At 48.5% G+C, this 52633-nt stretch overlaps 11 protein-coding genes and 1 pseudogene across 12 annotated transcripts; 6 read left to right on the top strand and 6 right to left on the bottom strand.

Annotated features, from left to right (window-relative positions):
* Nucleotides 1-2073: 2073 nt before the first annotated feature.
* On the bottom strand, nucleotides 2074-2460 carry LOC311321437 (histone H2A-like; the record flags this gene model as incomplete). Its single annotated transcript, XM_084453418.1, has 1 exon — nucleotides 2074-2460. The coding sequence occupies one exon, from the start codon at nucleotides 2458-2460 to the stop codon at nucleotides 2074-2076; it is 387 nt and encodes a 128-aa protein (XP_084309544.1).
* Nucleotides 2461-2727: 267 nt separating this feature from the next.
* Nucleotides 2728-3138, top strand: LOC311322108 (histone H3.2; the record flags this gene model as incomplete). The annotated part of the gene is made up of 1 exon (XM_084454131.1): nucleotides 2728-3138. One exon carries the CDS (start codon nucleotides 2728-2730, stop codon nucleotides 3136-3138), a length of 411 nt encoding a protein of 136 aa, XP_084310257.1.
* Nucleotides 3139-12852: 9714 nt separating this feature from the next.
* Nucleotides 12853-13230, top strand: LOC311321739 (histone H2B-like; the record flags this gene model as incomplete). Its single annotated transcript, XM_084453744.1, has 1 exon — nucleotides 12853-13230. One exon carries the CDS (start codon nucleotides 12853-12855, stop codon nucleotides 13228-13230), a length of 378 nt encoding a protein of 125 aa, XP_084309870.1.
* Nucleotides 13231-14190: 960 nt separating this feature from the next.
* LOC311321637 (histone H4) lies at nucleotides 14191-14502 on the bottom strand (the record flags this gene model as incomplete). The annotated part of the gene is made up of 1 exon (XM_084453639.1): nucleotides 14191-14502. One exon carries the CDS (start codon nucleotides 14500-14502, stop codon nucleotides 14191-14193), a length of 312 nt encoding a protein of 103 aa, XP_084309765.1.
* Nucleotides 14503-19031: 4529 nt separating this feature from the next.
* Nucleotides 19032-19343, top strand: LOC311321718 (histone H4; the record flags this gene model as incomplete). The annotated part of the gene is made up of 1 exon (XM_084453722.1): nucleotides 19032-19343. One exon carries the CDS (start codon nucleotides 19032-19034, stop codon nucleotides 19341-19343), a length of 312 nt encoding a protein of 103 aa, XP_084309848.1.
* An 896-nt stretch (nucleotides 19344-20239) lies between these two features.
* On the bottom strand, nucleotides 20240-20617 carry LOC311321707 (histone H2B-like; the record flags this gene model as incomplete). The annotated part of the gene is made up of 1 exon (XM_084453711.1): nucleotides 20240-20617. One exon carries the CDS (start codon nucleotides 20615-20617, stop codon nucleotides 20240-20242), a length of 378 nt encoding a protein of 125 aa, XP_084309837.1.
* A 1952-nt stretch (nucleotides 20618-22569) lies between these two features.
* On the top strand, nucleotides 22570-23190 carry LOC311321659 (histone H1-like; the record flags this gene model as incomplete). Its single annotated transcript, XM_084453664.1, has 1 exon — nucleotides 22570-23190. The coding sequence occupies one exon, from the start codon at nucleotides 22570-22572 to the stop codon at nucleotides 23188-23190; it is 621 nt and encodes a 206-aa protein (XP_084309790.1).
* Nucleotides 23191-24631: 1441 nt separating this feature from the next.
* LOC311321567 (histone H2A-like) lies at nucleotides 24632-25018 on the bottom strand (the record flags this gene model as incomplete). Its single annotated transcript, XM_084453562.1, has 1 exon — nucleotides 24632-25018. The coding sequence occupies one exon, from the start codon at nucleotides 25016-25018 to the stop codon at nucleotides 24632-24634; it is 387 nt and encodes a 128-aa protein (XP_084309688.1).
* A 294-nt stretch (nucleotides 25019-25312) lies between these two features.
* LOC311322149 (histone H3.2) lies at nucleotides 25313-25723 on the top strand (the record flags this gene model as incomplete). Its single annotated transcript, XM_084454187.1, has 1 exon — nucleotides 25313-25723. The coding sequence occupies one exon, from the start codon at nucleotides 25313-25315 to the stop codon at nucleotides 25721-25723; it is 411 nt and encodes a 136-aa protein (XP_084310313.1).
* Nucleotides 25724-49200: 23477 nt separating this feature from the next.
* On the bottom strand, nucleotides 49201-49611 carry LOC311321566 (histone H3.2; the record flags this gene model as incomplete). The annotated part of the gene is made up of 1 exon (XM_084453561.1): nucleotides 49201-49611. The coding sequence occupies one exon, from the start codon at nucleotides 49609-49611 to the stop codon at nucleotides 49201-49203; it is 411 nt and encodes a 136-aa protein (XP_084309687.1).
* A 272-nt stretch (nucleotides 49612-49883) lies between these two features.
* On the top strand, nucleotides 49884-50270 carry LOC311321683 (histone H2A-like; the record flags this gene model as incomplete). The annotated part of the gene is made up of 1 exon (XM_084453688.1): nucleotides 49884-50270. The coding sequence occupies one exon, from the start codon at nucleotides 49884-49886 to the stop codon at nucleotides 50268-50270; it is 387 nt and encodes a 128-aa protein (XP_084309814.1).
* A 1257-nt stretch (nucleotides 50271-51527) lies between these two features.
* Nucleotides 51528-52162, bottom strand: LOC311321651 (histone H1-like; annotated as a pseudogene). The gene has a single exon. The product of its transcript is annotated as a histone H1-like (transcript).
* Between the last annotated feature and the right edge of the window lie 471 nt (nucleotides 52163-52633).

Here is a 52633-nt window from a genome sequence, read left to right as displayed (position 1 = left end):
TGAACAACTCGAAAATCTGACCAAGAACTGTAGTGGGTGCCTAGAGACTCGCCACATGCCTCCGCCGGTCCCGGTCCATCCCTGGGAGTGGCCAACAGAACCGTGGCAGAGGATACATGTAGATTATGCGGGACCCTTTGAGGAGCACAACTTTTTGGTGATCATAGATGCACATTCGAAGTGGCCAGAGGTTTTTTGCACCAAATCCCAGACGTCAGCTCAAACCATTGAGTGCTTGAGAGCAGTGTTTGCTCGCTGGGGACTTCCTCTCCAGCTGGTGAGTGACAACGCACAGACATTCGCTAGTGAGGAATTTGCACAATTCATGGCAGCAAACGGGATCAAACACACAACTTCAGCTCCCTTCCACCCAGCCACTAATGGGCTGGCGGAGCGGTTTGTACAGACCCTCAAACAGGGGCTCCGAGCATTCAAACGGGATGGAGGAACACTGCAGACAAGACTGTCTCAGTTCCTGGCAGCGTACCGAAACACGCCACATGTCACTACAGGGGAGACCCCAGCAGTCCTGATGTTGGGGCGGAGGCCGCGCACGCGCCTAGACCTCATGAAGCCTAGCAGACGCAACGACGTGCTGAATAAACAAGCAAAGATGCTGCATGGCGCACGGGAGAGGCAAGTCACCGCGGGACAGGAGGTCATGGTGAGAGACTATCGGAGGGGTGGAAAGTGGGCGTACGGAATCGTGCAAGCCCAGACAGGACCCCGGAGCTACGAGGTGCAGGTGGGCCCTAACATGGTGTGGCGGCGACACATCGACCAGATGCATTCGACAGGACAAGCCGTATCGACAAGAGAACACCCAAGGGAGCAGGAACGTGGCGGAGCTACAGGGGAAACAGAGGCAGCCACACCGGACACTGCCAGAACGACGGCTGAGACGGCCGCAGCCACACCGACTGTTGCAGCCGCACAAGAGACGCCACCTAGGAGCATGCAACACGACCTGTCAGGACAAGATGGGGAACCCGGGACGATAGTGCTGTCCAGATATCCCCAGAGAGCACGAAACCCACCGGACAGATTAGATCTGTAGGCCATAGCCTAGTGATGGTGGCCCGGGAATTTCTGAGAGTTATATAGTGTTCAAGCAGTAATAGTTGTTCTGAAGATCTACACTGTGTATTTTATTTTCTAGACGACTTTGATTGTAGAAGGGAGGAGTATTATGGTTCAGGCTCCTTTAAGAGCCGCCGTTGGTAGGCTAATAGTCATGTGACAATACGTCTACGTAACTGTTGTTCTGTTGTTGTCTTGGTCTTCATTAAAGAACCATGAAGATATCTCTGCGTCTTATTTAACTATATAAGACACTACAGCCGCCATGCTGTGACCCTTTGCATTGTGGCCAAATTCCGTCCAGACTCGCTCCAACGTGATACGTACTTTGTAGGGTTATACATTATTGAAATTACAAACTAAAATAATTAGTAAAACTGTATTTTGAGAAACGCCCAAAGACATGCATGCATTCTCTCTAAGTCTAAAGCGACGTACAATGTTTTGAGTTGGGGTTAAGTGGCACAGCGGTAGGTAATAATTTATTTTAATTTGTTGGTCTTTACAGATCAAACAGAATCATTGTAGTTTGATGGTGTGCATGAAACCAGGGAAAGGAATAGGTTAATAGCCCTGTTGCTCTTTTCTGTCCATTATTGTATAAGTCTACGAGGAGATCAAGCCATTTATACAGGGACGTCTAATTATTAGGGAGAACAAACTAGGTCATTCATGCAGCACACTTCATACACAGGCAACACGAAGCGTTTCAATTAAACACGTTTTAAATTAAAACAACCAAGAGAAATACAACCATGCCCAATAACGGTATTACATGCTGTAAAACCTGCAGCCGGCAACGTCCGTGGAATAACTAAGCGAATGTGCCTCAACTCGGGAGGTGGCCCACGTAGTCGCAAGTAACGGAGAACACGAGGATGGAAACGCATTCCAGAGGACAATGGAAATACACTTTGCGCTTTTAAGGATTGAAGTGGGTGGCTCTTAAAAGAGCCTTTGGGATTATCGGGAGAATTCACGTCAGTGGCGATTTCACTTGGCTTTGACCGCCTTCTCGGTCTTCTTGGGGAGAAGCACTGCCTGGATGTTGGGCAGCACGCCGCCCTGGGCGATCGTCACGCCTCCGAGAAGTTTGTTGAGCTCCTCGTCGTTGCGGACAGCCAGCTGGAGGTGACGGGGGATGATACGAGTCTTCTTGTTGTCGCGGGCAGCGTTGCCGGCCAACTCCAGGATTTCAGCAGTCAGGTACTCGAGCACAGCGGCCAGGTAGACCGGTGCACCGGCTCCCACACGCTGGGCATAGTTGCCTTTACGGAGAAGTCTGTGAACACGACCCACCGGGAACTGGAGACCGGCGCGGGATGATCGGGTCTTGGCCTTGGCCTTTGCTTTGCCTCCTGTTTTCCCCCTTCCGCTCATTTTCAGTATATAAGTAGTTTAGAAACTCAATTATGTGAAACAACGGCGGTCGGATTTTTATATGTAAAGTGGCGCCCTTTTGCTTTTGTCGCTTTATCCAATCCCAGTCTCCGTGTTAATAGCCAATGGGGAGAAGGAGGCGATAGCCAGCCAATGAAGTCGCCCAGAGAGGCTGTCCAATCAGCGCACGGCAGCGGGCGTTATAAAATAGGCACATTACGTTCTTGAAAGCTTTAACTTCGACTCTCGGAGAAGAAAGCTGAAATCATGGCCAGAACCAAGCAGACCGCCCGCAAATCCACCGGTGGCAAAGCCCCGAGGAAGCAGCTCGCCACCAAGGCGGCTCGTAAGAGCGCACCCGCCACCGGCGGTGTGAAGAAGCCTCATCGTTACAGGCCCGGCACAGTAGCCCTGAGAGAGATCCGTCGTTACCAGAAGTCAACCGAGCTGTTGATTCGTAAGTTGCCCTTCCAGCGCCTGGTGAGGGAAATCGCTCAAGACTTCAAGACCGACTTGCGCTTCCAGAGCTCTGCTGTGATGGCCCTGCAGGAGGCCAGCGAGGCGTACCTGGTCGGCCTCTTCGAGGACACCAACCTGTGCGCCATTCACGCCAAGAGGGTGACCATCATGCCCAAGGACATCCAGTTGGCCCGCCGCATTCGCGGAGAACGCGCCTAAAATGGTCTGAGTTGCTTCAACATCCCCCAAAGGCTCTTTTAAGAGCCACCTCATTATCTCTAATGATAAAGCCAATGTGTTCCTATTGTTACCTGCACAGTCTAGTGTGTCCTAATAGGAGTAAGTTGGACTGCTAGTTCTACTACACTGTCCATTCACCACCGTCATGACATCTACGTATACAATGCAATTATTTTTGTACATTGACTTTACGCCGAGCCATGCATTTTAGCCTGTACCGCCTTTTTTGACACCCACGAAGAGAACTTGGAACGGAATGAAAGTCAGACTTTAGTCCCTTCCAGCATTTGATTACAGCCTCAGAGTATGAACATCGTTTCAAAATGGTTTATTCAAACACTAGTAACATGCTTTGTTTAGCGTATGAGGTGGTTTAAACAAGTGAATAGCCGTTCAATCTATTTTAACGTGATGGGAAAACCACAGCAAAGTGAGATTAAGGTTGTTTTTTTGTCTTGTTTCTTTTTCCTCCTGCGTTGTGGTATGTTACAGGTGGACTATTTAAGTGTACCATACCTAAACGATACCACAAAGCGGGAAAAAACAGTCACAAGCAACAAAAAAGCCTTTTTGCTCCCTCTAGTGGCTATAGTTATAAATTACATTCTGCTACAGATATGGATTTCCATCAACTCTATCTTTTGACTGGTGCCTGTCTTTACCTGTCTTTTGGCAACCCCTATGTCTTCTCCTCATTTGGATAGTTGAGAACAGATTGTAGCACAGCTAAGACAGACCTCCATCCTGTCAGTCACAGTGTGAGATAGTAATGTTCCCTCCACGGTTCCCTCAGGTCAAATGGGAGCTGAAGGAGGTGGGTGTTGATGGTCCCCAGTCCCCAGCCCAGTAGGTTCAGCTGCAGCACCACAACACCAGTGGCACACACATTTTTAATCCATACATACAGTTCACCTGTGTATTTACATGGAACCCATATATTGTATTGCATATTATATCGACCTAAACCTATTTCATATCGCTTGAATGTGGCTGTTGTAACAGTGCAATTTCCCCTCTGGAATTAATGAAGTACCTGCCTGCCCTGAAAATGGACTACTGTTAAATCAGTTGTCTCTGCATTACCCCTGTACAGGGGTCCGAGACCTGCCCTCCTGTAACGGGAACTTACCAGCCCAGTGACTTCTCGTTCGTGTTGGTTTCTAATAGATAGTTTAGGCAGGTTAGAAGAAGATTTGTCTATAGCTTCTAACAGTCTTTCCCAGAGCCCACCCTGCCTACGCTCCAGCAGCACCCCCTATGACCTGAGAGGTGACACCTGAGTGTAAACGACACTGGTGTGTCGTTTACAAACCAGGGCAACCTATAAGAATAACAATGCATGCATCACCTAACATTTCACATCACCTAACATTTCACATAAAGTACCATACAGATGACGCAAGATAACTTTACTTTTTATAATGCTCAATAAATGATTTATTTAGAAGAACATTGCTAGAGGCAGATTCATGCCATATGCAGGGCATTATCAAATTACATCACACAACAATTGGCAACATGGTTGGAGAGATTCTATAAAGATGGCCTATCATACCCTATATGGACAAAAGCTGTTATAGCTGCAAACGGGGGACCAACTCCTTATGAATGCCTATGAATTTAGAAAGGGATGTCATAAAAGCTCCTCTAAGTGTAATGTGTAGACAAAATACTTTTGTCCATATAGTGTATATAAAAAAAAAACTATCAGTGCTTCTTACCTACAGGACCAAACACACCTCATGTGAGAGATATTGTGGTGACGAGATCAATCAAGCAATCAATCAATCAAAGCTTTATTTGTATAGCGTATTTCATACACAGAGGCAACACAATGCGCTTTACAGAGAACAAGGGAGGTGGGCATAGGCCCCACCCCTACATATTCCAGAGGGAAGTAAAAAAAACAGTATCACCCAGGGAGAGAAAAGTGAGCTGTAAAAATTCTTCCCTGACCCCTCTCAACAAGATGATCAAGCAAGCTCCTGGAGTATGTTTGTCCAACTGTTAAGAACATTTATAGAGCAATAAATTACATTCAATTACATTTTCAGAGCAAAAGGGGCTAAAAAGATCATAGGAGAGACATGGTAAACACTGGTGTATGTCTGTGTGAGCGTGAGTGTGCCTGGGTCCAGATAGAGGCAGAGGTCGGGGGTAGGGTGGGGGTGGGAAAAGGATACGGACCCGGGTTAGGGTGAGGGGAAGGGGGACTGGGCCCAGGTCCAGGCTTAAAGTGGACTGGTGTATGTCTGTGTGTACGTGTGTGTGTGTGTGTGTGTGTGTGTGTGCGTGCGTGTTACCTAAATGCTACTCACTTTACCGAGACCAATGGGAGGGTGGGCATAGTTCCCACCCCTACATATTCCAGAGGGAAGCAACAAAAAAAAAAAACAGTTTCACCCGGGGGCCAGAAAAGTGAGCCGTAACAATTATTCCCTGACCTCTCTCAACGAGACGATCGAGCAAGCTCCTGGAAAATGTTTGTCTATTAAACTTATACAGAGCAGTAAACATGGGCTAGATACTTCATAAGAGAGACATGACTAACAGGAGAGTGCACAAATAGTTACAGAGAAGTTGTCTACATGGTAGGCCATTATGTATTAGCTATCACCGTAGTCTATAATATGATATTTGAGTGAATCATATAACAAAGCACAATAAGCACTTAGCATAACAGGCTCATAGAGAATGCCGCAAGGCAGAGGTGGGGAAACAGAAAGCGGAGAGCCAAGGGTAAAACATGGGTAGGGTTGGGTGGGTAGGGACAGCTGACGACACAGTGTGGGAAGGAGGAGCCAGTGGTCCGGTTCCAGTTCCTGCTTGGTTGTTGTCTACTCACCTTCCCGTATCCTGTATCACCTGCACCTCATCCCTCATTACCCTTAGCATTAAAGGAGTAGTAAAGTGAAAAATCATGTTTAGCCCTGTTTTAAGGTTACTTATGATCATATACAATGGTTCAGATAAAAAAGTTGACAAAACTAGCACGTTTGAGAAAGTGATGATTGCTCTACCACCGTTTTGGTCAGACAATGGATGTTGGTGGGCACCGTGAAAAATCATTCAAAAAACATGTTAAACTCTCAATTTCAAAGACAGCCGAATGGTCGGGCTGGAGAGGGATATTTCTCAGGGAACCCCGCCCCTCGAGCACTCGCTGGCATCCCACCTGGTCCCGGGGGCCTCATGGGCGTCCAGTAGGACAGCGCAGCTACCTGGGGCCAAGGCGACACAATGAGTTTAACATGTTTTTGAATGATTTTTCAAGGTGCCCACCCACATCCATTGTATGACCTAAACGGTGGTAGAGCAATTATCAGACTTTCTCAAAAGTGCTAGTTTTGTCAATGTTTTGATCTGAACCATTGTATATTATCATAAGTAACCTTAAAACAGGGCTAAACATGCATTTTCCCCTTACTACTCCTTTAAAAAAAATAATCTGGCTCAAAGTGGGCTAAGCTAAACCGGCTATATCTGGTATATGTTTAGCCTAGACTTCTATTACACGTATTTTGCTTGCTGGGCAGCGTGAGTCACATCTGCTTTAGCAGGAAAAGACTGCGGCTCGAGCCGGTCTTTTAGCTGCAGCGAGACCTGCCGTGGTCAATTCTGACTCTTTCACAGAAGACCCAGCGGCTCTAGCCGAGAACATTACAGTAGCTGAAACAGGAGGAGATGCGGACTGTACATGACAACCAGGATAACGTTGCTTTGTGTTTGCTTTATGGGCAGCGGTTGATGTGCCTACACCCCCCCCCCCGGGGCAGCTGTAGCTCAGGAGATAGAACGGGTCATCCAATGATCATCGGCTCGGCTCCTTCTGACGACATGTCGAAGTGTCCTTGGGCAAAGTGAACACTGAACCCCAAATTGCTCCCAATGAGCAGGCTAGCACCTTGCATAGCAGCTGCCGCCATTGGTGTGTGAATGTGTGTGTGAATGGGTGAATGAGAGGACATTGTAAAGCACTTTGGATAAAAGCGCTATATAAGTGCAGTCCATTTACCATTACCATTTACTTCATTCCTCAACAGGGAAACTTGCTCACCACCGCTCTTAACACAGCGTGGTGTGGGCACACCACCACCATCAATAGGTGCGTCTCTTCTTAACCCAAGCCGGAAGCGGAGCGGTGGGCGCGCTTGAAGACGCCGGAACTGAATAAGCAACGTGCGCCTGGAAAAGATGGCCTGCCGGCAGACCTATATCAGGAGATTAGTTACGAGGTCTCCCCACTGCTGGCCCGGGCCTTCAACGAAGGAATCAAACAGGGCATCCTTCATGAGTCCTTCTATAAAGGAGTAATTTCTCTATTATATAAAAAAGGAGACAAAAGAAATATCAACAACTGGAGGCACTTACTTTAACTAACACTGATTACAAGATCTATGCAAAGGTAATAATGAACCGGCTTCAAAGCTGCCTGGACGCATTAATAGAAAAAGAACAAACCTGTGCAGTTAAAGGCAGATTAATGTGGGACAACTTGTGCACACTGCGAGAAATTCTGCACCAGAAGACAGGAAATGGATTTTATATTGTAGCTTTGGATCAAAAGAAGGCTTTTCACTTGATTTCAAGGAACTATTTATGCAGACAATGGAACATTTTGGTTTCCCTGCGGCATTTGTCAACATGATTAAGTGCATGTATGCCAAAACAATGTGTCAAGTTAACATAAACGGTCATCTGACAGAGGAAATAAGCATAAAGAGGGGAGTGAAGCAGGGCTGTCCTCTTAGTAGTGCATTATATGTGTTGGCAATAAGCCCTCTGATGGAAATAATTAAAGATGATGCGCGCCTGAAGGGAATTCCTCTGGCTGGGCAAGAGAGATCCATCATTTCTGCTTACGCGGATGACGTTAGTTTTTATAAGATCACAATCTGAACTTGACCTTGTAAAAGAACATTTTAATTTATATGAGTCAGTTTCAGGAGCCACTCTAAACCAAGAGAAATCGGAGGCAGTATGGATAGGGAAACCCGGCATGGAAACTCCCTTCGATATAGAAATAAAGGAAGAAATTAAAATATTGTGCTTAATAGTAAGTAACGAAGATTCTGCACAAAGGAACTGGGACAATAAAGAGACTGAGATTAAAGAAGAAGTAAATAAATGGACAAATAAAAAAACTACATTAAAATCGAGGATCAACATCATGAAAATGTTAATTTTAAGCAAAATGATGTTTTTGAGTACAGTGTTTCCGCCGACTGACAAAACTGTTAAGAAAATAAACAAAGAAGGTTGCAGTTTGGTATGGGGCACTACCAGAGAAGTGACCAAACGAGAACTCCTCTTCAAGCCAAGAGTCTGCGGAGGTTTAGGCTCCGTTGATTTTGGTATTAAATTGATGATAAGCCTGTGTAAAACAGTTGCAAAAGGCATGAGCCGAAATGTGAATTGGATTGGTGATGTCACAAAATGGAGGCACAAAATAGGAAGAGGTAGAAAATACATCCCATACTACAAGCTCATATATAGTGACTTTGTAAAAAAATATGAACATTTAAAAAATTGACTGGTGCACTCAATCAAATAAGGAAATCTACAACACAATAGTCAACGGTGTGTATGGTGGAACGATTAGGTACAGAGGTCTGTCCACATCAGACAGCGAACAGGTCACTAAAAGGATCTGGGGGAAACTAATATCAGAATCCCTCAGAGACATAATGTGGCTGATCTCAGTTAGGAGGCTGCCGGTGAGAGCGGTTGTAAAGTGGAGCTGCTATGTAACCACAACCAAATGCCCAATGCCAACATGCACGGTCGATGAGACTCTGGAACACCTGCTGCTAGAGTGCAGCAGGACTAAAGAGGTCTGGAAAGCTATTCAGAACATCGGGATGCCTATTAAAGTAGAACCAGAATCTGTTTTTTATGGAATAACTGACAACAATATTGAGAAATATAAAGGTCTGTTGTATTTGATAATCTGCATAGTAAACGCACAAATATGGAAGACACGTTGCAAGATGTCCATTAACAATGTTGTTATCACTAGTGAAATTGTATTTAAACAAATAATTGTAGAGCTGAAAAGAAGAAGATCTTTGGATATAAAACGGAAGCAAGGAGAAAAATGGGATATTCTTGTTTTTTATTGTATGTATGTTAAAATATTAATTTAAGTTTGTATCAAATTCTACTAAACACCCAAGCCAACTAGATACTCTATACGTTAATATGGGGGAATTTTCAACTCAATTTGACATTCAAGAGCATATAAAGTATTGATGGTATCACAACATATGGATAAACATAAAAACATTTCACACACAGTAAATATACTTTGTGACGGCTGAACAGCATCCACTAAAGGTGACATCTTACCATTGTTTTTGAAAGCGTGTAAAAGCTTTCGGCATTGTATGGGTGTGATGAGATGTCTAATATCCTCCTCACAAACAAATTGTAGGTCATCTGCTTTTTCCACACCTAGTTTGGATAACTCGTCAACAAGGGTGTGACACTGCTCTACATCCAGATTTGACAGGGCAGTCTTGATCACCATTTCAATGGTGTCCATCTCTTTACCTGAGGCACACAGACTGATGTAGTGCAACAATATTAATATCAAATTGCTTATACTGTGGCAGAGGGTAATAATCTGCTAGGTTCTCCACATTCACACATACATAGTGAATGTCTGACTCTGAATTAGGCTGCAGGCAGTGCACACCAAGATTAGCTATTGGCACTGACTGACACTGCTCAACAACAAGATGCACCTTTGACTGATCAATCAGTATCAATACAATTCTCCCAAATATGTAACCCTCGTCATTTTGATCCATAACTACAGTCAGGCCTCTTTTGTACATTGTGCCTTTGTATGTGACTGTGGGTGTTAATATTATGTCTTCTTTCTTAAGGCCTTTAAGCCTGACAGCCTCTTGAATCCCAGCATTATACATTTTCTCATCATAATCATTTGCTTGCCAATTTGAACCATTGGTGGGAATAGGTTCCCAGCATGCAGATATGCTTGCAACAGCTGATGTCTTCCAGCCAACATACTGCAGAGGTTTTTGAAGTTTTGTAGCTTCCTTGCACACTGTTTAAAATAGGTGTGTTTACTTTCAAAGCGCAGCGTCCATAGTGGAATAAGGGGACCAAATCGGGTGATAAGTTGTGGATAATGAACTAGATAATGGTGCTTTGGTTTCAAGGGTTTGTCGGGGAATAGGGCAGCTCTTAAATTGAGGTAGTCCTCAATTAGAACTCTAAGTTAGGCTATTTGGTTTGCATCAATCTTGGGCGCACATATCATGTCTACTATCTGGCGAAGCATGAGGCACAACCGCCACACTTGGTCATCAGATGTAGTGTAGTGTAGTACAATTTTGTCTTAAACTATAGGCTACTTGGAACACTTTGTCAATACAGTCAAATTCAGATGCAGAAACTACAGAATCCAGAGGTGATCAACAGAGGGTGTTTGCCTAAACAAGAGCAAATACAGTCTTAGTGAGTGTCTTGCAGGAGAGATGCCCTTCGCACATAGGCCTAACAGTTGTATAATCTCTGTTTCTATTAGTTGTCACAGGCTGCTTCCATCAGTTGTCACAGGTCACTTATCAGATTTATGGTTCATCTTATTGTAAGTTAGGGTAGTGCCCACTCTTCTGTCCAATATCTGTGGGGTTTTCCCCAATTGTAGCCTACTGTTGATGTCTGGTGCCGATTTACACCTTATCGGGGCCACTTTCCGTGGGCCACTTTCACCCCCTCCCTCCCCGTCCATTTATATGCTTAGTCCTTAGGCACTAGGCTACCTTAGCACCCTAGTCTGGTGTCCTTAGTCTGCCCTGCCGCTACTCTGTGACAGCCAAGGCCCAGCTTCTGATTTGCACACACAGGGCCTACTCTGCCAGTGTTGAATGATCCAAGGGAAAACAAGGGAGGCCAAAAACAACCTGGCGAAGAACTGTGAGCTCGGAACTAAAAATGGCTACCTAACTTGGGACAAGGCACAACATGCTGCACAGGACAGGGCCAGATGGAAGCAGAGAGTCACAGCCTTATGTTCCTCAACGAACCGAGAGGATTAAAAGTAAGTTGAGTAAGGAATAACAATCCAACTGCAGACCGTGTCCTTTTGTTAGTGTGACCATATCTAGGCTACCTAGCAACCTGCTTTGGTGTCCTTGTGGACATATCAGGGTTTGTCGTTTGCCAGATTTTGAGAAAGCTGTCCTGTGATGTGTCATGCTAGGTTCAACACTGACCTGAGAATCAACTAGGCTAAGGGCTTCAAAATTCACAAAACTCATCTCCAATGATATATTTCAACTCAACAATGACTTTTAAATTCAACAGAGTCATTATTAAACACTGACTTTATTTTCTGCAAATGCCATCATTTTGCTTACAAAGACTTCACACGCCACTCGCCCATTGTATGCCAATGGGTGGGAGGTGCAAACAAATGTGGGTGGGAGGTGTAAACAAAATGCTTCAACAATGGATGACTTTGGAGAAAATTTCCGTATGTGTGTCTCAAATAATTAACTTTTTGGACTACACTCCACAATGGCGGCACTGCTACGTCCAATAAAGTGACGTCAGACCACACGCCCGACAGCAGGGAAAGTGGGCTGGGGGGTGAGGGCATACGCGCAGTTTGACTTTTTGATCAGGGGGGGCAGTCAGTCCCAGCCCCCCCCCCCCCCCCCATCAAATAGGGATTATAGTGGTATAAATACGAGCCCTGCACGGACATTGGAATGCGCATATTCTGTTACAGCTGCATGATTGACCCACAACATTTAAAAACAGTGCTTATTATTTCCAATATCCACGTTTCGTTCAACTGCGCCTCCGCTGCGCGTCCATTAGCACAAAAATGGAATGGAAAGTGGAATTCGTTTCAATATAGCCTACGCCTACTTCAAACAATATTTTCCAATAAATTCTTCCAAAAACTAAAACGGAATGTATGCTACGACTTTCATGCTTCAATGTCGGGATGTGTCATTATAAACAGCGTATTAGAATCTAGCAATTGCCTCTTCACATGTAGCCTATCTGCATTTATATCAAAGAATAATCACCAAAAGAATAATAGTGCGTACATAATCGATTTGACAACTGGACAATGGATACGTTGCACAGCAAATATATGCAGTATCCAACAGTTCGTTCATGGCTAGCAATGGTAGGCCTACAGTTATGGGATTAGCTCATGTTTGGGTTGCTGTCAAAGCTGCCACTCTTATGTTGCTATAGCCTACAATTATCAGAACAATATGAACATTCAGTTGAAAGTTTTCCATCCACCCATAACTGGATGAGGAATCAGCACAATAAATTCTCACGCAAGCAGGAGCCGTTCAGTGCAGGGTTAGGGTTAGGGTTAGTCTGTTCAGTGCATTTCTCTGATCCGGTCGCAACCCAGTCTCTAGAATACATGTTTTGGACGCGTTGCAGACAGTTTGCGCATCTGGCCACCAGGGGGGGCAGTGCCCCCCCTTGCCCCAGCCAATCTGCGCGCCTGGGTGAGGGAGTTCCTGAGCATGCGCGGTCAATTTGGTTCGTTGGGGAAACGAGGACGTCAGAGTTCAACGCAGATAACGACGGGAGCCTTGCCTAAACATTTGCATACTCCCCCTACATATACCGGGTGACTACCCGCCGCTTTACTTTCGTTCCTGAGAAGCAACGAGACCTAGAAAAATGCCCGAACCGGCAGCTAAGTCCGCGCCCAAGAAGGGCTCTAAGAAAGCCGTCTCCAAGACCGCTGTCAAAGGCGGCAAGAAGCGCAGAAAGTCGAGGAAGGAGAGCTACGCTATCTACGTGTACAAAGTCCTGAAGCAGGTCCACCCCGACACCGGCATTTCCTCCAAGGCCATGGGGATCATGAATTCCTTTGTGAACGACATCTTCGAGCGCATTGCCGGAGAGTCATCTCGCCTGGCGCACTACAACAAGCGTAGAACCATCACCTCCAGGGAGATCCAGACCGCCGTGCGCCTGCTGCTCCCCGGTGAGCTGGCCAAGCACGCCGTGTCCGAGGGCACCAAGGCAGTGACCAAGTACACCAGCTCCAAGTAAAGAGGCGGCTTTTCACGCTCCAATCTACCCAAAGGCTCTTTTAAGAGCCACCCACATATTCTATAAAATAATGCAATTCAATGGTGGTAGATTTTTGTTTAATGCTCGTATACATTGTGTGCTCGGGATGCGTGCTGTAATTGATCCCCGAATGTGTAATTTGTTGACCATCTCTGGGGATCAATGCAGTTGTCTCTAAGCCTGGGGCATTGCGCGCGTTTTCTTATTCTTCTAAGCCCCCCGGTAACGTTAGAATAAACGGATCGCAGGCTTGGTCGACAGCGAGGATATTTACGATTGATAGTGAGTTATCCCCGTCGGTAGCCGATCACGAAATATGACCATGTAGACTGATTCTAGACTATTAGCCCATTACGGTGGGTGACAGTTGAGTGGGATTCAACCCTCTTCTACAGGAAAACAATGCCAGCAGTTTTGGGGGGAGCAGCCATTCTTGCATTGCCTCGCAGCCAGACTCGACGCGAAAACAAATATTTCACAATAGAAACTGGACTTCAAAGCCGTCCGGGACGATTTGAGTGGGAGATCTAGGCTAGGCTACTTGCCCTGCGGACAAGCTACAATTCGTTGTAACAACAGAATTCCAGTTGGAATAACGGCGAAAACGTCTTTCCCACATAGAAACTCAGCTAGCGGATACTCGTTCTTTAATTGTTGTTCACGTAGCGGATACTCGTTCTTTTATTGTTGTTCACGTAGTTAAATAACGGCACTCGGCTGATTTTATTCTAACGCTACCGCTCGAGAGCTGTAATTGGGAACAGCACTTAGTTCAATATTTAATCTGGAGCTTTTATATAAATGTATTCTACATTAACTATGAGCATCAATTATGCATGATCTGAGCATTCGACATAGAGACAAGGCTTTTAATTGTAGATGTGGGTGGCTCTTAAAAGAGCCGTTGGGTCGGTATGCCACAAATTATCCAGAAAACGCTTATCCGCCGAAGCCGTACAGGGTGCGTCCCTGGCGCTTCAGAGCGTAGACCACATCCATGGCGGTGACGGTCTTTCTCTTGGCGTGCTCGGTGTAGGTCACGGCATCACGGATGACGTTCTCCAGGAACACCTTCAGAACACCGCGGGTTTCTTCGTAGATCAGGCCAGAAATACGCTTCACGCCACCACGACGAGCCAGACGACGGATAGCAGGCTTGGTGATGCCCTGGATGTTATCACGAAGAACCTTGCGATGGCGTTTGGCGCCTCCCTTGCCGAGTCCTTTTCCTCCCTTACCGCGGCCTGACATTTTTCACACTTCGTCTACCAAGTTGTTAGCTTGACTGCTGCACCCCAGAAGTGTGGCGTGTTTATTATGTCGTGAATGCGGATGTGATTGAACACAGTGGGCGCATTTTTCTGCCTGGGTGGAGCCCCACTAGATAGAACCTCCTACCTCAGCCCAACCCTTCAAGCAGCACGTCCTCAACCAGGCCAGGTCCAGCCTGGCCTATGTGCGTGGCTGGCTTGTTTCTGTTAAGGACGGGTAGGACGGAAGCTAGTCATGCCACTGAAATAGCTGTAAATTGAAATGACATGAAATAATGTCTGATAAATGAAGATAGGTCTTGTCGCCTGGACACATCAGTTCCAATACTAATCCAGCACAATAAGAGTGGGATAGCCAGTTACCTCACAATAACTAGCAGCAGCATATAACATTAATGGTAGTGGTCAGTGGCTAAAGAAGTTACACTGATGATTCCTGTAACGTTAACTATTTTGCTGCAATTGGTTCAACTTCTGTTTCTGGACAAAGGTAACGGATAAACCCAGATAACACAAGGCTAGCGGACCTACAGCGGTTACCCAATGAACGAGTTGGCGGACCTCAGGCGGAATACAACACAAGGCTTGCGGACCTACAGCGGGTACCCAAAGGACGAGCTGGCTGCCTTGAAAATGCATGTTTATCATAGTTTTTAGCAGAGGCCCATAGACCTCCATTATAAAGGGGGTGCGCACACAGAGGAAAAAGGAGCTAGCTTACTACTGCACGGATCGGTTAAATGTTGGTGTGTACGGATCAGTTTCATTGAGGACAAGGCGACATTTGAGCTAAACTTGATATGACAGCAGCGTTCCCCTTTAAATTACTGCACATGAATTCAATAACTTACATAGCACCACCAGGTAACCACATTCTTACATAGCTTCTATAACATCCAGTGACAAAAAGTCTCCAACACCAGGGTTTGAACTCCTGCCCTTCCACATGGGAGTCAGGCACTTTATCCACTATACCACCAGGGATCTGGGCCGCGTTTCCCAGATTCGCCGAACTTCTCCGCGCTACGACGCTTCTCAAGGTATACCTTGGCGAAGGGACAGTTTTTCCTACGAGTGTTTCCCAGACTATCCCTTAGTGGGCGCCTGAAGATACATCGTTAGGTCCATCCCAAGATACATCGTTAGAGGAGCTGTCCCTGGGCGCGGTGCTGAAAAAAGAATTAATCGATGCCGCACACATCGATGGCCATTCGTAAAGTCACAGAAATGACGTGCCAATATAATACGTGCTGTCGTAATTATTTTATTTCAGTCTAAATATTACCAAAAAGGAAGCTATGCCTCCGAAAGCTCATCTGCTAATGTATTTAAGAGTCAAAGCGAGACCTCGTGATAATCCCAATTCATACATCAAATTACATTACATCAAATAGCCTAAAATATCCAAGAAAGAGCACGGATCGGATCGGGACATATAAGCCCCGTCGAGGATGTCTTGAAAGGCTAGGAAAAAATACTTTAATGATGATAGGCAATGATGATAGCAAAATTACCACTGATTTAGTTATCATACAAACAAAGGTATAATGGCCATTTAAATTGCCCCTGTGGCAGTAGCATTCCCACGTTAGAATTCGTGCGGATACGATGACTAATTGAATCTATCAGGCACCGGTGTTGGCGCATGTGGCCTATACAAAAAACAAGGGTAACTGCACATATTGAGCAACATGGCAGATATGAAGAGGAAGCGTGTGGTAGCGTTCACCAAAGAATAACTAGTGATCATGCTGGACGAGGTGGAGCAGCCGAAGGCCGTCCTGTTTGGCGGCTACCAGTAGGGCCTATGCACAACTCCAGTAGGCTACTTCCTGAAATTAGACATGCTTCTCTATTTCCTGTCCTACACTTTGGATGAAATGATTATTCAGGTGTGCCTGACTGCAGCACAATGATCAGGCACAACTGAATAATCATTTCAAACAATAGAGTAAGACACATGTGTAACACATCTTCACTGCGAACGCCAAAGTCGCCCTGTCCTTGGCCCCAGGTAGCTACGCCTTCCTGCTGGACGCCCATGAGACCGCCCCCGGGACCAGGTGGGACGCCAGCGAGTGCTCGAGGGACGGGGTTCCCTGAGAAATATCCCTCTCCAGCCCGACCACTTGGGTGGCGTGGAGAAAGGACTTCACAGGTGCCTTCGCTGTGACAGGCTGTTCCCACGATCCCTCGATGAAGGACTCCATGCGTGGCATCGCGGGGACGTAAGCCGCCGTAAGCTGACGTAAGCCGCCGCCCTCTCCAGGATACCGGGAAACTCCCGGCGGAAGGACGGCATAAAGCTTCCGGTCACAGAGCCCCTGTGCCCTCCCCCGGGACTCTCAGAGCGGTCCAACGAACCATCAGAGTCCTCGGGTTCAGACACCTGGGAGGGGGCTCTGGACGACCGAACCGATCGCCGACAGCGCCTCTCCCCTCCTCCTCCTCCTCGTCCTCTCCCTCAGAACCGGACTCCGAACCGGAGGCGGCCATAGAGAGTGAGTCCACGGGGGTCAGAGGAACTTCCTCAGCAAAAAACGCAGCACGATACTGCCTCTCTACCAACGGCAGGAGGTAGCATGGCGCGCACGAGGGAGGCACAAGCAGACCATCCCTCGCATGCTGGGCCCTGAGGCAGACGAAGCACAAATCGTGCCGGTCTGTCTTCGGGTTGAGCTTCCGGCAGCAACACTGAGCCCTTAGAAGGGCTTTTGGTGGGGCTTGAATGTCTCCCAGTCCCGCCGCTTCCAGGTTGCTGACCGCTTTCTTCATACTTGAGGTAGATCTTCACACTCAGTCAATATTTCAGCTCGCTGAAATATTTTGGGAGCAGTTTGATGGGTTTAGCTCTCTTTTATACAGTTTAGAGAGAAAGGCACCTGTACCTGATTGGCTGTCAGATGCGTTCAATTTTTAATATTCATATTCAGTCTGCGTTGCCTAGGCAACGGGGTAAACCACTAGGAGCGAAGCCCCCCTATGGGGCGAAGCTCCGCGAAATAGAACTGCAGGACGATACGTCAAGTGTCGACGTCACCGAGCAGTCAGTGATCTGTCAACAGTCATGGCGGACATCGAAGCGGTAGAAATTTGCCAAACTATATTAAAAGGTTACAGACTTTGTAGCAAAATGTGTCTGTGGAAAAAAAAAAAAATATTACCCAGCTATCTTAGTTACACCAATATTGAACTATTTTGACAGCTTTGGGTTGTGTGTGTGTCGTATTTATCAAGTTTGACAAATCTACGAAGCTTATAGCTAACGTTAGCTAACTAGCCATAGCCGAAGCCGGCTCTATGCTGGTTAGATTGTCTGGTTATATTCGTTATATTTGTTATGTTGACAACGTGCTCCACTAGATCACATGGGCTTGTTAATTCTGTTTTTTATATAGTTTATAACATTAAATTATTCAAGTAAAGTGACAAGAAAGCGATCTATCATTGTTTACACACACCATTATTTACCAAAACCATAGCAACGCTATTTCCCGGTCGTACTGCCGGACTGGGATTTGCCGGATGAGTTCAATTTTTTGAACGCATACGGACGTCCACCGGAGCGGAATTTTGTCCGCACCGCATCCCTCGGAGTCCTGTCGCATGCGGTCTGCGGACTCTCATAGGAAACGAATGACTTCCGGTCTTTTCAGGACCGTACCGCGGTAATTTTTCCGTAATAGTGTAAAGGCGGCTTTAGAGTTGCCAACTCGAACATAGGTTCACACAAATCTTCACAGGGAAGAAACCGAAAATGACGTTTGGCGCGGTGTCTCAGGTATATAACCTGGGAGGGTGGGGCCTCCTGTCATGCACTGCCAGTCTGACCTATCACGACAGACGCTGTATAAAAGCTTCCGTCGTAGGGTCGCGCATGCGCATCCCATAGGTGAAACATTGAAACTAATGTTAAAAAGAGAACCTGCTGGCTTGCATACTGTTCAAACTGAAGGAAAAGTTGGCGCAATTAAAATTAGGCTGATTCAAATCTAAGTCAGGTGCGTGGGCCCAAATGCACTGATCAAGGAAAAATAGAAGAAAAAGCCCGCACACTGACAAAAAAGAGAGGAGGCACTCAGGATACAAATAAAAAGTGATTTAATGTGACAACACACAAAAAAAGGACCGCTTCAGTCGTATCAGACCATCTTCAGCCATGAATACAAACATTTTGTTTTCCTTTTCTAGCCCTATGTATCATAATCCACAAATCATGGGGAATAGGTCTTGTGCCGCATGCCGTCACGTGACTTGCAATACCGAGCTTTGGCCACTAGCCTACGTCAAATGGCTTCATGCGCCGGTGAGCAACTTTCATTGAAATGAATAGGCAGCCATTTTCAATGCCGTCTCATCATACCTCCATGGCTCCGCCCAGCAGAAAAGAGCTCTCACTGTGTTCAATCACATCCGCATTTTCGACATAATAGACGGGCCAAGTTTCGAGAATTAAACAGTCAACTCGAAGGTTTCGTGTAGAACAATTGAAAAGAAAACCGTCAAAAAATGTCTGGCCGCGGAAAAGGAGGCAAAGGACTCGGAAAGGGAGGTGCGAAACGCCATCGCAAGGTTCTTCGTGATAACATCCAGGGCATCACCAAGCCTGCAATCCGTCGTTTGGCTCGCCGTGGCGGCGTGAAGCGTATTTCTGGTCTGATCTACGAAGAAACCCGTGGTGTGCTGAAGGTGTTCCTGGAGAACGTCATCCGTGATGCCGTGACCTACACCGAGCACGCTAAGAGAAAGACCGTCACCGCCATGGATGTCGTCTACGCTCTGAAGCGACAGGGACGCACCCTGTACGGCTTCGGCGGATAAGCATCGTCTCCCCGTTTCTGTAGTCCACCAACCCAACGGCTCTTTTAAGAGCCACTCACGTCTACAATTAAAAGCGATGGGTCCATGTTGAGTGAAGCTCGGGTATTAATAGTCAACGCTCATTCTAATTTTTAAGGTTGTATTTATTAATCGTGAGCTTGCATCTGAGGAGCTCCGAAATACGCATTGCGTTGTACACTCGCATATAACTACATTAACTACAATCCAGCTGGTTAACCGGAATGAATGGCTTGTTCGCCAACACTGTTTAAATTGTTTAATTGTAGGAAAAAATCCCATAATCGGTTTGTTGCCCATCCACATCAAGATTACCTTGCAATATTCTGTATGCAGCCTTCTGTATGCAGCCTATGTACTGAGATCTTCCGTTTCCTTCTAGTCGGGCTACACTGAATTTGACTTGAATACTACGTTTAAAATATACATGAACAAGGACACTAGATGAATAAGTATGCAATTACAAGGATGACAGTGCACAGTACATCAAATCGATTGTTTAAACTTACTGAAAGGTAGGGTTAGATCGATTTATTCAAGAAGCAGATCCAGCCTCGCCGTCTTCCAGAGGCGGGAGTTTTGAAAAAGGGTGCAATAGCAAAAATTAGAGATCAATCTAGCTATAGATGGGACTATATGCTACTTCGATAACTATTGATCCCTGGAAAGATCAGGCAAATATACATTATAAAAAAATAATTCTACCATCGCAGATTGGACAACAAAAGGCACATTCGGTGACCAATTGCAGCATTTGCAGAGTTTGCGATTTATACGAAAAGTAGCCAAATCAACATGGAATTGCATTATTTTACAGAAAATGTGGGTGGCTCTTAAAAGAGCCTTTGGGTAGTTTGGAGCCGTGGAAAGCAGCCGCTTTACTTGGAACTGGTGTACTTGGTCACTGCCTTAGTGCCCTCGGACACGGCGTGCTTGGCCAGCTCACCGGGGAGCAGCAGGCGCACGGCGGTCTGGATCTCCCTGGAGGTGATGGTTCTACGCTTGTTGTAGTGCGCCAGGCGAGAGGACTCTCCGGCAATGCGCTCGAAGATGTCGTTCACAAAGGAATTCATGATCCCCATGGCCTTGGAGGAAATACCAGTGTCGGGGTGGACCTGCTTCAGGACTTTGTACACGTAGATAGCGTAGCTCTCCTTCCTCGACTTTCTGCGCTTCTTGCCGCCTTTGACAGCGGTCTTGGAGACGGCTTTCTTGGAGCCCTTCTTGGGCGCGGACTTCGCAGCAGGTTCAGGCATCTCGATTCTTTGTTGCTTCACAGGAACAAATGTAAGAAGCCGCCGGTATTCACCCACTATATATGGAGGGGTATGCAAATATTTAGGCAAGGCTCCCTCTAATATCTGCGTTGAGCTCGACGCCCTCGTTTCACCTGTGACCCAAATCAATTGCACATGCCGGGACCCCCCCTCCGTCTGCCTTTTTTTTTTGTAGCCTATCCATACAAACTAAGTTAGTCAACCCCCCCTCCCCCCCAAAAAAAAATAGTGGGAGGGACAATCTTGCTTCATGAATCTCAGATGTACAAGTACAGTAATGAAACACAGAGATTTATTATTATTATTATTATTATTAATGATAATAGTAACAATAATAATGAATATTTTGTGTGTGCGTAAGCAAGCGGTAGCTCTAATCCAACGATGCTACAGCAGCATCTGTCACCAAGCTAGCACAACACACATCAAAAGACAGCTTTCTCAAAAGGTGAACAGAATTGGACAGATTGGTTCCCTGCACACGCCCACTGCTCCTGGCAGCCCTTGGAGGAAGGATAGCATAGGATGGGTCAAAGGCAGAACATTCCACCAGGCGACGTGTGCGTGCGTGTGTGTGTGTGCGTGCGTGTGCGTAGTTTAGTAAAGAACAGCACAGAAGGAGTTTTGATCAATTGATCACTCATCAATAAGCACTTTCCGTGTGAAGTGTAAGGTGTAGCCTAAATCTTCAGTAGGAGCCTACCTATAGCCTAAGCTAGGCTTCTTCAAATTGTTAAGCTTTGTGTAATTCTCATGGCACATTCAACTACACGATGAAGAGATGTATATAGTCAGGTCATCAAATTAAGTAAAAAGAAAAAGAGTGTGTTGTGATTGTTGGGCTATGTTTCACCTTTCTGCCCTCTGCAACCAATGTGCTTTTAGGCGATTTCATCTGGTTTGATTTGTAGGCTACTAAGAAAGGAGGTTATTGAATGAGAACAAGCTGTGGTACAATCTAAATGACGAAACCATAGGGAGCTGAGGTCACTGCCTCAACAACAATGCACGGTCTCCAGGCAGCAATCGAAATCAGAAGTCGGTCTAACCCTAACCCTCAACCCATGTACAATGAGTCTATCTCATCGCTCCTCAAAGGGAACTACGACATAGGTGTGCTCAGAGACTCCTCCTAAACCAACCCAGGTGAGACGCAGCCGGTGCGCCTCAGGTCACTTTACTGCATAGCCATACAACCTAAACGACGACATTGCGCCAGACGAGGGACGTAGACTGTAGTAGTAGTAGTAGTAGCCTAGTCTAAAAAGACCAGAGGGAGTCATTATGCAGGGAATCCAAATGAGAGTCACCCTCTGAGAAAGGTAGCATACACACACGGACAGACACCACTTTTATAGGGACCAGGGCTCAGACCCAGTTTCAACACTGTGCTTTACGCACCCCAAAAGAGACCCTGTTTAAAAACCCCGGCACCACATCTGTGTACCCTAAATCATTTTAGTCCCTCGCCAAACAACTTTGCTCACTGGGCAACGGTTTGTGTCCAAAATCGCTTGCACTTTTAGACACTTTAGGAGTCAAATGCCAGTGGAAACCCAGTGCGCACAGCTCCATCCGAGAGATCAACGGCAATGTTTTCACACAGTCGCAACTAAACAGACGAGGCCGCCGCTACCCAAACCGCTTTATTTCGAACGGCAAATAGGTTACTCCTTGTCACATTCGCTTTAGGACTTCTGCTCCACTCCAACTTTGATTTTTAGCCCTTTATTCGCCAGGAGAAAACACAAGAGGAGAACATTTTGGTAACCGGGAGCTGCAGTTGGGGAGCTGAGTCCACACGGTTCTCATGTCGCGTTTAAGGCCAACCCTTTGCACAGGCGAGCAACACAACAGCACAGAGCAGCGTCAAGAGGACTCGTAGTCAGCAAAACCAACGTGTGTTACTAGAGGGCAAATTGAAACTAGACATGGCAGAAGTCGCCCCAGCCCCCGCAGCCGCCGCTCCGGCCAAGGCACCCAAGAAGAAGGCAGCAGCCAAGCCCAAGAAAGTGGGACCCAGCGTCGGCGAGCTGATCGTCACGGCTGTTTCCGCCTCCAAGGAGAGGAGCGGTGTCTCCCTGGCAGCGCTCAAGAAGGCTCTTGCTGCCGGCGGCTACGACGTGGAGAAGAACAACTCCCGCGTCAAGATTGCCGTCAAGAGCCTCGTCACCAAGGGCACTTTGGTACAGACCAAAGGAACTGGCGCCTCCGGTTCTTTCAAGATCAACAAGGCCGCCGACGTGAAGCCAAAAAAGCCAGCTAAGAAGACCCCCGCCCCGAAGGCCAAAAAAGTAGTCGCCAAGAAGCCCGCTGCGGCCAAGAAGCCCAAAAAGGCTGTGGCTAAGAAGCCTGCAGCCGCAAAAAAATCGCCCAAGAAAGCCAAGAAGCCAGTAGCGGCTAAGAAGGCCCAAGCCAAGAGCCCCAAAAAGGCTAAGAAACCCGCGACACCCAAGAAAGCCCCAGCTAAGAGCCCCAAGAAGGCCGTCAAGCCCAAAGCTGCCAAGCCCAGGGCTGCCAAGGCGAAGAAGGCAGCCCCCAAGAAGAAGTAAACGTCCTGTTTTCGTCCTCTACATAACAAAGGCTCTTTTAAGAGCCACCCACCCCTCTCCATAAAAGCATATCCATGTATGGGTACCTTATTCATGCGGGTGCGCGTTGTATGCACGCTGATGTTTCATTGTAATGAACTTCCACAGCACAGGCTTGGGATGTCAACTCTAGGACTAAATTGTTGAGGCTTTGGATCAGATCAACACTAGGCTAGTTTATGAACATCGTCATTCTGGCGCCCAAAATTAGCAGAGTTAGTGTGAGAGCTGGGGACAAGCGCTGACCGTGGGCTCGTTCGTAAGGATCAGGACTGCGCAGTCAATAATCAGCGCCGATCGCCGCCTTGCTGTGGCCTCTGGCTAAATTTCGACCGACTTGCCTCCAGCCACAGCCATTTTATAATTTGAACAGCCGCTTCACTTACGGTCTCATATTTAAAGAAGAGACAGTTATGATCTCATATTTAAAGAAGAGACAGTTATGACTATGTGGTACGTCCACTGGCCATACTTACTACTTCAATCATGACACACACTTCATTCAAATCACAAATTATAAAAGGCTTTTTGAAAAACCTCCATAGACCCCCATGCATTCTCTCTGTTTCCCCTCTGAGGGTAATGTAAGTGGCAGTAGATCAAGGCATAAGCTGTCTTACGCCATGTGCCCATACTAATTTCGCTTGTATTTGTCTATATAGCAACAGGTTGAACTAAAACAGGACTAGTGTCTGACCGTGTAGCTCCTGGTGCTCATGCAATTGGGTCATTTAGCAGGCACTTATCAAAAGCGACTTACAACGTTGAGCTACAGTGTGGTGGCACACCGGTAGGTAAGATTATTTTTATTTTTTTAGTTGCAGATCATGCTGCGCATAAGACCTGGTGAAGGACGGAGTAGGATAGGATTAGTAGTAGGCTACAGGTAGTAAGCAGTCTGTTGGGGCTGATGGGATCATTCAGAGCTGCTGCTCTTTTCTGCCTTTCTATTTCGGACAGGACGGAAAGTCAATGGAGGTCTATTTGGTAGGGAGGATCAACAGGCATGACAAATCAAACATTACTTGACGTGAATTGTTCCCTTTATGGTAGCGCACTTAATACACAAAACGCAACACAATGCGATTCAATCCAAAACACAGATCAAACAGCCCAGTGATCAAGAAAACTATATGCCGGTAATAACACTGACAATTGTAGGCAGCATGCAGTTGATGGCACATTATTAAAACAATCCCGAGACGTTTCTGAATCCTCGTGACAAACCCTTAAGAGAAATAACATGGGTTTACTTGGAGGATTGGCCACGTTGTAGGTCTTAGTAGGCCAAGTCTTAAAAACTTGGTATGAAAATACATATTGCGCTTTCTTTAAGGAGTGAAGTGGGTGGCTCTTAAAAGAGCCTTTGGGGATGTTGGGAAACTGAAGTTCAGTAACGACTTTACTTGGCTTTGACAGCCTTCTCGGTCTTCTTGGGGAGAAGCACTGCCTGGATGTTGGGCAGCACGCCGCCCTGGGCGATCGTCACGCCTCCGAGAAGTTTGTTGAGCTCCTCGTCGTTGCGGACAGCCAGCTGGAGGTGACGGGGGATGATACGAGTCTTCTTGTTGTCGCGGGCAGCGTTGCCGGCCAACTCCAGAATTTCAGCAGTCAGGTACTCGAGCACAGCGGCCAGGTAGACCGGTGCACCGGCTCCCACACGCTGGGCATAGTTGCCTTTACGGAGAAGTCTGTGAACACGACCCACTGGGAACTGGAGACCGGCGCGAGATGATCGGGTCTTGGCCTTAGCCCTGGCTTTGCCTCCTGTTTTCCCCCTTCCGCTCATTTTCAGTATCAAAGTAGTTCAGAAACTGAGTGGTGTGATACTACGGCGGTCGGATTTTTATAACTTGCGTAAAGTGGCGCTCTTTTGCTTTTGTCGCCTTATCCAATCCCAGTCTCCGTGTTAATGGCCAATGGGGAGAAGGAGACGATAGCCAGCCAATGAAGTCACCCAGAGAGGCCGTCCAATCAGCGCACGGCAGCGGACGTTATATAAATGGCACATTACCTTCTGTAAAACTACAAGACTCTTCGTCGAAAGTTATAACTTCTACTCGCGGAGAAGAAAGCTGAGATCATGGCCAGAACCAAGCAGACCGCCCGAAAATCCACCGGTGGCAAAGCCCCGAGGAAGCAGCTCGCCACCAAGGCGGCTCGTAAGAGCGCACCCGCCACCGGCGGTGTGAAGAAGCCTCATCGTTACAGGCCCGGCACAGTAGCCCTGAGAGAGATCCGTCGTTACCAGAAATCTACCGAGCTGTTGATTCGTAAGTTGCCCTTCCAGCGCCTGGTGAGGGAAATCGCTCAAGACTTCAAGACCGACTTGCGCTTCCAGAGCTCTGCTGTGATGGCCCTGCAGGAGGCCAGCGAGGCATACCTGGTCGGCCTCTTCGAGGACACCAACCTGTGCGCCATTCACGCCAAGAGGGTGACCATCATGCCCAAGGACATCCAGTTGGCCCGCCGCATTCGCGGAGAACGCGCCTAAATTGTTTTGAGTTGCTTTATCATTTCAACATCCCCCTAAGGCTCTTTTAAGAGCCACCTCATTATCTCTAATGATAAAGCCAATGTGTTCCTATTGTTACCTGCACAGTCTAGTGTGTCCTTATAGGAGTAGTTTAGACTGCTAGTTCTACTACACTGTCCATTCACCACCGTCATGACATCCACGTATACAATGCAATTATTTTTGTACATTGACTTTACGCCCAGCCATGCATTTTAGCTTGTACCGCCTTTTTTGACACCCACGAAGAGAACTTGGAACGGAATGAAAGTCAGACTTTAGTCCCTTCCAGCATTTGATTACAGCCTCAGAGAGAGTATGAACATAGTTTCAAAATGGTTTATTCAAACACTAGTAACATGCTTTGTTTAGCGTATGAGGTGGTTTAAACAAGTGAATAGACGTTCAATCTATTTTAACGTGATGGGAAAACCACAGCAAAGTGAGATTAAGGTTGTTTTTTTGTCTTGTTTCTTTTTCCTCCTGCGTTGTGGTATGTTACAGGTGGACTATTTAAGTGTACCATACCTAAACAATACCACAAAGCGGGAAAAAAAGTCACAAACAAAAAAGCATTTTAGCTCCCTCTAGTGGCTATAGTTATAAATTACATTCTGCTACAGATATGGATTTCCATCAACTCTATATCTTTTGACTGGTGCCTGTCTTTACCTGTCTTTTGGCAACCCCTATGTCTTCTCCTCATTTGGATAGTTGAGAACAGATTGTAGCACAGCTAAGACAGACCTCCATCCTGTCAGTCACAGTGTGAGATAGTAATGTTCCCTCCACGGTTCCCTCAGGTCAAATGGGAGCTGAAGGAGGTGGATGTTGATGGTCCCCAGTCCCCAGCCCAGTAGGTTCAGCTGCAGCACCACAACACCAGTGGCACACACATTTTTAATCCATACATACAGTTCACCTGTGTATTTACATGGAACCCATATATTGTATTGCATATTATATCGACCTAAACCTATTTCATATTGCTTGAATGTGGCTGTTGTAACAGTGCAATTTCCCCTCTGGAATTAATGAAGTACCTGCCTGCCCTGAAAATGGACTACTGTTAAATCAGTTGTCTCTGCAGTACCCCTGTACAGGGGTCCGAGTCCTGCCCTCCTGTAACAGGAACTTACCAGCCCAGCGACTTCTCGTTCGTGTGGGTTTCTAATAGATAGTTTAGGCAGGTGAGAAGAAGATTTGTCTATAGCTTCTAACAGTCTTTCCCAGAGCCCACCCTGCCTACGCTCCAGCAGCACCCCCTATGACCTGAGAGGGGGGATGCAGCACAGGAGCCAAATCAGGTTCACCACTGCTCTTCTCTAAAGGAGATGTCTGTTGACGTGGTTGCTAGAATTAGGTTTTAGCAGCTAGTATACTTCAGCTACAAGGGTGTGTCGTTTACAAACCAGGGCAACCTATAAGAATAACAATGCATGCATCACCTAACATTTCACATCACATCACATAACATTTCACATCAATCAATCAATCAATCAATCAATCAAAGCTTTACTTGTATAGCGCATTTCATACCCAGAGGCAACACAATGCGCTTTACAGAGAACAAGGGAGGTGGGCATACGACCCACTCTCTACATATTCCAGAGGGAAGCAAAAAAACAGTAATCACCCGGGGGCCAGATAAGTGAGCTGTAAAAATTATTCCCTGACCCCTCTCAACAAGGCGATCGAGCAAGCTCCAGGAGTATGTTTGTCTACCGGCTAAGAACATTTATAAAGCAATACATTACATTAAATTACATTTCAGAGTAAGAGAGGCTAAAAAGCATCATAGGAGAGAGTACATTCTACGGACATGCTACGACATCCACAGAAGACACGGGGGTATCTATCGGACTCAGGGTGGTCTGCGGGTGACAGTGGGGCATCCACTGGACCTGGTTAGAAGATAGGAGGGAGAGAGAGAGGCACTGGGGAGAGGGAAGGCAGAACAGGGTTAGTAGCACATAGAGCCATACAGACCACACAGATATTGAAACAGGCAACCTGGGGCAAGCTCCTGGATTATATTTGTCTAATGGCTTAGAACATTTAAAGAACAATAAATTACATTAAATTACATTTTCAGAGCAAGAAAGGCTAAGAGCATCAGGTCCAGGCCTAAGCCGGATGTGGACTGATGTGTGTGTGTGTGTGTGTGTGTGTGTGTGTGTGTGTGTGTGTGTGTGTGTGTGTGTGTGTGTGTGTGTGTGTGTGTGTACTAAATACTACGACATCCACAGCTCCACAGCTGACACTGGACCTGGTTAGAGGATAGGAGGGAGAGAGAGAGGCGCTAGGGGAGGCAGAAAACGGTTAGTAGCACACTGAGCCATTGAGGCAACACAGCTGTCAGAACAGAACAAGCCTGTTTCAGGGTAACCAGCTTCTGTACACTACTTGATATACATACAGTGCATAGCAGGAGAAATACCAATGTATACAGAGGATTCACAGGTAGGTTTGAGGCTGCCTTTCTGTGTCTCAAGGTCCTAGCTAGTGATTGTAGGCTAGGTCAAAAAGGTACGTCTTGAGGTCTCGCTTGAAGACCTCCGTTGACATAAACAAAGTACCATAGATAATGATGAGATACTTTTACTTTTTATAATGCTCAATAAATGATTTATTTTGAATAGAAGCTCCATTTCTAGAGGCAGATTCATGCAATATGTAGGGTATTACCAAATTACATCAATCACAATCACACAACAAATGGCAACGTGGTTGGAGAGATTCTATAAAGATGGCCTATCATACCCTATATGGACAAAAGCTGTTATAGCTGGAAACGGGGGACCAACTCCTTATGAATGCCTATGAATTTAGAAAGGGATGTCATAAAAGCTCCTCTAAGTGTAATGTGTAGACATCCCAATACTTTTGTCCATATAGTGTATATAAAAAAAAACTAACAGTGCTTCTTAACTACAGGACCAAACACCTCATGTGAGAGATATTGTGGCGACATGATCAATCAAGCAATCAATCAATCAATCAATCAAAGCTTTATTTGTATAGCGTATTTCATACACAGAGGCAACACAATGCGCTTTACAGAGAACAAGGGAGGTGGGCATAGGCCCCACCACTACATATTCCAGAGGGAAGAAAAAAAAAAAACAGTATCACCTAGGGAGAGAAAAATGAGCTGTAAAAATGATTCCCTGACCCCTCTCAACAAGATGATCAAGCAAGCTCGTGGAGTATGTTTGTCCAACTGTTAAGAACATTTATAGAGCAATAAATTACATTAAATTACATTTTCAGAGCAAAAGGGGTTAAAAAGAGCATAGGAGAGACATGGTAAACACTGGTGTATGTCTGTGTGAGCGTGAGTGTGCCTGGGTCCAGGTAGAGGCAGGGGTCGGGGGTAGGGTGGGGGTGGGAAAAGGATACGGACCCGGGTTAGGGTGAGGGGAAGGGGGACTGGGCCCCAAGTCCAGGCCTAAAGCCGTAAGTGGACTGGTGTATGTCTGTGTGTACGTGTGTGTGTGTGTGTGTGTGTGTGTGGTACCTAAATGCTACTCACTTTACCGAGACCAATGGGAGGGTGGGCATAGTTCCCACCCCTACATATTCCAGAGGGAAGCAACAAAAAAAAAAAAACAGTTTCACCCGGGGGCCAGAAAAGTGAGCCGTTACAATTATTCCCTGACCTCTCTCAACGAGACGATCGAGCAAACTCCTGGAAAATGTTTGTCTATTAAACTTATACAGAGCAGTAAACATGGGCTAGATACTTCATAAGAGAGACATGACTAACAGGAGAGTGCACAAATAGTTACAGAGAAGTTGCCTACATGGTAGGCCATTATGTGTTAGCTATCACTGTAGTCTATAATATGATATTTGAGTGAATCATATAACAAAGCACAATAAGCACTTAGCATAACAGGCTCATAGAGAATGCTGCAAGGCAGAGGTGGGGAAACAGAAAGCGGAGAGCCAAGGGTAAAACATGGGTAGGGTTGGGTGGGTAGGGACAGCTGACGACACAGTGTGGGAAGGAGGAGCCAGTGGTCCGGTTCCAGTTCCTGCTTGGTTGTTGCCTACTCACCTTCCCGTATCCTGTATCACCTGCACCTCATCCCTCATTACCCTTAGCATTAAAGGAGTAGTAAAGGGAAAAATCATGTTTAGCCCTGTTTCAAGGTTACTTATGATCATATACAATGGTTCAGATGAAAAAGTTGAGAAAACTAGCACGTTTGAGAAAGTGATGATTGCTCTACCACCGTTTTGGTCAGACAATGGATGTGGGTGGGCACCGTGAAAAATCATTCAAAAAACATGTTAAACTCTTAATTTCAAAGACAGCCAAATGGTCGGGCTGGAGAGGGATATTTCTCAGGGAACCCCGCCCCTCGAGCACTCGCTGGCATCCCACCTGGTCCCGGGGGCCTCATGGGCGTCCAGCAGGACAGCGCAGCTACCTGGGGCCAAGGCGACACAATGAGTTTAACATGTTTTTGAATGATTTTTAAAGTTGCCCACCCACATCCATTGTATGACCTAAACGGTGGTAGAGCAATTATCAGACTTTCTCAAAAGTGCTAGTTTTGTCAATGTTTTGATCTGAACCATTGTATATGATCATAAGTAACCTTAAAACAGGGCTAAACATGCATTTTCCCTTTACTACTCCTTTAAAAAAAATAATCCGGCTCAAAGTGGGCTAAGCTAAACCGGCTATATCTGGTATATGTTTAGCCTAGACTTCTATTACACGTATTTTGCTTGCTGGGCAGCGTGAGTCACATCTGCTTTAGCAGGAAAAGACTGCGGCTCGAGCCGGTCTTTCAGCTGCAGCAAGACCTGCCGTGGTCAATTCTGACTCTTTCACAGACGACCCAGCGGCTCTAGCCGAGAACATTACAGTAGCTGAAACAGGAGGAGATGCGGACTGTACATGACAACCAGGATAACGTTGCATTGTGTTTGCTTTATGGGCAGTGGGTGATGTGCCTACACCCCCCCCCCGGGGCGGCTGTAGCTCAGGAGGTAGAGCGGGTCGTACAATGATCATCGGACATGTCGAAGTGTCCTTGGGCAAAGTGAACACTGAACAGCAAATTGCTCCCAATGAGCAGGCTAGCACCTTGCATAGCAGCTGCCGCCATTGGTGTGTGAATGTGTGTGTGAGTGGGTGAATGAGAGGCCATTGTAAAGCGCTTTGGATATAAGTGCAGTCCATTTACCATTTACCATTACCATTTACTTCATTCCTCAACAGGGAAACTTGCTCACCACCGCTCTTAACACTGCGTGGTGTGGGCACACCACCACCATCAATAGGTGCGTCTCTTCTTAACCCAAGCCGGAAGCGGAGCGGTGGGCGCGCTTGAAGACGCCGGTCTGGTCCCGGCACCCTGGGCGGGGTAGGCAGGGGGAGGTCGCGGGGGAGGAGCCGCGCGCGCAGTCCAGGAGCCCGGGCGAGCCGGTCCATGGGCCGTAGCGGGGCGGGACCCCGTGGCAGGTTGTTTAACCTTGACGTGCCGGCACACTGCGCTCCCCCGGAGCAGCGAGGTGGCGAGCGAGGAGGAGCCGGTCCTGCTCCTGGCTGCGACACTGCTCCAGGATGTTAGACATAGCCGCCCCAAACAACCCCTCCCTACTGACCGGTGAGTTGAGGAGGACACCTTTGTTTTCCTCGTGCAGATGAGTCAGTGAGAGCCATAGGTGGCGCTGCTGCACCACCGACATGGCCATCACTCCACCCAGACAGGAGGCAGAGACTCTCACAAGCTGAGCAACGGCTCCGGCGGCTTCGGCCATCTCCGCTCTCCTGTCTTCATCCATAGAGGGGGGGGTTTGCTCCATAGCCAGCTGGCCGATGTAAATGGCCAGCATAGCAATAGAGGAGGAGGCAGCCACGGCCTGCGCGGCCAGCGAAAAACGCAGGGTTGTCTTGTCCTTGACGTCCAGTATGCTTCCTGGCCGAGCCCCAGGCGGAGGAACCAGGCACCAGGACCACTGCGATGTCGGGTTCCAGGGGAGGAGAGATGATAGCTGCTACAGCAGTCCAGCCGGTTACCCTCGTTAGCTCTGCTGAACTGGTGAAGCGGACATCTGATCGCCAACGGCCGCTCCCATTCAGCCTCGACGAACGCCTCCAGGTTGGGCATAGCCGGCAGGAGACGAGAAGCAGGCTGGGAGGGACGCCCGTAGCAGACGGAGCTCCACAGGGGGAGCCCAGCAGTCGCAGCAGCCTCCAGTATGGGGATGCCAAGGTGATGCGTGGCTCTACCCAGCAACCGGGGCAGGTTGCGGTCGAAGGAACCCTGCCCCGGGAAGGAGGAGCCACTAGCCATAGTGGCTTCTGAGGCAGAGAGACCCTTGTCTGCCTCGGAGAGCTCTTCCTCATCATCAGGCGGGAGGGAGAGCATCGGGGTTGTCGGTTGTTGCGGGGGCACGCCGATGTCCTCGCCGTCGACCGCGCCGACCAGCTGGGCCAAAACTTCAGTCTCCAGCGTCGGCGGAGCGAAGAAATGTGACGAAAAGGAAGCAGACAAATTAATGCTATCCTAAACGAGAATGGGGAAGTAATCACAGATGAATCTAAGATGAGACAGACCGTCAAATAAATCTTTGATAAGATGTATGACGAACTCCCCTTCGAGGAATCGGCTACAAAAGACTTCTTGACATCTGCGGATTTATGTAAATGTGAAGATCCCACCTCACTCACTGATGAAATAAAAGCAGATGAAATTCAACAGGTACTTAAACAACTGAATAAGCAACGTGCGCCTGGAAAAGATGGCCTGCCGGCAGACCTATATCAGGAAATTAGTTACGAGGTCTCCCCACTGCTGGTCCGGGCCTTCAACGAAGGAATCAAACAGGGCCTCCTTTATGAGTCCTTCTATAAAGGAGTAATTACTCTATTATATAAAAAAGGAGACGAAAGAAATATCAACAACTGGAGGCACTTAACTTTAACTAACACTGATTACAAGATCTATGCAAAGCTTTACCTAGGTAATGATGAACCGGCTTCAAAGCTGCCTGGACGCATTAATAGAAAAAGAACAAACCTGTGCAGTTAAAGGCAGATTAATGTGGGAAGAACTTGGCCCCCCTCAGTGCATCAAAACTTTCATCTATCCGAGGTAACGGAAATGCATCACGTTTGGTCTTAGAGTTCAGTCTCCTGTAGTCGACACACAACCGTAGACTACCATCAGCCTTACGCACAAGTACTACAGGGGATGCGTAGGCGCTTGCACTCTCTTGAATGACACCCTTTCTTAAAAGCTCGGCGATGTGCTCCTTTACCTCACTATACTGTGTAGGTGGAATTCGCCTGTAAGGTTGGGTCACTGGTTTGTCATCACTAAGATGTATTTCATGCTGTACGTTGTCCGCGTAACCTAAATCCTCATCCTCTGACGCAAAGACGGTAGAGTATTTTTGTCCAGCATCACTCTTAGCTTGGCCTGCTGTTCAGGGCTCCCTCCTATCTTGACATTCTCAAACATGGACGGTGTGTTCAATGGCTGGCCTGTGTGGGTATCGACTGTGACCTCCTCAGTGTCTGCTGAGATTCTCTGAAACTTGACCTCACAGCGCCCATCGTATTCCATGCTCTTTACGCTGGACAGCACTCCCAGCCTAGTCCTAGGCTGTAACCACACATCTTCCTGAGAGAGATTCATAACTTGAACTGGAAAGACCTGACTGTCAGTGAACACTAGCATAGGCACAACTACTAGGCCACCCGGCAACGGTGTGTTCACTGGCTCTAGCAGTAGCGCAGGTCCCCCATATTTTTCAGTCCTACTCCCCCTGGCCATTACTGTTGCGATAGATGAGGCTGGTATATGGACAATATCCTTCCCTGAGACTCTGGCAAAAGTTGCCCGCTCAGTCATACTGGCTGTCTGCAACTGTTGGAAAGCCTCTCTCCATCCTGAATCAAGCTGTCCACCTAAGGTGGTGTCAAACTCTGTCTGTGCTAACTGTCTGCACCTCTTGACAATGTTCATGCCCACCAGCCCAGGGAAAGGGGAGGAGTTCAGTTCATCCTTAACGATCAAGAACCCACACTCTGGTATGGTCATCTCCATGGTCTCTACATCCAGTTCTACATAGCCTAGGTAAGGGATGTCTAATTTGTTGGCTGCCGTTATCTTTAACCACTCAGATGTAGGTTCGATGTCCTCATCTTTTCCATACAAATGATGCCTAAAGAAGCTCTCTGTGATCGTACTTACATTACTGCCTGTGTCTAGTATGCATGATGCTGGTACACCTTCAATCCTTAAGTCTACTACAGGGCACTTTCCAACTGCATGTTCAAGTATCCTACTTCTGTAAGGGATGTCTCTATATGAGCCAGTAAGTTTCTCTCGAAGGGCTTGGCTCTTAGCATCCGAGGGCATCAGTTTTCCTGGACCGCAGATGACGGGACGGTCACACTGTCTCGACCCCGAGTTTGAGTACACTTCCTGGCTATGTGTCCCACCCCATTGCACCTTAGACATATGGGCTGCCCATCCTCAGTGTACCTTGGCTGCCTTCTAGGCCTGTTAGTTGCTGCTGTCAGTTCTCTAATTTCTTTAGTTAACTCTGAAATGGTTTGGTCTTGTTCAGCCAACCGTTTGTCTTGCTGTGCAACCACCTTTAGGACATGGTCTAAAGTAGCTGGCTGATCACTGGCAGAGATGGCTGCACACTGTGGCTCACAGGTTACTTCTGACTGAACTTGTCGGCTTTTTACCACTCTAGGGCCGTGGGACCTATCGTCCTCCACCGACCACATGTTTGCCTCCTTACGAACATCAAGGAGGTTTGACTCAGGTTTGTCTCTGATAAACTTGCGGAGCTCCCGCTTAAGGTTTGCATCCCTCAAACCCTCAACAAACTGATCTCTGAGGACTACTTTATCATTGGATACAGCATCCTGTGACTGCTGGGTTACAGAGGTTAGGATCTGGGAAAGCGCATGGGAGTAATCCCGGAGATTTTAACCTTCTAGCTGCCTACGTTGGTAAAAGGTCTGCAGGAGTTGTGTAGCGCTGCGTTTCTCCCCAAATGCCTCACGCAAGAAAGTGAAAAGATCACTAGGTGGCCTAGGCCTAGACCCATCTCCCATACACAGTCGGACCTCTTCTAGAGCAGGACCTCTTAGGAGGGAGAGGAGGAAGTCAGACTTCTCTTCGCTAGACTGTTCTCTGGTCCTGAGGACCCTTTCCACTTCCTCAATGAATTCCCCCACTGACCTCCCATCCTTACTGATATCCCCAGTAAAAATTTGGATTTGCCTTTCTTTTGGTACACAGATGTATTGTTGGGAACTATTTCCCCTGTTGGCACTACTTGCCCTCGTTTCATCTCTCCATCTGTTAAGCTCCCTGATCTGGTGCCGCAGCTCCTCCATTGTGTCCCCATCACCACCTGCGGCGGCCCCATTATTTTCACCATTATCATTTTCTACCACTGACATTGTTACAGTTATAGGTGATAACTACTATGATACTCAGTCCCATACACCACACCAGTCTCAAGGATATAAAACAGTCTCTTGATGATGTAAGCTCTGCTGGGACTTGCTTGGAGATATAGATGACACAGTCTCTTGATGACTTTGTAACAGGAACCACCAAGGCAGGAACGATGATCTTCCTCACAGGTACAGCTGTCGTCACTGGCTCCCTCTGGAACACCACCAGTCGTCACTCCCAACAGCTACTCCTCCACCAAGCTGGCCACTGGTGACACCGTTCACCGCCTGCCAATCTTCACCACTGCCGTATTGCCGTAGATTTATCTTTGCCAATTTGTCTTCGACCCCACTCCTGGTACCAATATTGTAGCCCGTGGATTTTAGGGACACACCGGGCACAACTGCTTCTGGGGGAGTTCTTTATTTTGTTAGTGATGTCACTCATAGAAAAATAAAGAGTGACAACAAGTTCCTAAAATTGGCAGGAAGTTTCAATTTAGTTTTCCCAAAACAATACGGCAGTGGACAGATGTACATTGTTTTAATATTATTTACCACAGATAATACTGGATTCCGAAGATGCGCTTTCTTACACAGCGATGCTTACACAGAAGTGCTTCTCACCAAAAGACTCTCTTACTGCGCAGGAAACTATCTCACTGCACATGATACTAGAACATGCGACATCGCCCTCTAGTGGCGGCGGCCCAAATACCCACGCAATTACACGTTAACTTAAAACTAAAAGAAAACACATTCGCTACACAGCGTAACACCTGGAGAATACATAATTATTATTTACCACCCGGTTACATTTGATTGAGTGCACCAGTCAATTTATAGATGTTCATATTTTTTTACAAAGTCACTATATATGAGCTTGTAGTATGGGATGTCTTTTCTACCTCTTCCTATTTTGTGCCTCCATTTTATGACATCACCAATCCAATTCACATTTCGGCTCATGCCTTTTGCAACTGTTTTACACAGGCTTATCATCAATTTAATACCAAAATCAACGGAGCCTAAACCTCCGCAGACTCTTGGCTTGAAGAGGAGTTCTCGTTTTGTCACTTCTCTGGTAGTGTCCCATACCAAACGGAAACCTTCTTTGTTTATTTTCTTAACAGTTTTGTCAGTCGGCGGAAACACTCTACTCAAAAGCAGGTCTCGCTGCAGCTAAAAGACCGGCTCGAGCCGCAGTCTTTTCCTGCTAAAGCAGATGTGACTCACGCTGCCCAGCAAGCAACATACGTCTAATAGAAGTCTAGGCTAAACATATACCAGATATAGCCGGTTTAGCATAGCCCACTTTTAGCCGGATTATTTTTTTTAAAGGGGTAGTAAAGGGAAAATGCATGTTTAGCCCTGTTTTAAGGTTACTTATGATCATATACAATGGTTCAGATCAAAACATTGACAAAACTAGCCCTTTTGAGAAAGTCTGATATTGCTCTACCACCGTTTAGGTCATACAATGGATGTGGGTGGGCACCTTGAAAAATCATTCAAAAACATGTTAAACTCATAGGGGCGAATTCACTAAAGGATTGCGCAGCTTTTCCTGACGCAAAGCCTGTGCAAATAAGTCAGAAATTATGTTTGCTATTCACAAAGCCCTCGCAAAGGGTGAAATACGGTGTTAACTGCGTTGCGTTCGTCATTGCGTTTCTCTGCGCCGGTGTTATTAGCTCATATTTAAATTAGGTAATATGGGCGGAGAATGTTCCCCTCTCTATGGAAATGAACATTATTGCAAAACCCGCCCAATTCACAAATCGGCGCAAATTGGCTCACGCAGTTAAAGTGAAATTAATTCCGTTTTCAGAGACGTGGTGGTATTTAAGCGCAAGGGGTGTCATGGCCAGCCTTTCCGCTGATCATGGCAGCAGTGATTGTTGCGAGGCGAATTCGGCATCGCAATGCCAGGCATGTTGTTCGTGAGATAATATTAAGAAGAAGGTCACTTTTTGATTTAACACTAGAACCACCGCGGTAGCTGTTTGGACACCAGAGCGCGCAGCTCTTCAGCCAACTGGAGGATGAAGTCGCGTCTGGGGAGGCTCAGTTGACTATGCGTCTCTCCACCCGTCCCCAGCGAGTCCAAGCTCCCCCAATGAATAATACTTATTTATAATAGCCTACATAGCACGAAACTGTGCGTATAATAGTCTATACGCGAAACTGCGCATTCCCTATAGCTGTTCATTGAACGGCTGGGGGCCGATATAGGTATAAATAAATAAAAACATAGCCTACACAATATTTTTTTTATTTGAATGGTCTTGAAAACATTTTGTTTTTGTATCATAGGTGACGGCAGGTATCATCTTCAGCCATGGATGATAACTCCCGTGCGTAATCCTTCCAACGTTGGAGAGGCGGCGTACAACCGGGCTCACATCAGGACGCGCGGTGTGATTGAATGCACATTTGGAATCCTGAAAAGCCGTTTAGATGCCTAGATCGTACCGGTGGGGCAATGTTATACACTCCCCCAAAAGTATGCCAGATCATCGTGCTGCAACTTGCATGACATAAAATGACAATTTTTCCTTTGTTCGTCTTTTTAAATCATTCCACATCCGTTTGCAGTCTTCCGCGTTTACACACACAAATGGCACTGACTGATTGGGAAATTAAACCCCAAATATGTTTTTTTGCTGCAGTCGTGATATTTTTTGCGGAAAGCTGTGAGACATGTTTTTGAACCTCGTCCGTGAGGCCTTCAAGTTCGCTGTCTGAAAATCGTATCTTTCTTTTTCTGTCTGCCATCCTCCAATGATATGCATACGAGTTGTATGCGCTGTATGCGCAGTATTTATAGTCATTTCCTATATCAGCAGCAAATTGCACTCAGCCGCAAACACCGAATGGGCGTGTTTGCGCTGGGATATTATTAGCGCAATGTCTTTAGTGAATAGGTTTTTAAAACGGAGCACATAGCTGGAGCAACTGACGCGCAATGTAATGGTGCAATTAGCGGGCGCAATTTGCTTTAGTCAATTCGCCCCATTGTGTCGCCATGGCCCCAGGTAGCTGCGCTGACCTGCTGGACGCCCATGAGGCCCCCGGGACCAGGTGGGATGCCAGCGAGTGCTCGAGGGGCGGGGTTCCCTGAGAAATATCCCTCTCCAGCCGGACCATTTGGCTGTCTTTGAAATTGAGAGTTTAACATATTTTTTGAATGATTTTTCAAGGTGCCCACCCACATCCATTGTCTGACCAAAACGGTGGTAGAGCAATCATCACTTTCTCAAACGTGCTAGTTTTGTCAACTTTTTGATCTGAACCATTGTATATGATGATAAGTAACCTTAAAACAGGGCTAAACATGATTTTTCCCTTTACTACTCCTTTAATGCTAAGGGTAATGAGGGATGAGGTGCAGGTGATACAGGATACGGGAAGGTGAGTAGGCAACAACCAAGCAGGAACTGGAACCGGACCACTGGCTCCTCCTTCCCACACTGTGTCGTCAGCTGTCCCTACCCACCCAACCCTACCCATGTTTTACCCTTGGCTCTCCGCTTTCTGTTTCCCCACCTCTGCCTTGCGGCATTCTCTATGAGCCTGTTATGCTAAGTGCTTATTGTGCTTTGTTATATGATTCACTCAAATATCATATTATAGACTACAGTGATAGCTAACACATAATGGCCTACCATGTAGGCAACTTCTCTGTAACTATTTGTGCACTCTCCTGTTAGTCATGTCTCTCTTATGAAGTATCTAGCCCATGTTTACTGCTCTGTATAAGTTTAATAGACAAACATTTTCCAGGAGTTTGCTCGATCGTCTCGTTGAGAGAGGTCAGGGAATAATTGTTACGGCTCACTTTTCTGGCCCCCGGGTGAAACTCTTTTTTTTGTTTTGTTGCTTCCCTCTGGAATATGTAGGGGTGGGAACTATGCCCACCCTCCCATTGGTCTCGGTAAAGTGAGTAGCATTTAGGTAACACACACACACACACACGTACACACACACACGTACACACAGACATACACCAGTCCACTTACGGCTTTTGGCCTGGACTTGGGCCCAGTCCCCCTTCCCCTCACCCTAACCCGGGTCCGTATCATTTTCCCACCCCCACCCTACCCCCGACCCCTGCCTCTACCTGGACCCAGGCACACTCACGCTCACACAGACATACACCAGTGTTTACCATGTCTCTCCTATGATCTTTTTAGCCCCTTTTGCTCTGAAAATGTAATTTAATGTAATTTATTGCTCTATAAATGTTCTTAACAGTTGGACAAACATACTCCAGGAGCTTGCTTGATCATCTTGTTGAGAGGGGTCAGGGAATAATTTTTACAGCTCACTTTTCTCTCCCTGGGTGATACTGTTTTTTTTTTCTTCCCTCTGGAATATGTAGGGGTGGGGCCTATGCCCACCTCTCTTGTTCTCTGTAAAGCGCATTGTGTTGCCTCTGTGTATGAAATACGCTATACAAATAAAGCTTTGATTGATTGATTGATTGATTGATTGATTGCTTGATTGATCATGTCGCCACAATATCTCTCACATGAGGTGTGTTTGGTCCTGTAGGTAAGAAGCACCGATAGTTTTTTTTTTATGTACACTATATGGACAAAAGTATTAGGATGTCTACACATTACACTTAGAGGAGCTTTTATGACATCCCTTTCTAAATTCATAGGCATTCATAAGGAGTTGGTCCCCCGTTTGCAGCTATAACAGCTTTTGTCCATATAGGGTATGATAGGCCATCTTTATAGAATCTCTCCAACCATGTTGCCATTTGTTGTGTGATTGTGATTGATGTAATTTGGTAATACCCTACATATTGCATGAATCTGCCTCTAGAAATGGAGCTTCTATTCAAAATAAATCATTTATTGAGCATTATAAAAAGTAAAAGTATCTCATCATTATCTATGGTACTTTGTTTATGTCAACGGAGGTCTTCAAGCGAGACCTCAAGACGTACCTTTTCGACCTAGCCTACAATCACTAGCTAGGACCTTGAGACACAGAAAGGCAGCCTCAAACCTACCTGTGAATCCTCTGTATACATTGGTATTTATCCTGCTATGCACTGTATGTATATCAAGTAGTGTACAGAAGCTGGTTACCCTGAAACAGGCTTGTTCTGTTCTGACAGCTGTGTTGCTTCAATGGCTCAGTGTGCTACTAACCGTTTTCTGCCTCCCCTAGCACCTCTCTCTCTCCCTCCTATCCTCTAACCAGGTCCAGGTCAGCTGTGGAGCTGTGGATGTCGTAGTATTTAGTACACACACACACACACACACACACACACAGACACACATCAGTCCACATCCGGCTTAGGCCTGGACCTGATGCTCTTAGCCTTTCTTGCTCTGAAAATGTAATTTAATGTAATTTATTGTTCTTTAAATGTTCTTAGCCATTAGACAAATATAATCCAGGAGATAGCCCCAGGTTGCCTGTTTCAATATCTGTGTGGTCTGTATGGCTCTATGTGCTACTAACCCTGTTCTGCCTTCCCTCTCCCTAGTGCCTCTCTCTCTCCCTCCTATCTTCTAACCAGGTCCAGTGGATGTCCCACTGTCACCAGCAGACCTCCCGGAGTCCGATAGATACCCCCGTGTCTGCTGTGGATGTCGTAGCATGTCCGTAGAATGTATTCTCTCCTATGATGCTTTTTAGCCTCTCTTACTCTGAAATGTAATTTAATGTAATGTATTGCTTTATAAATGTTCTTAGCCGGTAGACAAACATACTCCTGGAGCTTGCTCGATCGCCTTGTTGAGAGGGGTCAGGGAAGAATTTTTACAGCTCACTTATCTGGCCCCCGGGTGATTACTGTTTTTTTGCTTCCCTCTGGAATATGTAGAGAGTGGGTCGTATGCCTACCTCCCTTGTTCTCTGTAAAGCGCATTGTGTTGCCTCTGGGTATGAAATGCGCTATACAAGTAAAGCTTTGATTGATTGATTGATTGATTGATTGATTGATTGATTGATTGATTGATTGATTGATTGATTGATTGATTGATTGATGTGAAATGTTAGGTGATGTGAAATTTTAGGTGATGCACACATTGTTATTCTTATAGGTTGCCCTGGTTTGTAAACGACACACCCTTGTAGCTGAAGTATACTAGCTGCTAAAACCTAATTCTAGCAACCACGTCAACAGACATCTCCTTTAGAGAAGAGCAGTGGTGAACCTGATTTGGCTCCTGTGCTGTATCCCCCCTCTCAGGTCATAGGGGGTGCTGCTGGAGCGTAGGCAGGGTGGGCTCTGGGAAAGACTGTTAGAAGCTATAGACAAATCTCACCTGCCTAAACCCGGGGTACTGCAGAGACAATTGATTTAACAGTAGTCCATTTTCAGGGCAGGCAGGTACTTCATTAATTCCAGAGGGGAAATTGCACTGTTATAACAGCCACATTCAAGCGATATGAAATAGGTTTAGGTCGATATAATATGCAATACAATATATGGGTTCCATGTAAATACACAGGTGAACTGTATGTATGGATTAAAAATGTTTGTGCCACTGGTGTTGTGGTGCTGCAGCTGAACCTACTGGGCTGGGGACTGGGGACCACCAACATCCACCTCCTTCAGCTCCCATTTGACCTGAGGGAACCGTGGAGGGATACAGTACTATCTCACACTGTGACTGACAGGATGGAGGTCCGTCTTAGCTGTGCTACAATCTGTTCTCAACTATCCAAATGAGGAGAAGACATAGGGGTTGCCAACAGACAGGTAAAGACAGGCACCACAGTCAAAAGATATAGAGTTGATCGAAATCCATATCTGTACCAGAATGGAATTTATAACTATAGCCACTAGAGGGAGCTAAAGGGCTTTTTTGTTGCTTGTTGTGACTTTGTTTTTCCCGTTCTATGTCGTGGAGCTCCGCCCCACAGGGCTAGCTCCTATTGGCTAGCGAAACCCAGCTAGCTACATTGACTGAAGAAAAAAACATACACGCACCTGTGTCCAACCAGGTCCGGTGCACCACTGTATAAGCGGGCTACGCCCGCACATCTGCTCCTTCGAAATTTTCAGCTCGCATTGCTACTGGAGAAGATCAGAAGATGTCTACTCAGCGGACCCAAGCGGACCTGGCGGCGTCCCTAGATGACCCCCTGCCGGTGCCGATGGATCCGCCGGATCGTTTCTGTGTCTGCGGCTCCCGCTACAGCGACGTGGGACACCACCTCTGCTTCCGCTGTCTGGGGCCGCAGCACGCCAGAGCGGGTCTGGCTCCGTCCCCCGCCTGCGAGATCTGCGCCCTCCTGGACCCCATGGAGAGGATGCTCCGGGCGCATTTCTTCGCTCCGCCGCCGCTGGAGACTGAAGGTCTGGTCCAGCTGGTCGGCGAGGACATCGGCGCGCCCCCGCAACAACCGGCGGCCCCGATTACCTCCCTCGCGCCTACGGATGATGAGGATGAGCTCTCCGGGGAAGACGAGGTTCTCTCTGCGTCGGAAGCCACTACGGCTAGTGGCGCCTCCTTCCCGGGGCGGGGTTCCTTCGATCGCGACCTGCCCCGGCTGCTGGAGAGAGCCGCGCATCACCTCGGTATCTCCGTCCCGGAGGTTGCTGCGACTACGGGGCTCCCACTGTGGAGCTCCGTCTGCTACGGGCGTCCCTCTCAGCCTGCTCCTCGTCTCCTGCCGGCTATGCCTGACCTGGAGGCGTTCGTCGAGGCTGAATGGGAGCGGCCGTTGGCCATCAGAGGTCCGCTTCGCCAGTTCAGCAGAGCTACGAGGGTAACCGGCTGGACTGACGTAGCAGCTGTCGGCTCTCCTCCTCTGGAACCCGACATTGCAGCGGTCCTGGTGCCTGGTTCCTCCGCCTGGGGCTCGGCCAGGAAGCCTCTCATGCCGGACGTCAAAGACAAGACAACCCTGTCCTTGGCCGACAAAGGTTTTTCTCTGGCCGCGCAGGCCGTGGCTGCCTCCTCCTCCATTGCTATGCTGGCCATTTACATCGGCCAGCTAGCTACGGAGCAAACCCCCCCCTCTATGGATGAAGACAGGAGAGCGGAGATGGCCGAAGCCGCCGGAGCCGTGGCTCAGCTTGTGAGAATCTCCGCCTCCTGTCTGGGTGGAGTGATGGCCACGTCGGTGGTGCAGCAGCGCCACCTATGGCTCTCCCTGACTCGTCTGCGCGAGGAAAGCAAGAGTGTCCTCCTCAACTCGCCGGTCAGTAGGGAGGGGTTGTTTGGGGCAGCTGTGTCTAAAATCCTGGAGCAGTGTCGCAGCCAGGAGCAGGACCGGCTCCTCCTCGCTCGCCACCTCGCGGCTCCGGGGGAGCGCAGTGTGCCGGCACGTCCGCGTGCTCCGGCTGATGCTGCCGCGACTGGGAGCAAGCGCCGGCGGACACACAAGACTAAACAACCTGCCACGGGGTCCCGCCCCGCTACGGCCCATGGACCGGCTCGCCCGGGCTCCTGGACTGCGCACGCGGCTCCTCCCCCGCGACCTCCCCCTGCCTACCCCGCCCAGGGTGCCGGGACCGGTCCGGCGTCTTCAAGCGCGCCCACCGCTCCGCCTCCGGCTTGGGGTAGGAAGAGGCGCACCTATTGACGGTGCGTGAAGATGCGTGACTGTGTTGTGCCCACACCACGCTCTGTTGAGAGCGGCGGTGAGCAAGTTTCCCTGTTCAATAAAACAAACACGATGCAACGTTATCAAGCTGGTTGTAATGTGCAGTCCGCATCTCCTCCCTTTTCAACTACTGTAATGTTCTCGGCTAGAGCCGCTGGGTCTTCTGTGAAAGAGTCAGAATTGACCACGGCAGGTCTCGCCGCAGCTGGGAGACCGGCTCGAGCCGCGGAGTCTTTTCCTGCTAAAGCAGACGTGACTCACGCGGGGCTCGCCGGCTCAGCTGATGTGATGTATTCGGCTAGAGCCACCGGGTCTTCCGTGAAAAAGTCGGAATTGACCATGGCAGGTCTCGCCGCAGCTGGTAAACCGACTCGAGCCGCGGAGTTTTTTCCTGCAAAGAGAGCAGACGTGACGCGCGCAGCTCTCGCCGGTTCAGCGAATGTAATATATTCGGCTAGAGCCGCCGGGTCCTCTGTGAGAAAGTCAGATTTGACCACGGCAGGTCTCGCCGCCCCTGTTCTAAACAGACCGGTTGGGTTTTTAACAGAGGGGATGTGTGCGCCCAGGCCAAGTGCTATGGCTGTACTGCCCTGTTCGAAGTTTTCTCGGGACCGACCGCTGGCGGGGTTTAGCGGCGAAAAAGATGCGCTAGACCCCCAGACGGCGTTCGTTCATTCGGGCCGAGCGTTCGAGCCTCTCCCTGTGTGTTCGACAGGTAGAGAGTTTTCACGCTCACCGGTCAGTGAGAATACTTCCGTGTTTACTGCCTCGGCTGGCTATTTAACACTGCCCGCCTCTCATGTCCCGTCTAGTCGGTCTGCGAAAGACGGCACCTTGCCAGATCATGCAAATGAGAAGGCGGGGCTTCCCGCATTGCAACACTCCGCCGTTTTCTCTCAATGGGATGAGCGACGGCGGCTTGTTAGCAATGCGGACGGTGTCGGCTCACTTCCTCTTTTTGTGAATGAAGTGCTTCTTGACAGGAATGCCATTCATTCTCGCGCTGTTCAGGGACATGGAACTCCCAATGGGGATTTTTCATCTCCCTTTCGAGGGTGGCCCGCCTTGGGCCAGGACAGCAGAGTTTCTCAGCTGTCCGGTGGCGGTCAGGGCCAAATTGAACTATGGCAGGTTCCTCGATCTGTTCCCGCGATCTCCGGCACAACCTCTTTCCAACCGCTTCACAGTCTGGCAGGAGAGATGTCTCCTGGACAGCTGGTTGCAGCGTGTTCTACGGGAAGGGTATCTCATTCAGTTTTGTTGCCCCCCACCGCCCTTCATGGGCGTAGTGGAGACAGTGATACCGCGTCCCGCTCAGGCTGCCGCTCTGTCAGCAGAGATTGCAGAACTGATGGCGAAGGGAGCGGTAACTGTGGTCCCGTCAGGCCAGAGGGACGAGGGATTTTATTCCCGCTACTTCCTCGTGCCAAAGAAGACGGGGGGCGTGAGGCCAATTTTGGACCTCCGCCTTTTCAACAAAACGGTGGCGAATCTGAAGTTCCATATGCTTACGGTGCGACAAATGCTGGAGGCATTCCTTCCCGGCGATTTTTGCACCAGCATAGACCTCAAGGACGCTTACTTCCACATACCGATAGCTCATCGGCATCGGAAGTTTTTGCGTTTCGCCTACCTGGGTGTGGCGTACGAATATACCAGACTCCCGTTTGGATATGCGCTCGCCCCCAGAACCTTCTCCAATTGTGTGGAGGCGGCGTTGAGGCCACTGCGCCGGCAGGGCATCAGGATCCTGGCGTACCTGGACGACCTGCTGGTACTGGCTCCGTCGCCTTTGTTGGCTCTGATGCATACCGCCACGGTGGTGCGGCATCTCACCGACCTGGGGTTTGCAATCAACTGGGAGAAGAGTGCTCTGTGGCCGGCCCGTCAGATTGTTTACCTAGGTATCAATCTGGACACGAGCGCCATGAGAGCACGGCTATCCGATTCAAGGAGGGAAACACTGGAGAAGAGTCTCAGTGTTTGCCGTCCTTCTCGAAAGATCGCGGTTCTGTCGGTCATGCGCCTTCTGGGTCTCATGGCAGCCGCCCATGTGGTAGTGTCACTGGGCCTTCTTCACATGAGGTGCGTGCAGAGATGGTTCGCGCGGCTTCGTCTGGACCCTGTGAGGCACAGACGGCGCCTTGTGCGGATGCCGGGGTCGTTGTCAGCAGACCTCGACTATTGGAGGGACCGGCGCGTAATAGCGCACGGTGTTCCAATAGGCAGGGTGTCGGCTCACGTCGCTGTCTTCACAGACGCGTCTCTAAGCGGCTGGGGTGGTACATGTCTGTCCCAGGCCGTAGGTGGTTTGTGGGCCGTCGGAGAACGGCGCCGCATCAACCTCCTGGAGTTGGAGACGGTGCTACTGACATTGCGCCACTTTGTACACCTGGTACAGGGGCGCGATGTGCTGGTGCGGTCAGACAACCAGACCACAGTAGCTTACGTCAACCGACAAGGGGGAGTCCGCTCGCCAGCGCTTCACCGTCTGGCGGTAACGCTGTGGCGATGGGCTCATGTCAATCTCCGGTCACTGACAGCGCGGCACATTGCCGGCCGTCTGAACGTCGGGGCGGACCTGATGTCTCGGGGCGGGCCTCACCCGGACGAGTGGAGCCTACATCCTCAGGTAGTGGCTCAGCTCTGGACCCGGTTCGGCAGAGCAGGGGTGGATCTCTTTGCTTCGAGAGAGAACGCGAAGTGTCCCCTCTGGTTCTCTCTGAGACAGCAGGACCAGCCTCCGCTGGGCGTGGATGCGTTCGCGCATGCCCCCTGGCCGGGGGCGCTGCTGTATGCTTTCCCGCCGATGGGGCTGATTTTACCATTGTTGGCCAGGGTGCGGTCGGAGGGTGCATCAGTGATACTGATAGCGCCGGACCGCCACTGGGCGAGATGGTATGCAGAAGTGATGGCCATGACTACTGTAGAACCGTGGCACGTCCCTCATTGGCCGAACGCTCTGTCCCAGGCGGAGGGCTCAATTTGCGCACCTCCAGTCTTGGGACGGCCGCTGGTGGCCTGGCTCTTGAACGGCGGAGATTGTCTGATAGGGGACTCTCTCCGGCCGTGATCTGTACAATTCAGAGCGCGCGCGCGGCTTCCACTGCCTTGGTTTACTCTGGCAAATGGGCTGCTTTTGCGCGTTGGTGTGAGGAAAGGGACTTCGCTCCCGAGTCATGCTCGGTCGAGGCGATTTTGGAATTCCTTCAGCACCTGATGGGTCATGGTGGCGGTTTGGCAGCATCCACTATCAAGGTGTATGCGTGTGCTATTTCCGCATGCCATGAGGGGTTCGCCAAAACTACGGTTTTCGGGCATCCCCTGGTTAAACGCTTCCTGGCCGGCACGCGCCGTCTTCGCCCTGTGCGTAAGGCTGCGGCGCCGCCTTGGGATTTGCTCTTGGTTCTGGATGCGCTATGTAAAGCGCCGTTCGAACCAATGGAGCGGATATCTCTCAAGTGGCTGTCGATTAAGACCGCGCTGCTCCTTGCTCTGACGTCGGGCAAGCGGGTCAGTGATCTGAGGGCGTTGACAGTTTTTCTCATCACGGGTGATGGGAGCAAAGCTGTGTTGCGCACGGATCCATCTTTCGTTCCGAAGGTGGTCCGGGGCGCCTATAGGGCACGGGATTTGGAGCTGGGAGCCTTCTATCCTCCACCTCATGCGAGCGAGGAAGAGGCCCGCCTGCATTTGTTGTGTCCTGTGCGTGCGTTGATGTGTTACGTCCAGCGCACGGCTGCGGTCCGCACCACCCCCCAGTTGTTGGTTTGCCACGGCCCAGGGAAGGTGGGTTCTCCGTTGTCGAAACAGCGTCTCTCCCATTGGATCTGTGAGGGCATCGCCCAGTCTTACGTGACTGCGGGTCGTCCTCTGCCTGGTGCTGTTCGGGCACACTCCACAAGGGGTGTGGCCACGTCAGTTGCCCTGTTCAATGGTGTGTCAGTGGAGGACATCTGTGCGGCGGCGACTTGGTCGTCCCCGTCTCCTTTTGTCCGTTATTACCTTTTATCCATGTCCTCTGTCTCTGTGGCGTCATCTGTGCTAGACACAGCCGCCGGTGCGAGCCAGCGTTAGACAGGATTTTTCATGTAGGTGTTCGGCTCGAGTCGCCGGGTCTTCTGTGAAAGAGTCAGGATTGACCATGGCAGGTCTCGCCGCTACTGGAGAACCGGTTTGAGCCGCGGGGTCTTTTCCTGCTAGGAAAGCAGACGTGACTCACTCAGGTCTCACCGGTTCAGCTAAGGTAGGAGCGGGCCCGTCTAGTGACGTTCCGTTCCTGTTTATGTGTGAGGCTGGGACGGGCTTGTTACGGAGTAACCGCTTTGGTCCAGCTCTCGCCCCACGTACCTCTCCTTGCCCTCGGCTGTGATAGACTGAGTGTGGCGGGGTGGGGCCAGTGCTTGGGTCGGATCAACTGTTAGTATGGTCTCGCCTTGGAGCCCTGGCTTGTGTCCTGACTGGTTTCCCTTACTGGGGCCAGCAAGAGTGTATGGTGCGGTCGTGTAGCTCCGCTTATGCCAATAGGAGCTAGCCCTGTGGGGCGGAGCTCCACGACATAGAACGATGGTTACGTATTGTAACCCTAGTTCTATGAGTGGAGCGGAGCCCCACAGGGAACAGACTTGCTGCCCCGCAGTCTGCTCGCTGAAAATTTCGGTTAGGAGCAGATGTGCGGGCGTAGCCCGCTTATACAGTGGTGCACCGGACCTGGTTGGACACAGGTGCGTGTATGTTTTTTTCTTCAGTCAATGTAGCTAGCTGGGTTTCGCTAGCCAATAGGAGCTAGCCCTGTGGGGCTCCGCTCCACTCATAGAACTAGGGTTACAATACGTAACCATCGTTTTGTGGTATTGTTTAGGTATGGTACACTTTAGTCCACCTGTAACATACCACAACGCAGGAGGAAAAAGAAACAAGAGGAAAAAGAAACAAGACAAAAAAAACACCTTAATCTCACTTTGCTGTGGTTTTCCCATCACGTTAAAATAGATTGAACGGCTATTCACTTGTTTAAACCACCTCATACGCTAAACAAAGCACGTTACTAGTGTTTGAATAAAACATTTTGAAACTAAGTTCATACTCTCTCTGAGGCTGTAATCAAATGCTGGAAGGGACTGAAGTCTTGACTTATTCCGTTCCAAGTTCTCTTCTTAGGTGTCAAAAAAGGCGGTACAGGCTGAAATCCATGGCTGGGCGTAAGGTCAATGAAGAACAATAATTGCATTGTATACGTGGATGTCAAGACGGTGGTGAATGGACAGTGTAGTAGAACTAGCAGTCCAAACTACCCCCATTAGGACGCACTATACTGTAAAGGTTATAATAGGAACACATTGGCTTTATTATTAGAGATAATGAGGTGGCTCTTAAAAGAGCCTTTGGGGGATGTTGAAATGATAAAACAACTCAGACCAATTCAGGCGCGTTCTCCGCGAATGCGGCGGGCCAACTGGATGTCCTTGGGCATGATGGTTACCCTCTTCGCGTGAATGGCGCACAGGTTGGTGTCCTCGAAGAGGCCGACCAGGTATGCCTCGCTGGCCTCCTGCAGGGCCATCACAGCAGAGCTCTGGAAGCGCAAGTCGGTCTTGAAGTCTTGAGCGATTTCCCTCACCAGGCGCTGGAAGGGTAACTTACGAATCAACAGCTCGGTTGACTTCTGGTAACGACGGATCTCTCTCAGGGCTACTGTGCCGGGCCTGTAACGATGAGGCTTCTTCACACCGCCGGTGGCGGGTGCGCTCTTACGAGCCGCCTTGGTGGCGAGCTGCTTCCTCGGGGCTTTGCCACCGGTGGATTTGCGGGCGGTCTGCTTGGTTCTGGCCATGATCTCAGCTTTCTTCTCCGAGAGTCGAAGGTAAAGCTTTCAAAAGGGTAATGTGCCTTTTTTATAACGCCCGCTGCCGTGCGCTGATTGGACAGCCTCTCTGGGCTACTTCATTGGCTGGCTATCGCCTCCTTCTCCCCATTGGCTATTAACACGGAGACTGGGATTGGATAAAGCGACAAACGCAAAAGGGCGCCACTTTACGGAAGGTATAAAAATCCGACCGCCGTTTAGTCACATTACTGAGTTTCTAAAATATTTCTATATTGAAAATGAGCGGAAGAGGGAAAACAGGAGGCAAAGCAAGGGCCAAGGCAAAGACCCGGTCATCCCGTGCCGGTCTCCAGTTCCCGGTGGGTCGTGTTCACAGACTGCTTCGTAAGGGAAACTATGCCCAGCGTGTGGGAGCCGGTGCACCGGTCTACCTGGCCGCTGTGCTCGAGTACCTGACTGCTGAAATCCTGGAGTTGGCCGGCAACGCTGCTCGCGACAACAAGAAGACTCGTATCATCCCCCGTCACCTCCAGCTGGCTGTCCGCAACGACGAGGAGCTCAACAAACTTCTCGGAGGCGTGACGATCGCCCAGGGCGGCGTGCTGCCCAACATCCAGGCAGTGCTTCTCCCCAAGAAGACCGAGAAGGCTGTCAAAGCCAAGTAAAGACGCCACTGACGTGAATTCTCCCAATAATCCCAAAGGCTCTTTTAAGAGCCACCCACTTCAATCCTTAAAAGCGCAAAGTGTATTTCCATTGTCCTCTGGAATGCGTTTCCATCATCCTCGTGTTCTCTGTTACTTGCGACTACGCGGGCCACCTCCCGAGTTGAGGCACATTCGCCCACATGAGACTCCTGCAATTAGTAGTCTCGCTTGAAATCGAGCTAATTCAGTCTGATTTGAAGTTGTTGCAGACATGTGTTTGGGTTGTCAGTTAAAGTTATTCCACGGACGTTGCCGGCTGCAGGTTTTACAGCATGTTATACCGTTATTGGGCATAGTTGTATTTCTCTTGGTTATTTTAATTTAAAACGTGTTTAATTGAAACGCTTCGTGTTGCCTGTGGATGAAGTGTGCTGCATGAATGACCTAGTTTGTCCTCCCTAATAATTAGACGTCCCTTTATAAATGGCTTGATCTCCTCGTAGACTTATACAATAATGGACAGAAAAGAGCAACAGGGCTACTATTAACTACTCCCTCCTTTCCCTGGTTTCATGCACACCATCAAACTACAATGATTCTGTTTGACCTGTAAAGACCAACAAATAAGACAATTTCGTACCTACCGCTGTGCCACTTAACCCCAACTCAAAACATTGTACGTCGCTTTAGACTTGGAGAGAATGCATGCATGTCTATGGGCGTTTCTCAAAATACTTTTTACTAATTATTTGAATTTGTAATTTTAATAATGTATAACCCTACAAAGTACGTATCACGTTGGAGCGAGTCGGGACGGAATTTGGCCACAATGCAAGGGTCACAGCATGGCGGCGATCAGCTCTGATCATCGATTGCGCAGTCCTGATCCTTACGAACGCGCCTGCGCTGCTCCGCCGCTCTCTCACTACTCCTCTCATTTCAGGCGCCAAAAAGACAATGTTGAATAAACTACGTGTCCATCTGATCCCCGTGCACGCCAGTTGACCATGGACATGCATCAGATAATGAGTTTTACCCTACAGTTGAAATTCATAGCCTCCCATTACCAGTGCTGTGGAAGTGTATTATAATGAAACACCAGCGTGTGCAGCACGTTTTCAGTACTATTAGATTAAGTGCTTTATATCGGAATTATTACTGTTGGGTGTGCGTCCGCGTGAATCCGGTGGCCATACATGGAGATGCGCTTTTATGGATGGGTGGGTGGCTCTTAAAAGAGCCTTTGTAACGGTAAAGAGGACAGAAAAAAGACGTTTACTTCTTCTTGGGGGCTGCCTTCTTCGCCTTGGCAGCCTTGGGCTTGGCAGCTTTGGGCTTGACGGCCTTAGGCTTGACGGCCTTCTTGGGGCTCTTGGCTGGGGCTTTTTTGGGTGTCGCGGGCTTCTTGGCCTTTTTGGGGCTCTTTGCCACCTTCTTAGCTGCGGGCTTCTTGGCTTTCTTGGGAGATTTCTTGGCGGCTGCAGGCTTCTTAGCCACAACCTTTTTGGGCTTCTTGGCTGCAGCGGGCTTCTTGGCGGCTACCTTCTTGACCTTCGGGGCGGCGGGCTTCTTAGCTGGCTTCTTTACCTTCGCCTCGGCTGCTTTGTTGATCTTGAAAGAACCGCAGGCTCTTTCAAGGTTCCTTTGGTCTGTACCAAAGTGCCCTTGGTGACGAGGCTCTTGACGGCGATCTTGACGCGGGAGTTGTTCTTCTCCACGTCGTAGCCGCCGGCAGCCAGAGCCTTCTTGACCGCTGCCAGGGAGACACCGCTCCTCTCCTTGGAGGCAGAAACAGCCGTGACGATCAGGTCGCCGACGCTGGGTCCCACTTTCTTGGGCTTGGCTGCTGCCTTCTTCTTGGGTGCCTTGGCCGGAGCGGCGGCTGCGGGAGCTGGGGCGACTTCTGCCATGTCTATCTCGAGTTTGCTCTGCGGTATCACACACGTACTGTATGTCGGTCCTGCTGACTGTGAGTCCTCGACGCTGCGAGGGGTTGGCCTTAAACGCGCCATGAGAACCGTGTGGACTCAGCTCCACCACCGAGGAGCTCTCGGTTACCAAAATGATGTTCCTCCTGTGTTTTCTCATGGTGTATAAAGGGCTAGAAATCAAAGTTGGAGTGGAGCACAAGTCCGAAAGCGAATGTGACAGCGAGCAGCCTATTTGTCGTTCGAAATAAAGTGGTTTGGGTGGCGGCGGCCTCGTCTGTTTATTCGCGACCGGGTAAAAACACCGCCGTTGATCTCTCGGATGGAGCCGTGCGCACTAGGTTTCCAGTGGCATTTGACTCCTAAAATGTCTAAAAGTGCATGCAATTATGGACAGAAATCGTTGCCCAGTGAGACAAGTTGTCTGGCAAGGGGCTAAAATGATTTAGGGTA

This window comes from Borostomias antarcticus, assembly GCF_949987555.1.
Source record: "Borostomias antarcticus genome assembly, chromosome: 19".
Lineage (NCBI taxonomy): Eukaryota > Metazoa > Chordata > Actinopteri > Stomiiformes > Stomiidae > Borostomias > Borostomias antarcticus.
The sequence above is the reverse complement of the archived record's forward strand: the minus strand, read 5'-3'. Positions and strand labels throughout refer to the sequence as shown.